This window comes from Bombina bombina, unplaced genomic scaffold, assembly GCF_027579735.1.
Source record: "Bombina bombina isolate aBomBom1 unplaced genomic scaffold, aBomBom1.pri scaffold_78_1, whole genome shotgun sequence".
NCBI classification, from domain to species: Eukaryota; Metazoa; Chordata; class Amphibia; order Anura; family Bombinatoridae; genus Bombina; species Bombina bombina.
Window position 1 is genome coordinate 142,759 of NW_026511871.1, and position 72,089 is coordinate 214,847.

The window sequence follows — 72,089 nt, forward strand, 5'->3', positions numbered from 1 at the left end:
GGGTAATCACAGAGGTAAAAAGTATATTAATATAACTGAGATAAGGGGCAGTCTGCAGAGGCGTAGATACAGGGTAATCACAGAGGTAAAAAGTATATTAATATAACTGAGATAAGGGGGCAGTCTGCAGAGGCGTAGATACAAGGTAATCACAGAGGTAAAAAGTATATTAATATAACTGAGATAAGGGGCAGTCTGCAGAGGCGTAGATACAAGGGTAATCACAGAGGTAAAAAGTATATTAATATAACTGAGATAAGGGGGCAGTCTGCAGAGTCTTAGATACAAGGTAATCACAGAGGTAAAAAGTATATTAATATAACTGAGATAAGGGGCAGTCTGCAGAGGCGTAGATACAGGGTAATCACAGAGGTAAAAAGTATATTAATATAACTGAGATAAGGGGCAGTCTGCAGTAGATACAGGGTAATCACAGAGGTAAAAAGTATATTAATATAACTGAGATAAGGGGCAGTCTGCAGAGGCGTAGATACAAGGTAATTACAGAGGTAAAAAGTATATTAATATAACTGAGATAAGGGGCAGTCTACAGAGGCTTAGATACAGGGTAATCACATAGGTAAATAGTATATTAATATAACTGAGATAAGGGGGCAGTCTGCAGAGGCTTAGATACAGGGTAATCACATAGGTAAAAAGTATATTAATAAAACTGAGATAAGGAGCAGTCTGCAGAGGGTTAGATACAAGTTAGTCACAGAAGTAAAAAGTATATTAATATAACAGAGATAAGGAGCAGTCTGCAGAGGCTTAGATACAGGGTAATCACATAGGTAAATAGTGTATTAATATAACTGAGATAAGGGGCAGTCTGCAGAGGTGTAGATACAAGGTAATCACAGAGATAAAAAGTATATTAATATAACTGAGATAAGGGGCAGTCTACAGAGGCTTAGATACAGGGTAATCACATAGGTAAATAGTGTATTAATATAACTGAGATAAGGGGGCAGTCTGCAGAGGCTTAGATACAGGGTAATCACATAGGTAAAAGTGTATTAATATAACTGAGATAAGGAGCAGTCTGCAGAGGCGTAGATACAAGGTAATCACATAGGTAAAAGTGTATTAATATAACTGAGATAAGGAGCAGTCTGCAGAGGCGTAGATACAAGGTAATTACAGAGGTAAATAGTGTATTAATATAACTGAGATAAGGAGCAGTCTGCAGAGGCTTAGATACAAGGTAATTACAGAGGTAAATAGTGTATTAATATAACTGAGATAAGGGGGCAGTCTGCAGAGGCTTAGATACAGGGTAATCACATAGGTAAAAGTGTATTAATATAACTGAGATAAGGAGCAGTCTGCAGAGGCTTAGATACAAGGTAATTACAGAGGTAAATAGTGTATTAATATAACTGAGATAAGGGGGCAGTCTGCAGAGGCTTAGATACAGGGTAATCACATAGGTAAAAGTATATTAATATAACTGAGATAAGGAGCAGTCTGCAGAGGCTTAGATACAAGGTAATTACAGAGGTAAATAGTGTATTAATATAACTGAGATAAGGGGGCAGTCTGCAGAGGCTTAGATACAGGGTAATCACATAGGTAAAAGTATATTAATATAACTGAGATAAGGAGCAGTCTGCAGAGGCTTAGATACAAGGTAATCACAGAGGTAAAAAGTGTATTAATATAACTGAGATAAGGAGCAGTCTGCAGAGGCTTAGATACAGGGTAATCACATAGGTAAAAGTATATTAATATAACTGAGATAAGGAGCAGTCTGCAGAGGGTTAGATACAGGGTAATCACAGGTAAAAAGTATATTAATATAACTGAGATAAGGGGGCAGTCTGCAGAGGCTTAGATACAAGGTAATTACAGAGATAAAAAGTATATTAATATAACTGAGATAAGGAGCAGTCTGCAGAAGCTTAGATACAAGGTAATCACAGAGATAAAAAGTATATTAATATAACTGAGATAAGGGGCAGTCTGCAGAGGCTTAGATACAGGGTAATCACAGAGATAAAAAGTATATTAATATAACTGAGATAAGGGGCAGTCTGCAGAGGCTTAGATACAGGGTAATCACAGAGATAAAAAGTATATTAATATAACTGAGATAAGGGGCAGTCTGCAGAGGCTTAGATACAGGGTTATAAGTGTGTTGGTTATGCAAAACTGGGTGATGAGTAATAAAGGGATAATCTTCTTTTTAAACGATAAAAAAACCAGGAGTAACATTTTGGGTGCCAGTTGTTTCCTGGCTCCTGGGTTTGTCCGAACTTGATGTAATGACCTTTTGTGGGTTTCTATGCAGAACCCGGTGGATGGGAGAGGAACTGTTCTATGTTTTAGTCTTGAATTGCTTGATGTCTGTTTCTCTGCCATGCTTTTCATTAGTCATTTGTATTATACGTTTTAAACCATCTATATATGTCCTTTGGGGTGCTCACCCAGCAACCCTTTTGTTATGGTTGCTAATATTTATGTAAGATAATAGGAGTCTTCTTATCGCCTTTGGACTTTTGGTTTCTGTCCTTCCTATATAAGAAAGGGATATTACTGTGTAATGTGAGGCCTATGAGACAAGTACTTGCATGATGGTGGTGAGCCGCACCTCAGAACAAATGACTTATTATGCTAAGAAGCGTTGAATACATTGGCTGTGCTATAGAAAACTGTCCATACAATAACTTTTTCTTGTCATCCCCCCAACTACTTATGGATATAGATTGTGACTTTGTAAAGAATAAGTTTTGTCACTCATTTATAAACAATGGTGGAAATGACACAACCTGGAGACTTCCGGTTTGCACGTTAACTACATTGTGTTCTGTCTTTAGGAGTGCTCCTGCGTCGCCCACCCATCCAGGTCTGATGTCCCCTAACTCCAGTGGATTGCAAACCCCTGAGTGTCTGTCTCGAGAAGGCTCCCCCATTCCACATGACCATGACTTTGGCTCTAAGCTAGCATCTGTGTCAGAGTACCGGTACTCGCAGAGTGCACCAGGTAATCTTCTCTCTGATGAGAAATGAGAAATATGGCCTTATGTAGCAGCTCACCCTGAATATGATTCTCTCCCTGCCTCAGGATCTCCAGTGAGTTCACAACCCGTTATCATGACACTCCCTCAGCGCCAATCTAATTTTGTGACAAAGCCTCTGACGTACATGCCAGCATCCATAATGACATCACAGCCTACAGGTCATGCAATTCATGTGGTGCAGCAAGCACCTACTGTCACAATGGTGCGAGTAGTGACCACATCCGCCAACTCTGCCAACGGATACCTGATAACTAACTCCGCCCCTGGATGTACCACCCAAGAGATACACAGTGCACTGCTAGATGGGGGCACGGATGGCCGAGGTGAGATTTTGTACATAGCAATAATCCTTATATATGTACTGCTGAGTAAAAAGGGGGATGTTAGAAATATGTGTTTATAATATTAATGTGAGTGCTACAGATTCTCAGATTCAGTTGTTTTCATTAATTACTTAGATGCATGTAGTTATTTCTCTCTCAGGGCCCGATGGTCAACAGATGGTCTCACAAAGCCTTTGCTGCACTATATTATAATGTAGGTGTATCTCCTTCACACATCTCTCTAGCATTTTACAGAGTAATTACATTTTATACCTGTTACTTTCATAAAGGTGGTGAGAGTCCACGATCCATAACTCCTGGGAATTTATTCTTCCTGGTCAGATTCCCAAAACCTAAGAGCTCTATAAAACCCTCTCCACCTTACTAGAAACTAGCCTTGTCTTTGCCTCCGCTGGATGTAGGTGAAGTTAAAGGTCCTTCTGGCCTTCTGTGAGACGGGTTCTCAGGCTGATTTGAGGTCCATTTCCCCTCATAGAGCTGCTTTCAGACTGAGGGATGTATGGAGTAGCAGGGCATATGAATAGACTGGTCCGGTTGCCAAATGCTACCTAAATTCCTTGCAGGCAAGTAAAAATTCTAACTTACTAGCCCGAACTGGCGATCTGACATTTTCCTAATTGGGATATCAGTAGCAGTAAAAAAAAAATAAAGCAGTCAAACTGCCCTTCGCACACAGGTAAAGGAGGGAAGAAAGGGGAGGTTCTTTCTAAAGCATACAAACGACCTCCCCTTTTCAGCATGGCTCTCAATCTTCTCCTTGACAGCTGCTACTTCCCGACCTTAAGGTTGTCTGTGCGGCCGGGAAGGCAAACATCATGCTTCTATGCTAGAAGTTTCTAAAGAGCAATTCTTAGTTTTTTTTGTGTGTGTTTGTGTAGGTATATACATGTGTGTGTCTGAATATATATAAATGTGTGTGATTGTGTAGGTATATATGAATGTGTGTGTGTCTGAATATATATATATAAATGTGTGTGATTGTGTAGGTATATATGCATGTGTGTGATTGTGTAGGTATATATGCGTGTGTGTGTCTGTGAATATATAAATGTGTGTGATTGTGTGGGTATATACATGTGTCTGAATATATATAAATGTGTGTGATTGTGTAGGTATATATGCATGTGTGTGTGTGTCTGAATATATAAATGTGATTGTGTAGGTATATATGCATGTGTGTGATTGTGTAGGTATATATGTGTGTGTGATTGTGTAGGTATATACATGTGTCTGAATATATATAAATGTGTGTGATTGTGTAGGTATATATCCATGTGTGTCTGAATATATATATGTGTGATTGTGTAGATATTTATGCATGTGTGTCTGTGAATATATATAAATGTGTGATTGTGTAGGTATATATGCATTTGTGTGTCTGTGAATATATATAAATGTGTGATTGTGTAGATATATATTCATGTGTGTGTCTGTGAATATATATAAATGTGAGATTGTGTTGGTATATATGCATGTGTGTGTCTGTGAATATATATAAATGTGTGATTGTGTAGATATATATGTATGTGTGTCTGTGAATATATATAAATGTGATTGTGTAGGTATATATGCATGTGTCTGTGAATATATATATATATAAATGTGTGTGTGATTGTGTAGGTATATTTCTTTCATGTAATTAGCAAGAGTCCATGAGCTAGTGACATATGGGATATACATTCCTACCAGGAGGAGCAAAGTTTCCCAAACCTCAAAATGCCTATAAATACACCCCTCACCACACCCACAAATCAGTTTTACAAACATTGCCTCCCATGGAGGTGGTGAAGTAAGTTTGTGCTAGATTCTACGTTGATATGCGCTCCGCAGCGGGCTGAAGCCCGGTTTTCCTCTCAGAGTGCAGTGAATGTCAGAGGGATGTGAAGAGAGTATTGCCTATTTGAATACAATGGTCTTCCTCTAGGGCAGGGGTGTCCAAACTTTGCTCTCCAGAGGTTTTGGAACTACATTTACCATGATGCTCAGCTAGATAAAATGCTGGCTGAGCATCATCGGAAATGTAGTTCCAAAACCTCTGGAGAGCAAAGTTTGGACACCCCTGCTCTAGGGGATCTATTTCATAGGTTCTCTGTTATCGGTCGTAGAGATTTCTTCTCCTACCTCCCTTTTTAGATCGACGATATACTCTTATATACCATTACCTCTACTGATTCTCGTTTCAGTACTGGTTTGGCTATCTACTATATGTAGATGAGTGTCTTAGGGTAAGTAAGTCTTATTTTATTTATGACACTCTAAGCTATGGTTGGGCACTTTATATGTAAAGTTCTAAATATATGTCTTTAAGCTTATATTTGCCATGATTCAGGATAATCAGTATTCCTTTAAATTCAGATTGTCAGTTTCATTATTTGGGATAATGCATATGAATAAATATTTCTCTTGTTAAGTGTATCCAGTCCACGGATCATCCATTACTTATGGAATATATTCTCCTTCCCAACAGGAAGTTGCAAGAGTCCACCCACAGCAAAGCTGCTATATAGCTCCTCCCCTAACTGCCATATTCAGTCATTCTCTTGCAAGCCTCAACATAGATAGGAGGTTGTGAGAGTCTGTGGTGCTTTCTACTTAGTTTATTCTTCAATCAAAAGTTTGTTATTTTTAAATGGCACCGGAGTGTGCTGTTTCTTTCATGTAATTAACAAGAGTCCATGAGCTAGTGACGTATGGGATATACATTCCTACCAGGAGGGGCAAAGTTTCCCAAACCTTAAAATGCCTATAAATACACCCCTCACCACACCCACAAATCAGTTTTACAAACTTTGCCTCCAAGGGAGGTGGTGAAGTAAGTTTGTGCTAGATTCTACGTTGATATGCGCTCCGCAGCAAGTTGGAGCCCGGTTTTCCTCTCAGCGTGCAGTGAATGTCAGAGGGATGTGAGGAGAGTATTGCCTATTGAATGCAGTGATCTCCTTCTACGGGGTCTATTTCATAAGGTTCTCTGTTATCGGTCGTAGAGATTCATCTCTTACCTCCCTTTTCAGATCGACGATATACTCTTATATTTACCATTTCCTCTACTGATTCTCGTTTCAGTACTGGTTTGGCTTTCTACAAACATGTAGATGAGTGTCCTGGGGTAAGTAAGTCTTATTTTCTGTGACACTCTAAGCTATGGTTGGGCACTTTATTTATAAAGTTCTAAATATATGTATTCAAACATTTATTTGCCTTGACTCAGAATGTTCAACTTTCCTTATTTCCAGACAGTCAGTTTCATATTTGGGATTATGCTTTAAATTATCATATTTTGTCTTACCTCAAAAATTTGACTTTTTTCCCTGTGGGCTGTTAGGCTCGCGGGGGCTGAAAATGCTTCATTTTATTGCGTCATTTTTGGCGCGGATTTTTTTGGCGCAAAAATTCATTTCCGTTTCCGGCGTCATACGTGTCGCCGGAAGTTGCGTCATTTTTTGACGTTATTTTGCGCCAAAAATGTCGGCGTTCCGGATGTGGCGTCATTTTTGGCGCCAAAAGCATTTAGGCGCCAAATAATGTGGGCGTCTTATTTGGCGCCAAAAAATATGGGCGTCGCTTTTGTCTCCACATTATTTCAGTCTCATTTTCATTTGCTTCTGGTTGCTAGAAGCTTGATGTTTGGCATTTTTTTCCCATTCCTGAAACTGTCTTATAAGGAATTTGATTTATTTTGCTTTATATGTTGTTTTTTCTCTTACATATTGCAAGATGTCTCACGTTGCATCTGAGCCAGAAGATACTACAGGAAAACCACTGCCTGCTGGATCTACCAAAGCTAAGTGTATCTGCTGTAAACTTTTGGTAGCTATTTCTCCAGCTGTTGTTTGTAATAATTGTCATGACAAACTTGTTAAAGCAGATAATATTTCCTTTAGTGATGTACCATTGCCTGTTGCAGTTCCCTCAACATCTAAGGTGCAGAATGTTCCTGATAACATAAGAGATTTTGTTTCTGAATCCATAAAGAAGGCTTTGTCTGTTATTTCTCCTTCTAGTAAACGTAAAAAGTCTTTTAAATCTTCTCTCTCTACAGATGAATTTTTAAATGAACACCATCATTCTGATTCTTTGGACTCTTCTAGTTCAGAGGATTCTGTCTCAGAGATTGATGCTGATAAATCTTCATATTTATTTAAGATGGAATTTATTCGCTCTTTACTTAAAGAAGTACTAATTGCTTTAGAAATAGAGGATTCTAGTCCTCTTGATACTAATTCTATACGTTTGGATAAGGTTTTTAAAGCTCCTGCGGTTATTCCAGAAGTCTTTCCTGTTCCTAATGCTATTTCTGCAGTAATTGCTAAGGAATGGGATAAATTGGGTAATTCATTTACTCCTTCTAAACGTTTTAAGCAATTATATCCTGTTCCGCCTGACAGGTTAGAATTTTGGGACAAAATCCCTAAAGTTGATGGGGCTATTTCTACCCTTGCTAAACGTACTACCATTCCTACGTCAGATGGTACCTCGTTTAAGGATCCTTTAGATAGAAAAATTGAATCTTTTCTAAGAAAAGCTTATCTATGTTCAGGTAATCTTCTTAGACCTGCTATATCATTGGCTGATGTTGCTGCAGCTTCAACTTTTTGGTTGGAAACTCTAGCGCAACAAGTAACAAATCGTGATTCTCATGATATTATTATTCTTCTCCAGCATGCTAATAATTTCATCTGTGATGCCATTTTTGATATTATTAGAGTTGATGTTAGATTTATGTCTCTGGCTATCTTAGCCAGAAGAGCTTTATGGCTTAAGACTTGGAATGCTGATATGGCTTCTAAATCAACTCTACTTTCCATTTCTTTCCAGGGAAACAAATTATTTGGTTCTCAGTTGGATTCTATTATTTCAACTGTTACTGGTGGGAAAGGAACTTTTTTACCACAGGATAAAAAGTCTAAAGGTAAAAACAGGGCTAACAATCGTTTTCGTTCCTTTCGTTTCAACAAAGAACAAAAGCCTGATCCTTCGTCCTCAGGAGCAGTTTCAGTTTGGAAACCATCTCCAGTCTGGAATAAATCCAAGCCTGCTAGAAAGGCAAAGCCTGCTTCTAAGTTCACATGAAGGTACGGCCCTCATTCCAGTTCAGCTGGTAGGGGGCAGGTTACGTTTTTTCAAAGAAATTTGGATCAAATCTGTTCACAATCTTTGGATTCAGAACATTGTTTCAGAAGGGTACAGAATTGGTTTCAAGATGAGACCTCCTGCAAAGAGATTTTTTCTTTCCCATGTCCCAGTAAATCCAGTGAAAGCTCAAGCATTTCTGAATTGTGTTTCAGATCTAGAGTTGGCTGGAGTAATTATGTCAGTTCCAGTTCCGGAACAGGGGATGGGGTTTTATTCAAATCTCTTCATTGTACCAAAGAAGGAGAATTCCTTCAGACCAGTTCTGGATCTAAAATTATTGAATCGTTAGGTAAGGATACCAACGTTCAAGATGGTAACTGTAAGGACTATATTGCCTTTTGTTCAGCAAGGGAATTATATGTCCACAATAGATTTACAGGATGCATATCTGCATATTCCGATTCATCCAGATCATTATCAGTTCCTGAGATTCTCTTTTCTAGACAAGCATTACCAATTTGTGGCTCTACCGTTTGGCCTTGCTACAGCTCCAAGAATTTTCACAAAGATTCTCGGTGCCCTTCTGTCTGTAATCAGAGAACAGGGTATTGTGGTATTTCCTTATTTGGACGATATCTTGGTACTTGCTCCGTCTTTACATTTAGCAGAGTCTCATACGAATCGACTTGTGTTGTTTCTTCAAGATCATGGTTGGAGGATCAATTTACCAAAAAGTTCTTTGATTCCTCAAACAAGGGTAACCTTTCTGGGTTTCCAGATAGATTCAGTGTCCATGACTCTGTCTTTAACAGACAAGAGACGTCTAAAATTGATTACAGCTTGTCGAAACCTTCAGTCACAATCATTCCCTTCGGTAGCCTTATGCATGGAAATTCTAGGTCTTATGACTGCTGCATCGGACGCGATCCCCTTTGCTCGTTTTCACATGCGACCTCTTCAGCTCTGTATGCTGAACCAATGGTGCAGGGATTACACGAAGATATCTCAATTAATATCTTTAAAACCGATTGTTCGACACTCTCTAACGTGGTGGACAAATCACCATCGTTTAATTCAGGGGGCTTCTTTTGTTCTTCCGACCTGGACTGTAATTTCAACAGATGCAAGTCTCACAGGTTGGGGAGCTGTGTGGGGATCTCTGACGGCACAAGGAGTTTGGGAATCTCAGGAGGTGAGATTACCGATCAATATTTTGGAACTCCGTGCAATTTTCAGAGCTCTTCAGTTTTGGCCTCTTCTGAAGAGAGAATCGTTCATTTGTTTTCAGACAGACAATGTCACAACTGTGGCATACATCAATCATCAAGGAGGGACTCACAGTCCTCTGGCTATGAAAGAAGTATCTCGAATTTTGGTTTGGGCGGAATCCAGCTCCTGTCTAATCTCTGCGGTTCATATCCCAGGTGTAGACAATTGGGAAGCGGATTATCTCAGTCGCCAAACGTTGCATCCGGGCGAATGGTCTCTTCACCCAGAGGTATTTCTTCAGATTGTTCAATTGTGGGGGCTCCCAGAGATAGATCTGATGGCCTCTCATCTAAACAAGAAACTTCCCAGGTATCTGTCCAGATCCCGGGATCCTCAGGCGGAGGCAGTGGATGCATTATCACTTCCTTGGAAGTATCATCCTGCCTATATCTTTCCGCCTCTAGTTCTTCTTCCAAGAGTAATCTCCAAGATTCTGAGGGAATGCTCGTTTGTTCTGCTAATAGCTCCGGCATGGCCTCACAGGTTTTGGTATGCGGATCTTGTCCGGATGGCATCTTGCCAGCCATGGACTCTTCCGTTAAGACCAGACCTTCTGTCACAAGGTCCTTTTTTCCATCCGGATCTGAAATCCTTAAATTTAAAGGTATGGAGATTGAACGCTTGATTCTTGGTCATAGAGGTTTCTCTGACTCCGTGATTAATACTATGTTACAGGCTCGTAAATCTGTATCTCGAGAGATATATTATAGAGTCTGGAAGACTTATATTTCATGGTGTCTTTCTCATCATTTTTCTTGGCATTCTTTTAGAATACCGAGAATTTTACAATTTCTTCAGGATGGTTTGGATAAGGGTTTGTCCGCAAGTTCTTTGAAAGGACAAATCTCTGCTCTTTCTGTTCTTTTTCACAGAAAGATTGCTATTCTTCCTGATATTCATTGTTTTGTACAAGCTTTGGTTCGTATAAAACCTGTCATTAAGTCAATTTCTCCTCCTTGGAGTTTGAATTTGGTTCTGGGAGCTCTTCAAGCTCCTCCGTTTGAACCTATGCATTCATTGGACATTAAATTACTTTCTTGGAAAGTTTTGTTCCTTTTGGCCATCTCTTCTGCTAGAAGAGTTTCTGAATTATCTGCTCTTTCGTGTGAGTCTCCTTTTCTGATTTTTCATCAGGATAAGGCGGTGTTGCGAACTTCTTTTGAATTTTTACCTAAAGTTGTGAATTCCAACAACATTAGTAGAGAAATTGTGGTTCCTTCATTATGTCCTAATCCTAAGAATTCTAAGGAGAAATCATTGCATTCTTTGGATGTTGTTAGAGCTTTGAAATATTATGTTGAAGCTACGAAATCTTTCCGTAAGACTTCTAGTCTATTTGTTATCTTTTCCGGTTCTAGGAAAGGCCAGAAAGCTTCTGCCATTTTTTTGGCATCTTGGTTGAAATCTTTAATTCATCTTGCCTATGTTGAGTCGGGTAAAACTCCGCCTCAAAGAATTACAGCTCATTCTACTAGGTCAGTATCTACTTCCTGGGCGTTTAGGAATGAAGCTTCGGTTGACCAGATCTGCAAAGCAGCAACTTGGTCTTCTTTGCATACTTTTACTAAATTCTACCATTTTGATGTATTTTCTTCTTCTGAAGCAGTTTTTGGTAGAAAAGTTCTTCAGGCAGCGGTTTCAGTTTGAATCTTCTGCTTATGTTTTTTGTTAAACTTTATTTTGGGTGTGGATTATTTTCAGCAGGAATTGGCTGTCTTTATTTTATCCCTCCCTCTCTAGTGACTCTTGTGTGGAAAGATCCACATCTTGGGTAGTCATTATCCCATACGTCACTAGCTCATGGACTCTTGTTAATTACATGAAAGAAAACATAATTTATGTAAGAACTTACCTGATAAATTCATTTCTTTCATATTAACAAGAGTCCATGAGGCCCACCCTTTTTTGTGGTGGTTATGATTTTTTTGTATAAAGCACAATTATTCCAATTCCTTATTTTATATGCTTCGCATTTTTTCTTATCACCCCACTTCTTGGCTATTCGTTAAACTGATTTGTGGGTGTGGTGAGGGGTGTATTTATAGGCATTTTAAGGTTTGGGAAACTTTGCCCCTCCTGGTAGGAATGTATATCCCATACGTCACTAGCTCATGGACTCTTGTTAATATGAAAGAAATGAATTTATCAGGTAAGTTCTTACATAAATTATGTTTTATCTCAGGCAGTATTTGGAAGAAGAATCTGCCTGCGTTTTTCTATGATCTTAGCAGACGTAACTAAGATCCATTTGCTGTTCTCACACATTCTGAGGAGTGAGGTACTTCAGAGGGGGAATGGCGTGCAGGTTTTCCTGCAGATAAGGTATGTGCAGTAAAATATTTTTCTAGGAATGGAATTGACTAAGAAAATACTGCTGATACCGAAGTAATGTAAGTAAAGCCTTAAATGCAGCGATAGCGACTGGTATCAGGCTTATTAATAGAGATACATACTCTTGTAAAAATGTGTTTTAAAACGTTTGCTGGCATGTTTAATCGTTTTTTAACATATGTTTGGTGATAAAACTTATTGGGGCCTAAGTTTTTTCCACATGGCTGGCTTAAATTTTGCATAGAAACAGTTAACTGAAGCTTCCCACTGTTGGCTGTGGCAGTTTGTTGTGTCTGTTTTTAAAAACGTCTGTCATTTTTTTTTTTATTTTTTTTTTATCTGTTTTTTGCATTAAGGGGTTAATCATCCATTTGCAAGTGGGTGCAATGCTCTGTTACCTTATTACATGTACTGTAAAAATTTCGTTTGTTTTACTGCCTTTTTTTCACTGTTTTTCAAATTTTGACAAAATTTGTTTCTCTTAAAGGCACAGTAACGTTTTATATATTTGCTTGTTAACTTGATTTAAAGTGTTTTCCAAGCTTACTAGTCTCATTATTAGTCTGTTCTAACATGTCTGACATAGAGGAAGCTCTGTGTTCATTATGTTTTAAAGCCATGGTGGAACCCCATCTTAGAATGTGTACCAGATGTACTGATTTCATGTTAAACAATAAAGATCATTTTTTGTCTTTAAAAACATTATCACCAGAGGATTCTGTCGTGGGGGTAGTTATGCCGACTTACTCTCCCCACGTGTCAGACCTTTTGACTCCCGCTTTAGGGACTCACGCTCAAATGGCGCCAAGTACATCAAGGGCACCCATAGCGTTTCTTTTACCAGAGGATTCTGTCGAGGGGAAAGTTATGCCGACTAACTCTCCCCACGTGTCAGACCCTTCGACTCCCGCTTCAGGGACTCACGCTCAAATGGCGCCAAGTACATCAAGGGCGCCCATAGCGTTTATTTTACAAGACATGGCAAAGGTGGTGAATAATATTCTGGCAGCAGTATTAGTCAGACTATCTGAAATTAAAGGAAAGCAGTTAGCTCTGGGGGTAGATACAGAGCATACAGACGCTTTAAGAACCATGTATGATACTACCTCACAATATGCTTAGTCTGTGGGTGATTTTTTTTTTGACTCAGGGAAGATGATTTAACCTGATTCTGATATTTCTACATTTAAAATTTATGCTTGAGAACCTCCACTTGTTGCTCAGGGAGGCTTTGGCTGCTCTGAATGAATGTGTACAATCGCAGGGCCAGAGAAATTGTGTAGACTGGATAAATAATATGCAGTGCCGGTGTGTACTGATGTTTTTCCAATACCTAAAGAGGTTTACTAAAAATTTTTTAATAAGGAATGGGATAGACCAGGTGTGCCGTTCTCTTCCCCTCCTATTTTTTAGAAGAATGTTTTCTAATAGTTACCACCACACGGGACTTCTGGCAGACAGTTCCTAAGGTGGAGAGAAGAGTTTCTACTCTAGCTAAGCGTACCACTACCTCTGACGAGGACAGTTGTGCTTTTTAGATCCAATGGATAAAAAATGTTTATTCAACAGGGTTTTATCCTGCAGCCCCTTGCATACATTGCTTCTGTCACTGCTGCTGCGGCGTTCTGGGTTGAGTCTCTTGATGAGGCTTTACAGTTAAGCGACTCCATTGGATGAATATATTTGACAAGCTTATGCTAGCCAATTCCTTTGTTTTCTGATGCCTTGTTCATTTGACTAGACTAACGGCTAAGAATTCTGTTTTTTACTATACTGGCGCGCAGAGCGCTATGGCTTATATCATGGTCAGCTGTCGTGACTTTAATAAATAAGCTACTTAACTTCCCTTCAAGGGGCAGACCCTATTCGGGCCTGGTTTGAAGGAGATTATTGCTTATATCACTGGAGGAAAAGGTCATGCCCTTCCTCAGGATAGGTCTAAATCAAGGGCAAAAAAAAAAAAAAAAAGTCTAATTTTCGTACCTTTTAAAAACTTCAGGGCAGGTGTGGCATCCTCTTCCTCTAAGGCAAAACAAGAGGGAATTTTTGCTCAGTCCAAGGCGGTCTGGAGACAATCGGACCTGGAACAAAGATAAGCAGGCCAAGGAGCCTGCTGCTGCCTCTAAGGCAGCATGAAGGAACGGACCCCTATCCGGTAACGGATCCTATAGGGGGCAGACTTTCATTCTTTGCCCAGGCGTGGGCAAGAGATGCCCAGGATCCCTAGGCATTGGAATTTATATCCCAGAGATATCTTCTGGATTTCAAAGATTCCCCCCCAAAAAAAGGGGAGATTTCGCCTTTCACAATTATCTGCAAACCAGATAAAGGAGGCATTCTTACATTGTGTACGAGATCCATCCAGTTCCAAGAGAGGAACAGGGACAGAGTTTTTACTCAAATCTGTTTGTGGTTCCCAAGGAGAGGGAACCTTCAGACCTATTTTGGATCTAAAGATCTTAAACAAATTCCTCAGAATTCCGTCATTTAAGATGGAAACTATTCGTACCATCTTAACTATGATCCAGGAGAGTCAATAGAGGACTACAATGGATTTGAAGGATGCTTATCCTCACATTGTGATGCATAAAGATCACCATCATTTTTCAGGTTTGCCTTTCTAGACAGGCATTACCAGTTTGTAGCTCTTTCCTTTGGGATATCTACAGCCCCAAGAATCTTTATGGAGGTTCTGGGGTCGCTTTGGCGGTCCTTAGACCGCGGGGCATAGAAGTGGCCCCTTATTTAGACGACATCCTGATACAGGCGTCAAACATCCAAATTGCCCAGTCTCATACGGACGTAGTACTGGCATTTCTGAGATCACATGGGTGGAAAGTGAACAAGGAAAGAGTTCTCTATCCCCAATCTCAAGGGTTTCCCTCCTAGGGACTCTGATAGATTCTGTAGAAATGAAAATTTACCTGACAGAGTCCAGGTTGTCAAAGTTTCTAAATTTCTGCCGTGTTTTTTTCATCCCATCCGCGCCCTTCGGTGGCTCAGTACATGAATGAAATCGGCTTAATGGTAGCGGCAAGGGACATAGTACCGTTTGCACGTCTACATTTCAGACCGCTGCAACTATGCATGCTCAGTCAGAGGAACAGGGATTACACAGATTTGTCCCCCTGTTAAACCTGGACCAAGAGACCAGAGATTCTCTTCTCTGGTGACTATGTCGGGTCCATCTGTCCAAGGGTATGACCTTCCGCAGGTCAGATGGGACAATTGTTACAATAGATGCCAGCCTTTTAGGTTGGGATGCAGTCTGGAACTCCCTGAAGGCTCAGGGATAGTGGACTTAGGAGGAGACCCTCCTTCTAATAAATATTCTGGAACTGGGAGTGATATTCCATGCTCTTCAGACTTGGCCTCAGTTAGCAACTCTGAGGTACATCATACTCAGTCGGACAATATACACGACTGTGGCTTACATCAGCCATCAAGGGGGAACAGAAGTTCCCTAGCGATGTTAGAAGTCTTACAATAATTCACTGGACAGAGACTCACTCTTGTCTATCAGCTATCCATATCCCAGGTGTTGAGAACTGGGAGGTGGATTTTCTAAGTCGTCAGACTTTTCTTCCGGGGGAGTGGGATTTCCTCCGGAGGTCAAGACCAAGCAGGAGAGGGCTTTGGTGTTTTTGACAGCGCCTGCGTAGCCACGCAGGACCTGGTATGCAGATCTGGTGGACATGTCATCCTTTCCATCACGGTCTCTGCTTCTGAGACAGGACCCTCTACCTCAGGGTCCTTTCAACCATCTAAATAGAATCAATCTGAGATGGACTGCCTGGAGACTGAACGCTTGATGTTATCAAAGCATGGCTTCTCCGAGTCAGTCATTGATACCTTAATACAGACATGAAAGCCTGTCTCTAGGAAAATTGAACATAGATATGGTGTAAATATCTGATTGTTATGAATCCAAGGGTTACTCATGGAGTAAAGTCTGGATTCCCAGGATATTATCTTTTCTCCAAGATGTTTTTGAGAAAAGGGTTGTCAGCTAATTCCTTCAAAAGGGGACAGATTTTTACTCTGTCTATTTTTTTGCACAAGCGTCTGGCAGGTATTCTAGACGTTCAGGCATTTGGTCAGGCTTTGGTTAGATCCAAGCCTGTGTTTAAAACTGTTGCTCCGCCATGGAGCTTAAACCTGATTCTTAAGGTTCTTCAAGAAGTTCCGTTTGAACCTTTTTTGTTCCATAGATATCAATCTTTATCTTGGAAAGTTCCTTTTGGGTAGCTAATTCCTCGACTCGTAGAGTCTCCAAGTTATCTGTGTTACAATGTGATTCTCCTTATCTGGTCCTTCGTACGGATAAGGTAGTCCTGCGTACCAACCTGGGTTTTTTCCTAAGGTGGTATCTAACAAGTACATCACTCAAGAGATAGTTGTTCCATGCTTGTATCCTAATCCTTCCTCAAAGAAGGAACGTCTATTACACAATATTGGACGTGGTTTGTGCATTAAAGTTTTACTTACAAGCTACTACAGTTTTCATCAAACGTTCACCTTGTTTGTTGTCTATTCTGGACAGAGGAGAGGTCAAAAGACTTCAGCAGCCTCTCTGTCTTTTTGGTTAAAAAGCATAATTCATTTAGCTTATGAGACTGCTGGACAGCAGCCTCCTGAAGGGATTACAGCTCATTCTACTAGAGCTGTGGTTTTCACTTGGGCCTTTTTTAAATGTGGCTTCTGTTGAACAGATTTACAAGACGGAGTCTTGGTCTGCGCTTCATACTTTTCAAATTTAACAAATTTGATACCTTGCTTCTTCGGAGGCTATTTTTGGGAGAAAGGGTTTTTTACAGGCAGTGGTAACTTCCGTTTAAGTACCTGCCTTGTCCCTCCCATCATCCGTGTACTTTAGCTTTGGTATTGGTATTCCATAAGTAATGGATGATCCGTGGACTGGATACACTTAACAAGAGAAAACATAATTTATGCTTACCTGATAAATTTATTTCTCTTGTAGTGTATCCAGTCCACGGCCCGCCCTGTCACTTTAAGGCAGGTAATTTTTTCATTTGAACTACAGTCACCACTGCACCCTATGGTTTTTCCTTTCTCTGCATGTTTTCGGTCGAATGACTGAATATGGCAGTTAGGGGAGGAGCTATATAGCATCTTTGCTGTGGGTGGACTCTTGCAGCTTCCTGTTGGGAAGGAGAATATATTCCATAAGTAATGGATGATCCGTGGACTGGATACACTACAAGAGAAATAAATTTATCAGGTAAGCATAAATTATGTTTTTTTCTTACCTTGAAAATTTTCAATTGACAATTTTCCCTGCGGCTGTTAGGCTCGCGGGGGCAGAAAATGCTTCATTTTATTGCGTCATTCTTGGCGCAAACTTTTTTGGCGCAAAATTTTGTCGTTTCCGGCGCCGTAGTTGCCGCCGGAAGTTGTATTCAGTTAAACATCATTTTTTGACGCATGCGTATTCAGACGTTTTTTTGCGCCAAAAAATGTGGGCGTCTGTTTCGGCGTCAGAGGATGTGGCGTCATACTTGGCGCCAAAAATATGGGCGTTGTACTTGGCGCCAATAATGTGGGTGTCATACTTGACGCCAAAAAATGTGGGCGTCTTTTTTGTTCCACTTTTTTCTCACATTATTTAAGTCTCACTTTTTCATTGCTTCTGGTTTCTAGAAGCTTGTTATTTTGCATTTCTTCTGTTAAGTGTGATCAGTCCACGGGTCATCATTACTTCTGGGATATTACTCCTCCCCAACAGGAAGTGCAAGAGGATTCACCCAGCAGAGCTGCATATAGCTCCTCCCCCCTACGTCACCCCCAGTCATTCTCTTGCACCCAACGACTAGATAGGATGTGTGAGAGGACTATGGTGATTATACTTAGTTTTATATCTTCAATCAAAAGTTTATTATTTTATAATAGCACCGGAGTGTGTTATTACCTCTCTGGCAGAGTTTGAAGAAGAATCTACCAGAGTTTTTACTATGATTTTAGCCGGAGTAGTTAAGATCATATTGCTGTTTCTCGGCCATCTGAGGAGAGGTAAACTTCAGATCAGGGGACAGCGGGCAGATTAATCTGCAAAGAGGTATGTAGCAGCTTTTATTTTCTGACAATGGAATTGATGAGAAAATCCTGCCATACCGATATAATGTCATGTATGTATATTTTACACTTCAGTATTCTGGGGAATGGTACTTCACTGGAATTACACTGTGTACATAAAACTTTAGCCTATTTTGCAGGGACTAGCAACAGGCTTTTTAATAACTCTTAATTTATGTTAAACGTTTTTGCTGGAATGTAAAATCGTTTTCATTTTCTGAGGTACTGAGTGAATAAATATTTGGGCACTATTTTTCCACTTGGCAGTTGCTTGATCTAATTTCTGACAGTTTCTGATCTCTCTCACTGTTGTGTGTGAGGGGGAGGGGCCGTTTTTTGGCGCTTTTGCTACGCATCAAAAAATTTCAGTCAGCAGCTCTTTGTATTTCCTGCATGATCCGGTTCATCTCTACAGAACTCAGGGGTCTTCAAAACTTGTTTTGAGGGAGGTAATTCTCACAGCAGAGCTGTGAGATTGTAGTTGACTGTGATAAAAAACGTTTATTCTGTAATTTTTTTTCTGCTATCAGAGTTAGTTGTCTTTGCTAATGGGAACAAACCTTTGCTAAAGTTGTGTTGTTTACAAGGATTGATGCTATAACTGTTTCAGTTTATTAATTTTCAACTGTCATAAATCTTCTGTGCTTCTTATAGGCACAGTACGTTTTTCATAATATTTTACTAGAATTGTATTCCAAGTTGCAAGTTTATTTGCTAGTGTGTTAAACATGTCTGATTCAGAGGAAGATACCTGTGTTATTTGTTCCAATGCCAAAGTGGAGCCCAATAGAAATTATTGATGCTACTTTAAATAAAAGTCAATCTGTACAAATTGAACAAATTTCACCAAACAGCGAGGGGAGAGTTATGCCGACTAACTCTCCTCACGTGTCAGTACCTGCATCTCCCGCTCGGGAGGTGCGCGATATTGTGGCGCCCAGTACATCTGGGCGGCCATTACAGATAACATTACAAGATATGGCTACTGTTATGACTGAAGTTTTGGCTAAATTACCAGAACTAAGAGGCAAGCGTGATCACTCTGGGGTGAGAACAGAGTGCCCTGATAATACTAGGGCCATGTCAGATACTGCGTCACAGCTTGCAGAACATGAGGACGGAGAGCTTCTGTCTGCGGCTGACGGTTCTGATCCAAACAGATTGGATTCAGATATTTCAAATTTTAAATTTAAGCTGGAGAACCTCCGTGTATTACTAGGGGAGGTGTTAGCGGCTCTGAATGATTGTAACACAGTTGCAATACCAGAGAAAATGTGTAGGTTGGATAAATATTTTGCGGTACCAACGAGTACCGACGTTTTTCCTATACCTAAAAGACTAACTGAAATTATTACTAAAGAGTGGGATAGACCCGGTGTGCCGTTCTCACCCCCTCCGATATTTAGAAAAATGTTTCCAATAGACGCCACCACACGGGACTTATGGCAGACGGTCCCTAAGGTGGAGGGAGCAGTTTCTACTTTAGCTAAGCGTACCACTATCCCGGTGGAGGATAGCTGTGCCTTTTCAGATCCAATGGATAAAAAGTTAGAGGGTTACCTTAAGAAAATGTTTGTTCAACAAGGTTTTATATTGCAACCCCTTGCATGCATTGCGCCGGTCACGGCTGCGGCGGCATTCTGGTTTGAGTCGCTGGAAGAGACCATTAATTCAGCTACTCTGGATGACATTACGGACAAGCTTAGAGTCCTTAAACTAGCTAATTCATTCATTTCGGAGGCCGTAGTACATTTAACTAAACTTACGGCTAAGAATTCAGGATTCGCCATTCAGGCACGCAGAGCACTGTGGCTAAAATCCTGGTCAGCTGATGTTACTTCTAAGTCTAAATTACTTAATATACCTTTTAAAGGGCAGACCTTATTTGGGCCTGGTTTGAAAGAAATTATCGCTGACATTACAGGAGGTAAAGGCCACGCCCTGCCTCAAGACAGGGCCAAACCTAAGGCCAGACCGTCTAATTTTCGTTCCTTTCGGAATTTCAAAGCAGGAGCAGCATCAACTTCCTCTGCTCCAAAACAAGAAGGATCTGTTGCTCGCTACAGACAAGGCTGGAGACCTAACCAGTCTTGGAACAAAGGCAAGCAGGCCAGGAAACCTGCTGCTGCCCCTAAAACAGCATGAATTGAGGGCCCCCGATCCGGGATCGGATCTAGTGGGGGGCAGACTTTCTCTCTTCGCCCAGGCTTGGGCAAGAGATGTCCAGGATCCCTGGGCGCTAGAGATAATATCTCAGGGATACCTTCTGGACTTCAAATACTCTCCTCCAAGAGAGAGATTTCATCTGTCAAGGTTGTCAACAAACCAAACAAAGAAAGAGGCGTTTCTACGCTGCGTACAAGAGCTTTTGTTAATGGGAGTAATCCATCCAGTTCCACGGTCGGAACAGGGACAAGGGTTTTACTCAAATCTGTTTGTGGTTCCCAAAAAAGAGGGAACTTTCAGACCTATCCTAGACTTAAAAATCCTAAACAAATTCCTAAGAGTTCCATCGTTCAAGATGGAGACTATTCGGACAATTTTACCCATGATCCAAAAGGGTCAGTACATGACCACAGTGGATTTAAAGGATGCTTACCTTCACATACCGATTCACAAGATCATTACCGGTACCTAAGGTTTGCCTTCCTAGACAGGCATTACCAGTTTGTAGCTCTTCCATTCGAATTGGCTACAGCTCCAAGAATCTTCACAAAGGTTCTGGGTGCTCTTCTGGCGGTACTAAGACCGCGGGGAATCTCGGTAGCTCCGTACCTAGACGACATTCTGATACAAGCTTCAAGCTTTCAAACTGCCAAGTCTCATACAGAGTTAGTACTGGCATTTCTAAGGTCACATGGATGGAAGGTGAACGAAAAGAAAAGTTCACTCGTTCCACTCACAAGAGTTCCCTTCCTGGGGACTCTTATAGATTCTGTAGAAATGAAGATTTACCTGACAGAAGACAGGTTAACAAGACTTCAAAGTGCTTGCCGCACCCTTCATTCCATTCAACACCCGTCAGTGGCTCAATGCATGGAGGTAATCGGCTTGATGGTAGCGGCAATGGACATAGTACCCTTTGCACGCTTACACCTCAGACCACTGCAACTGTGCATGCTAAGTCAGTGGAATGGGGATTACTCAGACTTGTCCCCTTCTCTGAATCTGGATCAAGAGACCAGAAATTCTCTTCTATGGTGGCTTTCTCGGCCACATCTGTCCAGGGGGATGCCATTCAGCAGGCTAGACTGGACAATTGTAACAACAGACGCCAGCCTTCTAGGTTGGGGTGCCGTCTGGAATTCTCTGAAGGCTCAGGGACAATGGAGTCAGGAGGAGAGTCTCCTACCAATAAACATTCTGGAATTGAGAGCAGTTCTCAATGCCCTCCTGGCTTGGCCCCAGTTGACAACTCGGGGGTTCATCAGGTTTCAGTCGGACAACATCACGACTGTAGCTTACATCAACCATCAGGGAGGGACAAGAAGCTCCCTAGCAATGATGGAAGTAACAAAGATAATTCGCTGGGCAGAGTTTCACTCTTGCCACCTGTCAGCAATCCACATCCCGGGAGTGGAGAACTGGGAGGCGGATTTCTTAAGTCGTCAGACTTTTCATCCGGGGGAGTGGGAACTTCATCCGGAGGTCTTTGCCCAAATACTTCATCAGTGGGGCAAACCAGAGATAGATCTCATGGCGTCTCGACAGAATGCCAAGCTTCCTCGTTACGGGTCCAGATCCAGGGATTCAGGAGCAGTCCTGATAGATGCCCTGACAGCACCTTGGGACTTCAGGATGGCTTACGTGTTTCCACCCTTCCCGATGCTTCCTCGATTGATTGCCAGAATCAAACAGGAGAGAGCATCAGTTATTCTAATAGCACCTGCATGGCCACGCAGGACTTTGTGTGCAGACCTGGTGGACATGTCATCCTGTCCACCTTGGTCTCTACCTCTGAAACAGGACCTTCTGATACAGGGTCCTTTCAAACATCAAAATCTAACTTCTCTGAAGCTGACTGCTTGGAAATTGAACGCTTGATTTTATCAAAACGTGGATTTTCTGAGTCAGTTATTGATACCCTAATACAGGCTAGGAAGCCTGTTACCAGAAGGATTTACCATAAGATATGGCGTAAATACATATATTGGTGCGAATCCAAAGGTTACTCTTGGAGTAAGGTTAGGATTCCTAGGATATTGTCCTTTCTTCAAGAAGGTTTAGAAAAGGGTTTATCTGCTAGTTCATTAAAGGGACAGATCTCAGCTCTGTCCATTCTGTTGCACAAACGTCTGTCAGAAGTTCCAGACGTTCAGGCTTTTTGTCAGGCTTTGGCCAGGATTAAGCCTGTGTTTAAAACTGTTGCTCCGCCATGGAGTTTAAACCTTGTTCTTAACGTTTTACAAGGCGTTCCGTTTGAACCCCTTCATTCCATTGATATAAAGTTGTTATCTTGGAAAGTTCTATTTTTAATGGCTATTTCCTCGGCTCGAAGAGTCTCTGAGTTATCAGCCTTACATTGTGATTCTCCTTATTTGATTTTTCATTCGGATAAGGTAGTTCTGCGTACTAAACCTGGGTTCTTACCTAAGGTAGTCACTAACAGGAATATCAATCAAGAGATTGTTGTTCCTTCTTTGTGTCCAAATCCTTCTTCGAAGAAGGAACGTCTTCTGCACAATCTGGATGTAGTTCGTGCCCTAAAGTTTTACTTACAGGCAACTAAGGAATTTCGACAAACGTCTTCCCTGTTTGTCGTTTACTCTGGTCAGAGGAGAGGTCAAAAGGCTTCTGCTACCTCTCTTTCTTTCTGGCTTCGTAGCATAATTCGTTTAGCCTATGAGACTGCTGGACAGCAGCCTCCTGAAAGAATTACAGCTCATTCTACTAGAGCTGTGGCTTCCACTTGGGCCTTTAAGAATGAGGCCTCTGTTGAACAGATTTGCAAGGCTGCAACTTGGTCTTCGCTTCATACTTTTTCCAAATTTTACAAATTTGACACTTTTGCTTCCTCGGAGGCTATTTTTGGGAGAAAGGTTCTTCAGGCAGTGGTTCCTTCTGTATAAAGAGCCTGCCTATCTCTCCCGTCATCCGTGTACTTTTGCTTTGGTATTGGTATCCCAGAAGTAATGATGACCCGTGGACTGATCACACTTAACAGAAGAAAACATAATTTATGCTTACCTGATAAATTCCTTTCTTCTGTAGTGTGATCAGTCCACGGCCCGCCCTGTTTTTTAAGGCAGGTAAATATTTTTTAAATTATACTCCAGTCACCACTTCACCCTTGGCTTCTCCTTTCTCGTTGGTCCTTGGTCGAATGACTGGGGGTGACGTAGGGGGGAGGAGCTATATGCAGCTCTGCTGGGTGAATCCTCTTGCACTTCCTGTTGGGGAGGAGTAATATCCCAGAAGTAATGATGACCCGTGGACTGATCACACTACAGAAGAAAGGAATTTATCAGGTAAGCATAAATTATGTTTTTTTCCCATTCCTGAAACTGTCATTTAAGGAATTTGATAATTTTGCTTTATATGTTGTTTTTTAAGTTACATATTGCAAGATGTCTCATCCTGACCCTGGCTCAGAATCTACTAGTGGAAAGACGCTGCCTGATGCTGGTTCTACCAAAGTTAAATGCATTTGTTGTAAACTTGTGGTAACTGTTCCTCCAGCTGTAGTTTGTGTTAGTTGCCATGATAAACTTTCCAATGCAGATTGTGTCTCCATTAGTAATAATCCTTTACCCGTTGTTTTTCCTTCAACATCCTAGTGTTCAGGATGTTCCTGTTAATGTAAAAGAATTTGTTTCTAATTCTATTAGGAAGGCTCTGTCTGTTATTCCTCCTTCCAGTAAACGTAAAAGGTCTTTTAAAACTTCTCATATTTCGGATGAATTTTTAAGTGACTGCCATCATTCTTACTTATCTGTTTCTGATGAGGATTTATCTGGTTCAGAAGATTCTGCCCCAGATATTGATACTGATAAATCTTCATATTTGTTTAAAATTGAGTTTATTCGTTCTTTACTTAAAGAAGTATTGATTGCATTAGATATGGAGGAGTCTAGTCCTCTTGATACTAAAACTGCTAAACGTTTAAATTCGGTTTATAACCCTCATGTGGTTATTCCAGAAGTTTTTCCAGTTCCTGATGCTATTTCAGAAGTGATTTCTAGGGAATGGAATAGTCTGGGTACTTCATTTACTCCTTCTCCAAGGTTTAAGAAATTGTACCCTGTGCCATCTGATAGATTAGAGTTTTGGGACAAAATCCCCAAAGTTGATGGGGCTATCTCTACTCTTGCTAAACGTACTACTATTCCTACGGCAGATAGTACTTCCTTTAAGGATCCTTTAGATAGGAAGCTTGAATCCTTTCTAAGGAGAGCTTATTTATGTTCAGGTAATCTTCTTAGACCTGCTATTTCTTTGGCTGATGTTGCTGCAGCTTCAACTTTCTGGTTGGAGGCTTTAGCGCAACAAGTATCAGACCATAATGCTTATAGCATTGTTAAACTTCTTCAACATGCTAATAACTTTGTTTGTGATGCCATTTTTGATGATGTTAGAATTGATGTCAGGTATATGTATTTAGCTATTTTAGCTAGAAGAGCTTTATGGCTTAAATCTTGGAATGCAGATATGACTTCTAAGTCAACATTGCTTTCTCTCTCTTTCAAAGGTAATAAATTGTTTGGTTCTCAGTTGGATTCAATAATTTCAACTGTTACTGGAGGGAAGGGTGCTTTTTTTGCCCCAGGGCAAAAGATCTAAAGGTAAATATAGGGCTGCTAATCGTTTTCGTTCCTTTCGTCAGAATAAGGAGCAGAAGCCTGACCCTCCCTCTAAAGGAACGGTTTCCGTTTGGAAACCTTCTATAGTCTGAAATAAATCCAAGCCTTTTAGAAAGTCAAAACCAGCTCCCAAATCCGCATGAAGGTGCGGCCCTCATTCCAGCACAGCTGGTAGGGGGAAGTTTACGATTTTTCAAAGATGTTTGGATCAATTCGATTCACAATCTTTGGATTAAAAACATTGTTTCACAAGGGTACAGAATAGGTTTCAAGGTAAGGCCGCCTGTGAGAAGATTTTTTCTCACGCATTCCAGTAAATCCAGTGAAGGCTCAGGCGTTTCTGAAATGTGTTTCAGACCTAGAGTTGGCTGGGGTAATTATGCCAGTTCCAGTTCTGGAACGGGGTCTGGGGTTTTACTCAAATCTTTTCATTGTACCAAAGAAGAATTCCTTCAGACCAGTTCTGGATCTAAAAATATTGAATTGTTATGTAAGGATACCAACATTCAAAATGGTGACTATAAGGACTATTCTGCCTTTTGTTCAGCAAGGGCATTATATGTCTACAATAGACTTACAGGATGCATATCTTCATATTCCGATTCATCCAGATCACTATCAGTTCCTGAGATTCTCTTTTCTATACAAGCATTACCAGTTTATTGCTCTTCCGTTTGGCCTAGCAACAGCTCCAAGGATCTTTTCAAAGGTTCTCGGTGCCCTTCTCTCTGTAATCAGAGAACAGGGTATTGCGGTATTTCCTTATTTGGACGATATCTTAGTACTTGCTCAGTCTTTACATTCTGCAGAATCTCATACGAATCAACTTGTGTTGTTTCTTCAAAGACATGGTTGGAGGATCAATTTACCAAAGAGTTCCTTGATTCCTCCGACAAGGGTAACCTTTTTGGGTTTCCAAATAGATTCAGTGTCCATGACTTTGTCTCTAACAGAAAAGAGACGTCTGAAATTTGGTTTCAGCCTGTCGAAACCTTCAGTCTCAATTGTTCCCTTCGGTAGCATTATGCATGGAAATTCTAGGTCTCATGACTGCTGCACCCTTTTGCTCGTTTTCACATGAGACCTCTCCAGGTTTGTATGCTGAACCAGTGGTGCAGGGATTATACAAAGATATCACAATTAATATCCTTAAATCCCAATGTTCGATCTTCTCTAACTTGGTGGTTGGATCACCATCCGTTGAATTCAAAGGGCCTCTTTTGTTCGTCCAACCTGGACTGTGATCTCAACAGATGCAAGTCTTTCAGGTTGGGGAGCTGTATGGGGATCTCTGACAGCGCAGGGGGTTTGGGAATCTCAGGAGGCGAGATTACAAATCAATATTTTGGAACTCTTCAGTTCTGGCCTCTTCTGAAGAGAGAATCGTTTATTTGTTTTCAGACAGACAATGTCACAACCATGGCATATGTCAATCATCAAGGTGGGACTCGCAGTCCTCAAGCTATGAAAGAAGTATCTCGAATACTTGTATGGGCGGAATCCAGCTCTTGTCTAATTTCTGCGGTTCACATCCCAGGTGTAGACAAATAGGAAGCGGATTATCTCAGTCGCCAGACGTTACATCCGGGCGAATGGTCTCTTCACCCAGAGGTATTTCTTCAGATTGTTCAAATCTGGGGACTTCCAGAAATAGATCTGATGGCCTCTCATCTAAACAAGAAACTTCCCAGGTATCTATCCAAATCCAGGGATCCTCAGGCGGAAGCAGTGGATGCGTTGTCACTTCCTTGGAATTATCATCCTGCCTATATCTTTCCGCCTCTAGTTCTTCTTCCAAAAGAGATTTCCAAAATTCTAATGGAACGTTCGTTTGTACTGCTGGTGGCTCCAGCATGGCCTCACAGGTTTTGGTATGCAGATCTCATTCGGATGGCCAGTTGCCAACCTTGGACACTTCCGTTAAGACCAGACCTTCTATCTCAAGGCCCATTTTTCCATCAGGATCTCAAATCATTAAATTTGAAGGTATGGAGATTCAATGCTTGATTCTTAGTCATAGAGGTTTCTCTGACTCAGTGATTAATACTATGTTACAGGCTCGTAAATCTGTCTCTAGAAAGATTTATTATCGAGTTTGGAAGACTTACATTTCTTGGTGTTCTTCTCATAAATTCTCTTGGCATTCTTTTAGAATTCCTAGAATTTTACAATTTCTTCAGGATGGTTTGGATAAGGGTTTGTCTGCAAGTTCTTTGAAAGGACAAATCTCTGCTCTTTCTGTTTTTTCACAGAAAGATTGCTAATCTTCCTGATATTCATTGTTTTGTACAGGCTTTGGTTCGTATAAAACCTGTCATTAAGTCAATCTCTCCTCCTTGGAGTCTTAATTTGGTTTTGAAAGCTTTGCAGGCTCCTCCGTTTGAGCCTATGCATTCTCTGGACATTAAATTACTTTCTTGGAAAGTATTGTTCCTTTTGGCCATCTCTTCTGCTAGAAGAGTTTCTGAGTTATCTGCTCTTTCTTGTGAATCTCCTTTTCTGATTTTTCATCAGGATAAGGCGGCGTTGCGGACTTCATTTCAATTTTTACCTAAGGTTGTGAATTCTAACAACATTAGTAGAGAAATTGTTGTTCCTTCATTGTGTCCTAATCCTAAGAATTCTCAGGAAAGATCTTTACATTCTTTGGATGTAGTAAGAGCTTTGAAATATTATGTTGAAGCTTCTAAAGATTTTAGAAAGACTTCTAGTTTATTTGTTATCTTTTCTGGTTCCAGGAAAGGTCAGAAGGCTTCTGCCATTTCTTTGGCGTCTTGGTTAAAGTCTTTGATTCATCTTGCTTATGTGGAGTCGGGTAAGTCCCCGCCTCAAAGAATTATGGCTCATTCTACTAGGTCAGTTTCTACTTCCTGGGCTTTTAGGAATGAAGCTTCTGTTGATCAGATTTGCAAAGCAGCAACTTGTTGTTCTTTGCATACTTTTACTAAATTCTACCATTTTGATGTGTTTTCTTCTTCTGAAGCAGTTTTTGGTAGAAAAGTACTTCAGGCAACTGTTTCTGTTTGATTCGTCTGCTTATAATTTCAGTTTTTTTCATTATACGATTAAAGTTTTTTGATTTGGGTTGTGGATTATTTTTTCAGCGGAATTGGCTGTCTTTATTTTATCCCTCCCTCTCTAGTGACTCTTGCGTGGAAGTTCCACATCTTGGGTATCTGATATACCATACGTCACTAGCTCGTGGACTCTTGCTAATTACATGAAAGAAAACATAATTTATGTAAGAACTTACCTGATAAATTCATTTCTTTCATATTAGCAAGAGTACATGAGGCCCACCCTTTTTATGGTGGTTATGATTTTTTTGTATAAAGCACAATTATTCCAATTCCTTATTTTTGATGCTTTCGCTCCTTTCTTATCACCCCACTTCTTGGCTATTCGTTAAACTGAATTGTGGGTGTGGTGAGGGGTGTATTTATAGGCATTTTGAGGTTTGGGAAACTTTGCCCCTCCTGGTAGGAATGTATATCCCATACGTCACTAGCTCATGGACTCTTGCTAATATGAAAGAAATTAATTTATCAGGTAAGTTCTTACATAAATTATGTTTTCTGTTTAACACTGTGCTTAGTGGTTTCCCATATAAGTGGTGCCGGACAGCGTTAGTTACGTTCCGGACCTTTTATGCCTAAAATGTAGATAGTTCGTTTTCTAAAGGCTTCGGTGTTGACAGGTTGTGCAGTAACTGCATACTAAGTTAACTTCCTTCTACACATAAAAATGAAGAATTATGTTTTAAAATTTAAAGAAACAGTAACGTGTTTTTTTATGTGATCATTTTTTTCTAAAAATTTAAACTGTTTACTTGTTTAACTCATCCTGTAGATAGGATGGACCAAGAGGCCCTACTGGTGTCTCTTGTTTTAAGCTTTGATGTCTATATGGTTCTTCCAATACTTTATGTTCCTCATCTATTGAGAGAAAATTATTTTATAAAAATAGATTTATTTTTTTTTAATTTTTTTTTATGAACCTACTCCTAAGGCGCATGCTGTTTAGACAATGGTCAAGTTATGCCACAAATTTATCCCTTAGGAGTCCCACATTTTATAGCCCACATGCAGTGCCCTGCACTTCCTCGCACTCCACTTGGAGTTACCTTGCATTTCATGCATTCTGTTTTTCCCACGCTGTAGGGAAAAGTGCAAGAGGATAGATTTTCAATCAGTGTGATTGATTTAGTAGTAGCTATTACGAAGGTTTTTCTTTTACAAGATATGACAAGTCCACGGATTTCATCCTTACTTATGGGATTACGCCTCCTGGTCAGCATGAGGAGGCAAAGAGCACCACAGCAGAGCTGTATATATAGCTCCTCCCTTCCCTCCCACTCCAGTCATTCTCTTTACCTGTGTTAGTGATAGGAAGAGGTAAAGGGAGGTGTTTAGATTCTTCAATCAAGAAGTTTTTTATTTTTAAAATGGTACCAGTGAGTACTATTTGTCTCAGGGAGAAATAGTCAATGACTTCCCAAGAGGAGTGGAGACATTTTATTTTCTACCCTGATGTTGATGATCTTAGCAATCATTCTCTAAGATCCTGCTGGTTCCCACAGATTGTTGAAGGTAGTGAAAAGAACATCTTCTGTGTGTGGAACCGTATCATGCTGTGCTCAGCATTGAGGTATGTTCAGTCATTTGCTTCTGGGGAAACTAGATATATCAGAACCGACTGACATTTATTCCCTGTACTGGGGAGGGGTAATCAGTAGGCACTGTGTAAAATGAAATGGTGTACCTGGAATCCCCTTTCTTTTTATTTGCTATCAAATTCTCTTTAATGCAAGTATGTCTAAGGATGCTTCTCAGACTGATGAAACTCGGGGTATGCCGAACTTTCTCCCCAAGCGTTGCAACCTTTAACGCCCATCCAAGCGACGCCGTGTTCCTCAACCGCGTCCACTTCATTTACTCTGCAGGATATGGCTGCAGTTATGTCATCCACCCTTACAGAAGTTTTATCTAAGTTGCCAGTGTTACAAGGCAAACGTAGCAGGACAGAAGCCCATGTGGTCCCTGCGACTTCTGATGCTTTGATGGCTATCTCCGATGTACCCTCCCAGGGCTCTGAGTTGGGGGTTAGGGAGACCCTGTCTGAGGGGGAACTGTCTGACTCAGGGAGTGCTTTACCCCAGACAGATTCAGACGTCATGTCTTTCAGATTTAAACTTGAACACCTTCGCCGGTTTCTGCGAGAGGTTTTGCTGACTCTGGACGACTGTGACTCTCTATTGTGGTCCCACCAGAGAAATTGTGTAAGATGGACAAATACTTAGAGGTTCCTTCTTATTCTGATGTGTTTCCGGTTCCTAAGAGAATTTCGGAAAATATTACGCAGGAATGGGAAAGACCGGGTATCCTTTTTTTTCATCTTCTCTTAATTTTAAGAAAATGTATCCTATAGCTGACACTTTTCGGGATTCTTGGCAAACGGTCCCTAAGGTGGAGGGAGCTATATCTACCCTGGCTAAGCGTACAACTATTCCTATTGAGGGCAGTTGTGCTTTTAAAGATCCTATGGATAAAAAGTTGGAGGGTCTTCTAAAAAAGCTATTTATAATTTGGTTTGACGCCTTAGATGAGTCTCTTAAGACTGAGACTCCTTTAGAGGAAATACTAGATAGAATTAAGGCCCTTAAGCTGGCTAATTCTTTTGTTACGGATGCCACCTTTCAGAACGCCAAGCTGGCAGCTAAGAATGCAGGATTTGCCATTTTAGAGTGAAGAGCTTTATGGTTAAAATCTTGGTCTGCGGATGTGTCCTCTAAATCAAAGCTTTTGGCCATTCCTTTCAAAGGAAAAACCCTGTTCGGGCCTGACTTGAAAGAAATAATTTCTGACATTACGGGAGGGTAAGGGTCACCTCTTACCTCAGGATAAAACAGCTAAACAGAGGGGTAAACAGAGTAATTTTCGGTACTTTCAAAATTTCAAGGGAGTCCCTTCTTCCTCCGCTAAACAGGAATGTAACTTTACACAAACCAAGTCCATCTGGAAACCCAACCAGGCTTGGAACAATTGTAAACAACCCAAGAAGCCCACTACTGCTCCCAAAACAGCATGAAGGGGCGGCCCCCGATCCGGGACCGGATCTAGTAGGGGGCAGACTTTCTTGCTTTGTCCAGGCTTGGATAAGAGACGTTCAGGATCCCTGGACACTGGAAATCGTGTCTCAAGGGTATCAGTGGAGTTTAAAAATTCCTCCCCAAGGGGAAGGTTTCTTCTTTCACGATTGTCTGCAGACCAGATAAAAAGAGAGGCGTTCTTACGTTGTGTAAAAGACCTCTCCGCTATGGGAGTAATTTGTCCCGTTCCAATACAGGAACAGGGGCAGGGGTTTTACTCAAATCTTTTCTTTTACAAAGATATGACGAGTCCACGGAATTCATCCTTACTTGTGGGATATTACCCTCCTGCTAACAGGAAGTGGCAAAGAGCACCACAGCAGAGCTGTATATATATATATATATATATATATATATATATATAGCCCCTCCCTTCCCCTCCACCCCCAGTCATTCTCTTTGCCTGTGTTATACTAGGAAGAGGTAAAGTGAGGTGAGGTTTTAGTTTCTTCAATCAAGAAGTTTTTTTATTTTCAAATGGTACAATACTATAAGCAATGAGGTATGCTCAGTCTTTTTTTCTGAGGAGACCTGTTATATCAGAATGGCTGACATTTTATTCTTTGCTATAAAAGGGGTTAAAGTGGACCTGGTTTTAAAAGAAAAAGGTGTTACTTTAAAATCCTTTATTTAAACGTTTTTGTGACATATTGGGTGTTTGTAAAGGACACTGGGAGAGGCAGCTTGTTGTTTTATTTTATAAAGGGCTGCAGCATTATGAGGTTGTTTTTTAGGGGGACCACTTGGTGTTTTTTCCTAACCGCTTCCTATGTGGTATTATGGTTTCGTTTGTGATCGCCCTTAAATGGCCGGGGCCTATTTTCGCGGGCTCCGACGCGCAGTACATTTTGGCTCAGTAGGCAACAGGCATAAGCTCCGGTTGCAGGGGTCATTTTGTCAAATTGTATTTATCTCTAAATGTCCTGATAAGGTTATTTTTGCCTATTGCTCTTAGTAATAGTTTTAGCAATAGTTTTTGGGCACATTAAATATGTGTTTCTAATAGGATTTTTGTTATTTAGCTTTTATAGCAGTTTTGGAAAAATTGTATACTTTTTTATTTTTTAAAGGCGCAGTACATTTTTTGAAAAAATTGTTGAAATACTTTTAAGATTGTTAGTCTGTTCAACATGTCTGACATTGAGGATACTAATTGTTCTATGTGTTTAGAAGCCATTGTGGAACCCCCACTTACCTTGTGTACCTCTTGTACTGAAAGGGCCTTACAATGTAAGAAGCATATTTTAAGTAAGCAAAGTGTGCCTAAGGATGATTCTCAGTATGAAGAGAATCAGGATGTGCCATCCAACTCTCCCCAAGTGTCACAACCTTTAACACCCACACAAGCAACGCCAAGTACTTCTAGTGCTAATGCTTTTACTCTGCAGGAAATGGCTGCAGTTATGTCAACTACTCTCACAGAGGTATTATCCAAATTACCAGTGTTACAGGGTAAACGCAGTAGGTCAGGTATTAATGTAAATACTGAATCCTCTGATGCTTTATTATCTATTTCCGATGTTCCCTCACAGTGTTCTGAGTTGGGGGTTAGAGAATTGCTGTCGGAGGGTGAACTTTCAGACCTAGGAAATATTTTACCACAGACAGATTCGGACGTTATGTCATTTAAATTTAAGCTTGAAAACCTACGTCTGTTACTTAGGGAGGTTTTAGCGACTCTGGATGATTGTGACCCTATTATAATACCACCAGAGAAATTGTGTAAGATGGACAAATATCTAGAGGTGCCTGCTTACACTGATGTTTTTCCGTTTCCTAAAAGAATTTTGGAAATTGTTAAAAAGGAATGGGATAGACCAGGCATACCGTTTTCTCCTACTTTTAAGAAAATGTTTCCCATATCAGATTCCATTCGGGACTTGTGGGAAAACGGTCCCTAAGGTGGAGGGAGCTATATCTACTTTGGCTAAGCGTACAACTAATACCTTTTGAGGATAGTTGTGCTTTCAAAGACCATATGGATAAAAAAATTAGAGGGTCTTTTAAAGAAATTATTTATTCATCAAGGTTTTCTTTTACAACCTACGGCTTGCATTGTTCCAGTAACTACTGCAGCAGCTTTTTGGTTCGAAGCTCTAGAAGAGTCTCTGAAGGTTGAGACTCCATTAGATGATATTCTGGATAGAATTAAGCTAATTCTTTTATTACTGATGCCGCTTTTGAAATTGCTACATTAGCGGCTAAAAATGCAGGTTTTGCCATTCTGGCACGTAGAGCGTTATGGCTCAAATCTTGGTCTGCTGATGTCATCAAAATCTAAGCTTTTGGCTATTCCTTTTAAAGGTAAGACCCTATTCGGGCCTGAATTGAAAGAGATCATTTCAGACATTACTGGAGGTAAAGGCCATTCCCTACCTCAGGATAAATCTGTTAAAATGAGGGGTAAACAGAATAATTTTCCTTTCGAAACTGTAAAGGAGGACCCTCTGCTTCTTCCTCTACAAAGCAGGGAAGGGAATTTTGCTCAATTCAAGTCATTCTGGAGACCTAACCAGACTTGGAATAAAGGTAAACAATCCAAGAAGCCCGCTGCTGTTTCCAAGACAGCATGAAGGGGTGGCCCCTGATCCGGGACCGGATCTGGTAGGGGGCAGACTTTCTCTCTTTGCTCAGGCTTGGGCAAGAGATGTTCAGGACTCCTGGGCACTGGAAATAGTGACCCACGGGTATAAACTAGAATTCAAGGATTTTCTCCCAAGGGGGAGATTTTATCTTTCACGATTATCTGTAGACCAGATCAAAAAGAGAGGCGTTCTTACGCTGTGTAAAAGACCTCTATACCATGGGCGTAATTTGTCCTGTTCCAAAGCCGGGACAGGGGTTTTACTCAAATCTTTTTGTAGTTCCCAAAAAAGATTAAACTTTCAGACCATTTTGGATCTCAAGTGTCTAAACAAATTTCTCAGAGTCCCATCGTTCAAAATGGAGACTATGCGAACAATCTTACCAATGATTCAGGAGGGTCAATATATGACTACTGTGGACTTGAAGGATGCATACCTTCATATCCCTATTCACAAGGATCATCCTCGGTTCTTAAGGTTTGCCTTCCTGGACAAACATTATCAGTTTGTGGCTCTTCCTTTCGGTCTTGCCATGGCACCCAGAATCTTCACAAAGGTTCTAGGGTTTCTTTTTTAGCGGTTCTCAGACCGCGGGGCATAGCAGTAGAGCCTTATCTGGACGATATTCTGATTCAGGCGTCGAATTATCAATTGACAAAATCTCACACGGACATAGTATTGTCTTTCCTGAGATCTCACTATTGGAAAGTGAACATAGAAAAGAGTTCATTAGTTCCACGGACAAGGGTTCCATTCTTGGGGACTCTTATAGACTCGGTAGACATGAAAATATTTCTGACAGAGGTCAGAAAGACAAAGATTCTTAATACTTGCCGAGCACTTCAGTCCATCGGCCATCAGTGGCTCAGTGCATGGAAGTCATTGGATTAATGGTAGCGGCAATGGATATAATTCCGTTTGCCCGCTTTCATCTCAGACCACTGCAGCTGTGCATGCTCGGACAGTGGAATGGGGACTATGCAAATTTATCTCCTCAGATAAATCTGGCTCAAGAGACCAGAGACTCTCTTCTTTGGTGGTTGTCCCCGGATCATCTGTCCCAGGGGACTTGTTTCCGCAGACCCTCGTGGGTGATAGTGACAACGGATGCCAGCCTTCTGGGTTGGGGTGCAGTCTGGAACTCCCTGAAGGCTCAGGGTGTTTGGACTCAGGTCGAGTCTCTACTTCCAATCAATATTCTGGAACTGAGAGCAATATTCAATGCATTTCAGGCGTGGCCTCAGTTGGCTTCGGCCAAATTCATCCGGTTCCAGTCGGACAACATCACGACTGTGGCATATATCAATCATCAGGGGGGAACAAGGAGTTCCTTAGCGATGATAGAAGTATCCAAGATAATCTGATGGGCGGAGACCCAATCTTATCTGTCTGCAATCTACATCCCAGGAGTAGAAAATTAGGAAGCGGATTTTCTAAGTCGTCAGACTTTTCATCCGGGGGAGTGGGAACTCCATCCGGAGGTATTTGCCTCACTGATTCTCAGATGGGGCAGACCAGAGTTTGATCTAATGGCGTCTCGACAGAATGCCAAGATACGGATCCAGGTCAAGGGATCCACAGACCGAACTGATATACCCCGGCAGTGCCTTGAAAATTCAGCCTAGCTTATGTGTTTCCACCGTTTCCTCTCCTTCCACGCATGATTGCTCGAATCAAACAGGAGAGAGCTTCAGTAATCCTGATAGCGCCTGCGTGGCAGGACTTGGTATGCGTATCTAGTGGTCATGTCCTCTCTGCCGCTGTGGAAACTTCCGTTGAGACAGGACCTTCTCATTCAAGGACCTTTCCAACATCCAAATCTAATTTCTCTGCAGCTGACTGTTTGGAGATTGAACGCTTGATTCTATCTAAGCGAGTATTCTCTGATTCGGTCTTTGATGCAGGCTTGAAAGCCTGTTACTAGAAAAATCTATCATAAGATATGGCGTAAATATCTTTATTGGTGTGAATCCAAGGGTTACTCATGGAGTAAAGTTAGGATTCCTTGGATTCTGTCTTTTCTCCAAGAAGGATTGGAGAAAGGGTTATCAGCAAGTTCCTTAAAGGGACAAATTTCAGCTTTGTCAATTCTGCTTCACATACGTTTGGCAAATGTACCGGATGTTCAGTCTTTTTTTCAGGCTTTAACTAGAATTAAGCCTGTATTTAGACCTATTACTCCTCCCTGGAGTTTGAATTTAGTTTTTAGAGTTCTTCAAGGGGTTCCGTTTGAACACATGCATTCCATAGATATTAAAGGGCCATTATACACTCATTTTTTCTTTGCATAAATGTTTTGTAGATGATCTATTTATAAAGCCCATAAAGTTTGTTTATTTAAAAAAATGTATAATTTTGCTTATTTTTAAATAACGTTGCTCTGATTTTCAGACTCCTAACCAAGCCCCAAAGTTTTATTTGAATACAGTCAGCTACCTTCTCCAGCTTGCTCCTGTTTGTGTAAAGGGTCTTTTCATATGCAAAAGAAGGGGGGGGGGAGTGTCTTATTTCCCACTTGCAGTGGGCTTTCCAACTACCTTTTCAACAGAGCTAAACTGAAAGCTTCTAAGTACGTTTTTTAAGCATTTTATACTGGATTTTTATATCAGTATCCGTGCATCTTATTCTTTATAGTAGTGTCTATTACATGCAGTTATATGAAAATGAGTGTATACTGTCCCTTTAAATTGTTATCTTGGAAACTTCTGTTTTTAGTTGCTATTTCTTCTGCTCGAAGAGTTTCCGAGCTTTCAGTGTTACAATGTGATTCGCCTTATCTTATATTTCATTCTGATAAGGTGGTTTTACGTACCAAACCTGGATTTCTTCCTAAGGTTTTTCCAAATAAGAACATTAATCAAGAAATTATTCCTTCATTGTGTCCTAAGCCTTCTTCCAAGAAGGAGCGTTTGTTACATAATCTGGACATGGTCCGTGCCTTGAAGTTTTACTTACAGGCAACCAAAGATTTCTGTCAATCATCTTCATTATTTATTGTTTATTCTGGAAAGCGTAGGGGTCAGAAAGCTACGGCTACCTCTCTCTTTCTTTTTGTCTGAGAAGTATCATCCGCCTGGCATATGAGACTGCTGGACAGCAGCCTCCTGAAAGAATTACGGCTCATTCTACTAGCGCTGTGGCTTCCACATGGGCTTTTAAAAACGATGCTTCTGTTGAACAGATTTGCAAGGCTGCGACTTGGTCGTCCCTTCATACTTTTTCCAAATTTTCCAAATTTTCCAAATTTGATACTTTTGCTTCTTCTGAGGCTATTTTTGGGAGAAAGGTTCTTCAAGCAGTGGTTCCTTCTGTTTAGGTTCCTGTCTTGTCCCTCCCTTTCATCCGTGTCCTATTGCTTTGGTATTGGTATCCCACAAGTAAGGATGTATTCCGTGGACTCGTCATATCTTTGTAAAAGAAAAGTAAATTTATGCTTACCTGATAAATTTATTTATTTTACGATATGACGAGTCCACGGCCCACCCTGTTATTTTAAGACAGCTTTATTTTATTTTTTGTAAACGTCAGTCACCTCTGCACCTTTTAGCCTTTCCTTTTCTCTTCCTTAACCTTCGGTCGAATGACTGAGGGTGGAGGGGAAGGGAGGGGCTATATATACAGCTCTGTTGTGGTGCTCTTTGCCACTTCCTGTTAGCAGGAGGTTAATATCCCACAAGTAAGGATGAATTCCGTGGACTCGTCATATCGTAAAAGAAATTAATTTATCAGGTAAGCATAAATTTACTTTTTGTGGTTCCCAAAAAGAGGGAACGTTACGACCCATTTTAGACCTCAAGAGTCTAAACAGGTTTCTCAGAGTCCCATCTTTCAAGATGGAAACTATTCGGACAATTCTTCCATTGATCCAGGAGGGTCAATATATGACTACCGTGGACTTAAAGGATGCATATCTTCATGTTCCTATCCACAAAGATCATCACCAGTTTCTGAGGTTTGCCTTTCTGGACAAACATTTTCAGTTTGTGGCCCGCCCTTTCTTTGTTGGTTATGGCACCCAGGATCTTCACAAAGGTTCTAGGGTCTCTGCTAGCGGTTCTCAGACCGCGGGGCATTGCTGTGGCGCCTTATCTGGATGATATTCTGATCCAGGCGTCGTCTTATCAGCTGACAAAGTCTCGTACCGACATTGTCCTATCCTTTCTAAGGACTCACAGGTGGAAGGTGAATATAGAAAAGAGTTCATTAATTCCACAGACAAGGGTTCCTTTTCTGGGAACTCTAATAGACTCTGTATCCAAGAAAATCTTTTTGACGGAAGTCAGAAAGTTAGAGATTCTGAATCCAATACTAACACACAGCTGTTAATTCAGCGCTAGTACACTAAAAACTTTCAGATCACCTATACTGTTTCTATCAATAAATTAATTAATTAGTTTATTTATTGATAGAAACAGTATAGGTGATCTGAAAGTTTTTAGTGTACTAGCGCTGAATTAACAGCTGTGTGTTAGTATTGGTTTCTTTGTTTTTCTTTAGTTTCAGCAGCTTTACTCTTTGAATTTTTCTCACACCATCTGTTATTGTTATTTTTACTATTCTGTTATTCTATACTATTTCTATTTTTATTTATTTTTTACTATTCTCATATATATATATTTTTATCTTCATAGTCAATAGTATATTGATTTTTAATTACGATTATATTTTAGAAGAATTTTTTAGGAATGAGCATGATAGAAAATTCTGATAATAATACTCATAACCATAACCTTTTTGGTGATTGTTTAACCAGATCTAGTTGACAACGATCACTTAATCTTTTGAACCTGAATCTAGAAGTAGAAAATACCGCAAATAATGATCCTAATGAGTTATTTAGAAAGTTAGAAAAATTACTACAGCAGGATGTGAAAGATTGGCAAGATTTGATCTTGCTTGATAATTATATTCTACATGATGTGGTCCCAAGGGGCTTGAGAATGTTTAAATATCCATATTTTGATCTTGAGGAGGTTGAATATACCTCTGAATGGGAGACTGCTCTCCATGAGTGTTCTATTAAATTGATTAAAATTCTCATTAAATATCGTGAGTATAAATTAGAAAAGGTTAAAACTGAGATTGAAGAAATTATCCCAAAAATCCAAACATTTAAAACAGATGAAAAATGGATAACAAGGAATAACAACATCCAACTAAGGATTAGTAATTTAGAAAAAGAATTACAGATCAAGAAAATATCAAAACTCAATAGAGATTTAGGGGGGCGGAGCCGACGAGCAACCTGAACAGACGCACTTTTCTGAAGCTCCTCATCTATGACATTATTTAGTGAATTCATATATTTTTGGGAGATCTCTTGTCAGAATTTATTTTGATCTTACACCAAGACTATCTTGCCTTATATACAGCGAGAGTGCTAATTGAGAATATCACAGTGAAACAGCCCTCATACCCGGTATCAGGGTCTCTGCTGCAAAGGCGCGAATCGCCATCTTAGCTCAGAATGCAGTTTCTGAATCGATGGGAAAAGAAGACGGAACACTCTCTTCAACTCTATTATAATGAGATAAAGCGAGACCTTACTGCTATAAGAGATAAGTTTGCAGCCCTGCTACCTAACCAGCCATTAGAACGGGAGATATATGAGACCACTGACTGTCCGTCTTTACACAGCACCAACTGCGATACACCAGACCGCACAGATGGGCTCACTTCTGGATCTGACTCGGTGGTCTCTCCTAACAACTCACAGACTGACTTATTAGGCTCCAGTGTACTGAGGGCATCTAGAGCAGCCTCACTCACCCTCTCTGATTACGGGCTTGAACATTTAGCGCAACCTGAACAACTCTGCTACACTGAAAAGCCCCCGAGTCTACAGTTTTCTATTGGGTGCATAGGGAAGAGCCGAGCGGACACCAGCTTGCTATCTAAGCAAGACACCTTACTCGCACTCTGCGCAAAGCAAGGGCGGAGAGATGCGGCCGGCCCTCCATGGTGGAAAGGAAATTCTGCACAACCGCGGAGACAGCTCAATGAAGAGGATGCCTGGGGAAACAGTCTGAGACACGGAGGTCAATCACTCCATACAACCGCAACTACTTCTACAGAGGGTGCAAACACCTACCCATATACTTCACGGAATTTGAGGATGCATGTATCAGAAGGACTCCGAGTTGGAGTGGGGTAAATTTTTATTGACTGCTTCACTACCGCAGATGCCCAACTCTTGCTAGTTTCTTATGGTTTGTTTTGAGACTCACAGCAATAATACAATCTCTCCTGGGACTGATCTTAACTATAATGTATAAACTTTTACTCCCTAGTGGAGATCCACACCACGTTCAGACCTATATAAGGTTCCATATTTGTTTCACGATCTCTCTACACACTTCTCCTTCCTTGTTACTTACTACGTTCTTTGTTAGGAGGATTTTATTTGTTTCCCTACTGCTAGCCCAGCTCATATACATATATTTGCTGCTAAAGCACTCCACATGTCACTTGTAATACCCTTAAGCTTACTGGACCATCTCACAAGGCACTTCATAACAAGTACAATCATTCTTTTTCCATTTTACTGCAGCTATGGACTATTTTTACAGAATGTATACCAAATGTGCTATATGCTTTTATGTTTCTATATACTCATTCTGCTGGGTTCAAGTATGAGACATGTCACAGATAGAGCTTTAGTAGAATACCTATGCTTATGTTGTTCAGGAGCTTTATTTCTAAGTTCCAAAGTTTGCTTGATACTGACACTTTCCATAACACTCTTTATATATAAAAATCTCTGTAGCCTGTCACTATAGTGGACATAGCAGAGGCTTCACCCTGCAGCTTGTATTAGGTCCACTTTAAGTCCCTATGACAGCTGTGTGATTTTTGGCTACTGGCTTACACTACCTTAGAGGCTGGAGATATATAAATGATGGCAGCTATTAACATCCTTATTGGTAATAAATGTGTGTTAAATATTTACCTATAACACTGGCTGCTATTCATGTTTTTTTTTTTACACTATACTCTCCTTTACCATAGTACTTAGATAATAAATATAATGCGGTCTGCTGCGTAAACTGTAACAATACTATTTTATCTGCACAGGTTATATTATGTTTCCCCATTTATATCCTATATCCCGGCAGTGTCCCATGGGTCTTGCATTACATTATCTTATGTTTATTCTTACTATGTTTGAATATTATTATCTTACCTCTGTAGAGCTCGCCTAGATATGATAGGTTTTAAGGTCAATATATGTTTGCCTTCATTTATAATAGTACATAGCGAATGCAGTTAGACAATCTCTTCCAATGCTCCAACGCCAGATGTCATGTTATATTATGTATGCGACAACCTTGAGCTATGCCTTTCTATGTTTTTAACTACAGTGTCTAACCCTGTTAATAACTGATATAATAGCTCAGCCATTAGCCAATTCAGTCTCTGTACAGGGAGTGCAGAATTATTAGGCAAGTTGTATTTTTGAGGATTAATTTTATTATTGAACAACAACCATGTTCTCAATGAACCCAAAAAACTCATTAATATCAAAGCTGAATAGTTTTGGAAGTAGTTTTTAGTTTGTTTTTAGTTATAGCTATTTTAGGGGGATATCTGTGTGTGCAGGTGACTATTACTGTGCATAATTATTAGGCAACTTAACAAAAAACAAATATATACCCATTTCAATTATTTATTTTTACCAGTGAAACCAATATAACATCTCAACATTCACAAATATACATTTCTGACATTCAAAAACAAAACAAAAACAAATCAGTGACCAATATAGCCACCTTTCTTTGCAAGGACACTCAAAAGCCTGCCATCCATGGATTCTGTCAGTGTTTTGATCTGTTCGCCATCAACATTGCGTGCAGCAGCAACCACAGCCTCCCAGACACTGTTCAGAGAGGTGTACTGTTTTTCCCTCCTTGTAAATCTCACATTTGATGATGGACCACAGGTTCTCAATGGGGTTCAGATCAGGTGAACAAGGAGGCCATGTCATTAGATTTTCTTCTTTTATACCCTTTCTTGCCAGCCACGCTGTGGAGTACTTGGACGCGTGTGATGGAGCATTGTCCTGCATGAAAATCATGTTTTTCTTGAAGAATGCAGACTTCTTCCTGTACCACTGCTTGAAGAAGGTGTCTTCCAGAAACTGGCAGTAGGACTGGGAGTTGAGCTTGACTCTATCCTCAACCCGAAAAGGCCCCACAAGCTCATCTTTGATGATACCAGCCCAAACCAGTACTCCACCTCCACCTTGCTGGCGTCTGAGTCGGACTGGAGCTCTCTGCCCTTTACCAATTCAGCCACGGGCCCATCCATCTGGCCCATCAAGACTCTCTCTCATTTCATCAGTCCATAAAACCTTAGAAAAATCAGTCTTGAGATATTTCTTGGCCCAGTCTTGACGTTTCAGCTTGTGTGTCTTGTTCAGTGGTGGTCGTCTTTCAGCCTTTCTTACCTTGGCCATGTCTCTGAGTATTGCACACCTTGTGCTTTTGGGCACTCCAGTGATGTTGCAGCTCTGAAATATGGCCAAACTGGTGGCAAGTGGCATCTTGGCAGCTGCACGCTTGACTTTTCTCAGTTCATGGGCAGTTATTTTGCGCCTTGGTTTTTTCACACGCTTCTTGCGACCCTGTTGACTATTTTGAATGAAACGCTTGATTGTTCGATGATCACGCTTCAGAAGCTTTGCAATTTTAAGAGTGCTGCATCCCTCTGCAAGATATCTCACTATTTTTGACTTTTCTGAGCCTGTCAAGTCCTTCTTTTGACCCATTTTGCCAAAGGAAAGGAAGTTGCCTAATAATTATGCACACCTGATATAGGGTGTTGATGTCATTAGACCACACCCCTTCTCATTACAGAGATGCACATCACCTAATATGCTTAATTGGTAGTAGGCTTTCGAGCCTATACAGCTTGGAGTAAGACAACATGCATAAAGAGGATGATGTGGTCAAAATACTCATTTGCCTAATAATTCTGCACTCCCTGTATAAGCTATTACCCACAAAGCTACTTGATACTAGGAAGACCTCACACAATAGAGAGTCAAACTAATGTAGAAGCTTTATTATTTCTTGGCTGTCGGGTCTGACCTTCATTATACTATGAGTTAGCTCAGGACTTAGTTGCTCTCTACTTAAGTATAACCCCTCTCTACTTAAGTATAACCCCTCACTACATAAGAGCCCTAACTAATAACCCTTAGAACCCAACTCCTACTATCTGCTGACCCTCCTGAACGAAGTAAATATCCCATAATCTGTTGGTTTTCCTTACTAAATCGATTAACCCATACTCTAGATCCAGTCATTAGGCACATACTTTTTGCTCCTAGCGAATGATACTATCTACGCAGAATTTAATACTAGCACAAATTGTCTGCTTTGGTTGAGCTCCTTTCCTCCCTTTCCCGCCGGCACACTCTGCCTGCGGGTCATACCCCCACCCCTTTTTCCCGCATTGCCTATAGGTGGCACTTCCCTAGGAGGGGGGCTCACCCAGAAGTCCCCTAGACCCCAAACATCCCCATGTCCCCCCTCCACATAATATTGCTGAGACCCATTTTTATTTATTTTATAGGAAGTGAATTCTCTTGCATTAAGGGTTGGACTTAGACTCAGATGCCTCATACTCAGCTATGACCCCTCACCATATAATAGCGTTCAATATTAACCCCTTGTAGTTAGTTTTCATGTTCTAATAGTTTCCTTGGAGGAAAACGAATATTAAATTTTCACTCCCATTTATTCGTACCCCAAGATTATATACAGTTTAGTCTAGTAGTCTCAGTGAGCAACCACCACTATCCTCTCTAATACTCTGATCATATACATTACAGCTGACCCCTCGGGTCTTTCTTATCTTGGAATCTTTCACTTTATAAGGTTGTTTAGCCCTGTAGTTTATACACTCCTAGCATCCTAACTGGCTCCGCTCCCCCCCCTCTCCCCCCATTACGAGCGGCTCGTGCCCGCTGATCTCCTTCCCCCATACACCCAGGCCTACGGGAGGCCTGACAACAGCCAACTCCCTACCTCCCATCATTCACAGCTGATAGATTACCCCTTATAGCGTGGTAGGGACCACTATCTATCTGTATTTAAAAATCGAGGTTCTATTCCTATTTGATCCAGTTGCATATGACTCATACATAATGTGCTATATTTCACGCCCACGATTACCAAGATGGTGCTATAATCTATGTCAATTGTTCTTCTTTTGTTGATGACCCAGCTATATTTCATGACACCGACTCCTCCTATATCAATATTACACTGCTATGGGTTAGATATTGCAATAACGGATGCCACATTTGCGCACCACTTGCCTATTCCTCATATGTAAAATGTATAAGTATTTTTTATTGCTTATGTTCCGTGCTTGGACATATCTTTTGTTGTTATGTATATACTTAATGCCTCAATAAAAAAATATATTTAAAGAAAAAAAAAAAACTCAATAGAGATTTAAATGATTTTAAGGAGGACAAGGTCTATACATTTAAGGAGAAAATTAATAAATTTAATAAACTGCCCCCTAGAGAAATTACAAGAACTCAATCTAATACTAATCATGAGAATTATTCATCTGATATTAAATCAAATGGGAATAGACCAAATGACAATAGAAATGTATCTGTCAATGGATCTACCAATAACCATAGGAGTAACAATAATCCTGATTCTTTTTCAGATAGACCTGTATATACCAATAATTGGAGATCCAGTGATAGAACATTTCAGGGGAATGGCAATTATCGGCCAAACCCTCAGAATAATTATAATTTTAGAAATTCTAACAATAGAAGTCTGAGTTTTCAGGGCAATCACAATAATAGATCTCAATATGACTATGACAGGAATTGGAGAGGAGATAGAATTGAACATCCCAAGGATAAGAGATCATGGAATAACCCAGAGAAAGATCACAGACAAGTAAGGTTTAATCAGGATAAAGAGAAAAATCCATCTAGTCCTTTCGTACATAGTAATAGGTTCCAAATACTGGACCCAGATGTTGGTCCAGTACATGATAATATGAATCAACCTTGGGATAACCAGGGAGCTTGCCCTAAAAATCCATCTGATAATCAGTTCACAAATTATAACCAAGATCCATCAAGGTTTTTTTTAGAAGTGAACAGGCCAAGAGGGCCTGCAATAATGAACAGAATGAACCAGGAAATATCAGAGGGAGAGAGATTAAATCCAGGGACAAGGAACACACATTCGAGGAAAAGATCGTTAGAACAAGAAGGGGAACCAGAGCAGGACAGAGATTGCAAACAAGCAGACAGAAGACCAAGATACTAGAGGAAGGGAAATCAACCATTTATAATCTTTCTAGCATTGCACTAGATGAGTCTGATTATCAATTATTAAGTAAAGGGTTGAATTTTGCACCTAAAGCACCACCAAATAAGTTTGAAGTATTTATTGATATTCAGAAATGTATCCGCAAATTAACGTTAAAACGCTATTTTACCAAGAATCCATGTAATAGAGGTGATCACAATCCAGAATATCTGGAATTTAAAGATTTAGACACTTCTACGAGATCTTGAGAGACAAAATACTAATGTCTCAGACTCTACTAGTGAAGGTTCTATACCAATACCAGATCTCATGAACTTGACTGTTCATGAGGAAGAACAACTTATTATTCACTCTAATTTTAAGAACAAATCAAATTTTTATCCTATAGGGACTCAGGGTGATCAGATTCCAGTGTAAATTAGTAATGGAGGATTTAGAAAAGGCTTTTGTTAAACCAAACAAATTTATCAACAAATTTTCAGACAACCTCACCACCCTTGAATGAAAGTCACTAACAAATCTTAAAGATAATAATAATATTGTCATCCGGAGTGCGGACAAGGGTGGTGGAATTGTCATACAAGACAGAGATGTATACTTACAAGAGGCTTATCGCCTATTAGAAGATGATACCACCTACTCTATTTTGGAGAGAGACCCCACTGTGGGGTATACTATAGATCTTAAAACTCTTCTATGTAAAGCAAAAGAAAAAATGGTTATAACCAATGAGGAATTTGCTTTTTTATTTGTGGCCTCCCCGAAAATTGCAGGCTTTTATCACTTGCCTAAAGTCCACAAGGACCCAAGCAATCCCCCAGGTAGGCCCATAGTCTCTGGTATAGATTCACTTTGTAATCATCTATCCCAATATGTGGACCATTATTTACAACCCATTGTACAGAAGACTAGGGCCTACCTGAGGGATAGCACTCAAGTCATTACTAACTTTGAGGGTATACCTTGGAAGGATGATTATTGTTTTGTCACATGTGATGTGACTTCCTTATATACCTGCATCCCTCATATATTAGGTAGTAAGGCTATTTTGAATGAATTAATGAGATGGAACATTCCCAAAGATCATATAGACTTTATCGTTGACTCTATGTTCATTCTTGAACATAATTATTTTCTCTTTGAGAAAAAATACTACAGACAAATAAGGGGGACGGCAATGGGGACGACCTTTGCGCCCTCTTATGCGAACTTATATGTCAAGGATTTTGAAAACAATCATATATGGTATAACAATCCATTTTATAAAAACATTATTAAATTCCATCGCTATATCGATGATGTGTTGATTCTGTGGCAAGGAGAAGAGGCAGATATTGGCAATTTTATTAATTTTATGAATGGAAATAGCTACAATCTTGTTTTTACTGCTAATATGTCTAATACTAAAATAGAATTTCTAGATTTACTTCTGTATGTGGATGAAAATAATCAGATAGCAATTACCAATTTTAGGAAACCAACTGAGAAGAATAGCTATATAAATGCTACAAGTGGACATAAAAGAAGTTGGGTTTCGAATGTTCCGTATCAACAATATTTACGAATGCGTAAAAATTGTACTCATACGTCTCATTTTCTATCTGAGGCTGCTATTTTGGATAAAAAATTCTCTGACAAGGGATACAAAAAAGAACTTCTAGAAACAGCTAAAGATAAGGCCTTGAGTGTTCCTAGACATGATTTGTTGAACAAAAGCAAACCCCCTAATGTAAAGAATAATGTAACATCTGATACTCCTAGGTTCATTACCCGATACAATGAGGGTTATAGTTCTATACAAAAAGTCCTCAATAAACATTGGTCTATTTTAAAAACTGACCCTATACTAGGTAATATATTAGCAGAAAAACCACAAGTCATTTTTAAAAAAGGCAAAAATCTTAAATATATTGGCTCTGAGTAAGCTTAGGGACCCCAATCCATCAGTAGATAATGCACGTAATTGGCTAACTGCCAAAAAGGGAACTTTTAGATGTTTGAAAAAAGTGTGCAATATGTGTAGTCATGTAGACAATTCATCCAATTTTTCCAATTGGGATGGCACCCAGAATTTTAATATCAATTGCAGAGCTACATGTGATTCCACCTTTGTGGTGTACCTCATCAATTGTGGCTGTGGTTTGTTCTATGTAGGGCGCACAAAAAGAAAAATAAGAACCAGAACCAATGAGCACTTGTATAATATTAAAATTGCTAAAAAAGAAGAAAAACCTATCAAACATAGTGTTCCCCTTCATTTTTTGGAAATGCATAACTGTAATCTGTCTTCTCTTAGGGTCAAAGTTATAGATTGGATTCCTCCGAATATTCACAATAGGCTCCTAGCTCTAAGACAGCAGGAGACATATTGGATATATAAAATTGGTAGTTTGGCCCCTAGAGGTTTAAATATTGATTTGGACCTTGCAGCATATATGTAATTTATTGAGGTCATATTTTTTAGGTCTAACTTTATAGTACTATGTGTTAATGCTTAAATATCGCCTTTGTTAAATATCACCTCTATTTCTTTATTACTTTTCTCTAATAATTCCCATAGAATTTCTGTGTCAATATATGTATTTTAATCCTATACATAGAGTCTAGGTAGGTAGATTAATTTTAAAGGTTATGAATTTTATGAATTTTTGAAGGATCATGTATTTGACTTTTATGAATTTAAAAAATATTTATAAAATATTTATTTTTTATGTATTTTGTTTTGTATTGTATTGTATTTTATATGTATTCTATATGTAATTTTTTAATGTATTTATATAATCCTGTTATTACTTATTGTATAAATGGACACATTTTTTTCAATGCTGGTTACTATCATACCAATATACCAATAGAGGGCGCTTCTCTCCTATGGTATAAATAGATGGCCCATAGCAGCTCTCTAGCATTCAATTTGTACTACTCACAAATAACCCTTGAAGTCCGGCCGGGATCCGGACGAAACGCGTAGGAATACCGCAACTAGTGCTCCTGTGCTCCGGTCATATTATCAGCAACAGCGGTCTAGGAGGCTTAGGCCTGCAGGGGGACGCTCCGGTGCTGGATCCTTATAGTGACGTCAGACGCCGACTTTGTTCGGCGGTCCTTTTGAAACCTGGACATATCTGCCTGAGGATCCGGTCTTATACTGCGGCTGTTTATGAACTTGGTGCTCCAATCTACTTACTTGAATGTAAGGTTTTATGTTGATTATATTCATTTGTTGTTACAATAAATAACTCAAGGCTTCTTGCGCTTTTTGTACTCCTTTGCCCTAGAGATTCTGAATACATGCCGAACCCTTCAGTCCAATCCTCGGCCATCAGTGGCTCAGTGCATGGAGGTAATTGGATTGGACATCATTCAGTTTGCTCGTTTTCATCTCAGACCTCTACAACTGAGTGAGCATGCTCAGGCAGAGATTATGCAAATTTTTCTCCTCAGATAGATCTGGATCAGGAGACAAGAGACTCTCTTCTTTGGTGGTTGTCGCCGGATCATCTGTTCCAAGGGACGTGCTTCCGCAGACCCTCATGGGTGATAGTGACAACGGACGCCAGCCTTCTAGGTTGGGGCGCAGTCTTTAATTCCCTGAAGTCTCAGGGTGTTTGGACTCGGTTGGAGTCTCTACTTCCAATCAATATTCTGGAATTGAGAGCAATATTCAATGCGCTTCAGGCTTGGCCTCAGTTGGCTTCGGCCAAATTCATCCGTTTTCAGTCGGACAACATCACGACTGTGGCTTACATCAATCATCAGGGAGGAACAAGGAGTTCCTTAGCGATGACAGAAGTATCCAAGATAATTCGATGGGCGGAGGCTCACTCTTGTTATCTGTCAGCAATCTACACCCCAGGAGTGGACAACTGGGAAGCTGACTTTTTAAGCAGACAGGCGTTTCATCCGGGGGAATGGGAACTCCATCCGGAGGTCTTTGCCACTCTGATTCTCAGAGTACGACTATTATTAATATTGCTAGTCTGTTTAACATGTCTGACACTGAGGAGGATATTCCTTGCTCTATGTGTTTAGATGCCACTGTGGAACCCCCTCTGTTTTTTGTCCCTCGTGTTCTGAGAGGGCCTTACAATGTAAAACACAAATTTTATGTAAAGAAAATGTGTCTAAGGATGATTCTCAGTGAGGAGAATCGGGGTATACCGCTAACTTCTCCCCAAGCGTGTCAACCTTTAACACCCACCCAAGCGACACCTTGTTCTTCAACCACGTCTACTTCATTTACTCTGCAGGATATGGCTGCAGTTATGTCAACTACCCTTACAGAGGTTTTATCGAAGTTGCCAGTGTTACAGGGCAAACGCAGTAAGACAGAAATCAATGTGAATACTGAGTCCTCTAATGTTTTGTTTGCTATTTCCGATGTACCCTCACAGGGATCTGATTTGGTGGTGAGTGAACTTCTGTCTGAGGGGGAACTTTCCGATTCAGGAAGTGCGTTACCTCAGACGCAGATGTTCCAGACGTTCAGTCTTTTTGTCAGGCTTTAACTAGAATTAAGCTTGTGTTTAGACCAATTTAGTTCTTAATGTTCTTCAAGGGGTTCCGTTTGAACCCATGCATTCCATAGATATTAAGTTATTATCTTGGAAAGTTTTATTTTTGGTTGCCATTTCTTCTGCTCGTAGAGTTTCGGAGCTTTCAGAATTACAATGTGATTAGCCTTATCTTCCATTCTGATAAGGTGGTTTTACATACCAAACCTGGTTTCCTTCCTAAGGTTGTTTCCAATAAGAATATTAATCAGGAAATTGTTGTTCCTTCATTATGTCCTAACCCTTCTTCTAAGAAGGAGCGTATGTTGCATAACTTGGACGTCGGCTGTGCCCTGAAGTTTTACTTGCAGGTGACTAAGGATTTTCGTCAATCTTCTTCATTATTCATTGTCTTTAATGGAAAGCTTAGCGGTTGGAAAGCTAAGGCTACCTCTTTCTTTTTGGCTAAAGAGTATCATCCGTCTGGCATATGAGACTGCTGGACAGCAGCCCCCTGAAAGAATTACGGCTCATTCTACTAGGGCTGTGGCTTCCTCATGGGCATTTAAAACGATGCTTCTGTTGAACAGATTTGCAAGGCTGCAACTTGGTCGTCTCTTCACACTTTTTCCAAATTTGATACTTTTGCTTCTTCTGAGGCTGGTTTTGGGAGACAGGTTCTTCAAGCAGTGGTGCCTTCCATTTAGTTCCCTGTCTTGTCCCTCCCGTTTCAGGTGGAGGGAAGGGAGGAGCTATATATACAGCTCTGCTGTGGTGCTCTTTGCCACTTCCTGTTAGCAGGAGGATACATCCCACAAGTAAGGATGAAATCCGTGGACTCGTCATATCGTAGAAGAAATACATTTATCAGGTAAGCATAAATTTAGTTTTTTTTCAGGGGTATCTATCTCGGGGTGCATGCTTCTGGAGATTTTCCTGGGTAATGTGACCAATATGCCAATCTGCTGGGCTAGTAAGAAGTCTACTCTCCTTTTTAACATTTTGGAGTAGAGAGCAATTTGCAATGTTCTGAGGGCTTGGACTTTTTGGATGAGTCGTCATTAGCTTGGTTCCAATCGGATATTATTACCTTATTGGTTTATTTCAAACACCAGAGAGAAACTCGGGGTTCCTTAGCCATGTAGGAGGTGATTTGGATTGTTCAGTGAGCGGAAGCTCACAATTGTTGCCTGTCCTCCATTTTCAAGGGTGGACAATTGGATTCTGAACAAACAGATTATTAATCCCGGGGAGTGGGTTCTCGTCTGGAGGTCTTTTCAAAGTAAACCCTCAGATGTGGGGATCCGGAGTTCGCCTTCTGAGGGCTTTTGGACAGTATGCCAAATTTCCAAGGTATGGTTCATGGTCAAGTGATCCACTGACCGTCCCGATAGATGCTGGTGTTTTTTTCTTGGAATTCAGTCTGGCATTCCTATTCTCTGTTTTTTCGCCTTACACGAGTCATTGCTCGTATATTTTAGGAGAGAGCGGCTGTTTTTCTATTAGTCCCTGCGTGACCTTGCAGGTTTTGGTATGCAGACTTAGTGGTAATGGCATCTCTCCATTTTAGAGTCTGTCTCTGAGGAAGGATTTTCTGAGCAGAGTACATTCCTTCATATAAATCTTGTTTCTGTGATACTGCCTGTTCCTAGATTGAACGCTGGTTTTTGTCTATGCATGGGTTTTCTGAGTCGATCATTGAGATCATGACTCAGGCTTACAGGCCAGTTTCTAAAAGTTTTGTCATAGATTATGGCGTACATATCTTTTTCGGTGGGAATTCAAGGGCTTCTCTTGGGGTGGAGTTAAGATTCCTAGATTCTGGTCTTGTCTCTAGGATATCTGGAGCAGGGTTTGTCAGTACCCTGAAGGATCAGATCTCTCCGTTGTCTATTTTTGCTACATAAGCATCTGGCAGACGTAACTCATGGGCAGTCCTTTTGTCAGGCCTTGGTCTGTATCTGACTTGTGTTTAAGTTGGTTGCTCTACCTTGGAGCCTAACCTTGTTCTTACAGTTTTTGCGGCAGACTCTGTTTGAGCCTTTTCATTCCATAGATATTGTTTTGTTATCTTGGAAGACTATCTCTTCTGTTTAGAGAGTCTCGGAATTCTTAAATAAATGACAGTGTGATTTCCCTTATCTTTTCTTTCTTGCAGATAGTGTGATTTTTTTTTTTTTTTGTATTAACTTAGGTTTTCTTTCTAAGTTATTTTGGATAAGAACATTTTCAGAAAATTGTTGTTCCTTTTCTATGCTTAGTCCTTCTTCTCATAAGGAACATAGGTGGCACATCTTGGATGATATGCATGCTCTTATTTTCTTTCTGCAGGCGTCTAAGAATTTTTGTGTTTTTTCTCTGGGAATTGTAAAGGTCAGAAAGTTTCTGCTACTTTTCTTTCCTTTTGGTGAAAAGTATTTTTCGTTTGGATTATGAGACTGCTTAACAGCAGCTCCCTGAGAGAGTTGCAGCTTTTTCCTTTAGGGCTGTGTCTGCTTCTTCGGTATTCTAGGATGAAGCTAATGGGGAACAGATTTGCAAGGCTGCAACTGGGTCCTCTTTGCATAATTTTTCCAAATTTTACGAATTTTATGTTTCTTCTGTTAAGTGTGATCAGTCCACGGGTCATCATTACTTCTGGGATATTAACTGCTCCCCTACAGGAAGTGCAAGAGGATTCACCCAGCAGAGCTGCATATAGCTCCTCCCCTCTACGTCACTCCCAGTCATTCTCTTGCACCCAGCAACTAGATAGGTCGTGTGAGAGGACTATGGTGATTATACTTAGTTTTATATCTTCAATCAAAAGTTTGTTATTTTAAAATAGCACCGGAGTGTGTTATTACCTCTCTGGCAGAGTTTGAGGAAGAATCTACCAGAGTTTTGCTATGATTTTAGCCGGAGTAGTTAAGATCATATTGCTGTTCTCGGCCATCTGAGGAGTGAGGTAAACTTCAGATCAGGGGACAGCGGGCAGATGAATCTGCATAGAGGTATGTAGCAGTTTTTATTTTCTGACAATGGAATTGATGAGAAAATCCTGCCATACCGATATAATGTCATGTATGTATACTTTACACTTCAGTATTCTGGGAGAATGGTACTTCACTAGAATTACACTGTAAGAAAGACATAAAGCTGTTTAATAACTAGAGATTATGTTTAACGTTTTTGCTGGAATGTAAAATCGTTTTCATTTGCTGAGGTACTGAGTGAATAAATGTTTGGGCACCATTTTTCCACTTGGCAGTTGCTTAAATCTGTTTTTTCTGTCAGTTTCTGTTCTCCCTCACTGCTGTGTGTGTGGGGGAGGGGCGCTTTTACTATGCATCAAATATTTCAGTCAGCAACTCATTGTATTCCCTGCATGATCTGGTTCATCTCTACAGAGCTCAGGGGTCTTCAAAACTTATTTTGAGGGAGGTAATTTCTCTCAGCAGAGCTGTGAGAATTATAGTTTGACTGAAATAAAAACTTTTATTCTGTAATTTGTTTCCTGCTTTCAGAAATTGTTATCTTTGCTAATGGGATTAAACCTTTGCTAAAGTTGTGTTGTTTACAAGGATTGAACTGTTTCAATTTATTAATTTTTAACTGTCATAGATCTTCTGTGCTTCTTAAAGGCACAGTACGTTTTAATATTATTCTATTTGAATTGTATTTCCAAGTTGCAAGTTTATTTGCTAGTGTGTTAAACATGTCTGATTCAGAAGATGATACCTGTGTCATTTGTTGCAATGCCAAAGTGGAGCCCAATAGAAATTTATGTACTAACTGTATTGATGCTACTTTAAATAAAAATCAATCTGTACAAATTGAACAAATTTCACCAAACAACGAGGGGAGAGTTATGCCGACTAACTCGCCTCACGTGTCAGTACCTACATCTCCCGCTCAGAGGGAGGTGCGTGATATTGTAGCGCCGAGTACAGCTGGGCGGCCATTACAAATCACATTACAGGATATGGCTACTGTTATGACTGAAGTTTTGGCTAAATTACCAGAACTAAAAGGTAAGCGTGATCACTCTGGGGTGAGAACAGAGTGTGCTGATAATATTAGGGCCATGTCAGACACTGCGTCACAGGTGGCAGAACATGAGGACGGAGAACTTCATTCTGTGGGTGACGGTTCTGATCCAAACAGACTGGATTCAGATATTTCAAATTTTAAATTTAAACTGGAAAACCTCCGTGTATTACTAGGGGAGGTGTTAGCGGCTCTGAATGATTGTAACACAGTTGCAATACCAGAGAAAATGTGTAGGTTGGATAAATATTTTGCGGTACCGACGAGTACTGAGGTTTTTCCTATACCTAAGAGACTTACTGAAATTGTTACTAAGGAGTGGGATAGACCCGGTGTGCCGTTCTCACCCCCTCCGATATTTAGAAAAATGTTTCCAATAGACGCCACCACAAGGGACTTATGGCAAACGGTCCCTAAGGTGGAGGGAGCAGTTTCTACTTTAGCTAAGCGTACCACTATCCCGGTGGAGGATAGCTGTGCTTTTTCAGATCCAATGGATAAAAAGTTAGAGGGTTACCTTAAGAAAATGTTTGTTCAACAAGGTTTTATATTGCAACCCCTTGCATGCATTGCGCCGATCACGGCTGCAGCGGCATTCTGGATTGAGTCTCTGGAAGAGAACATTGGTTCAGCTACTCTGGACGACATTACGGACAGGCTTAGAGTCCTTAAACTAGCTAATTCATTCATTTCGGAGGCCGTAGTACATCTTACTAAACTTACGGCGAAGAATTCAGGATTCGCCATTCAGGCACGCAGGGCGCTGTGGCTAAAATCCTGGTCAGCTGATGTTACTTCTAAGTCTAAATTGCTTAATATACCTTTCAAAGGGCAGACCTTATTCGGGCCCGGGTTGAAAGAGATTATCGCTGACATTACAGGAGGTAAAGGCCATGCCCTGCCTCAGGACAAAGCCAAAGCCAAGACTAGACAGTCTAGTTTTCGTTCCTTTCGTAATTTCAAAGCAGGAGCAGCATCAACTTCCTCTGCACCAAAACAGGAAGGAGCTGTTGCTCGCTACAGACAAGGCTGGAAACCTAACCAGTCCTGGAACAAGGGCAAGCAGACTAGGAAACCTGCTGCTGCCCCCAAAACAGCATGAATTGAGGGCCCCCGATCCGGGATCGGATCTAGTGGGGGGCAGACTTTCTCTCTTCGCCCAGGCTTGGGCAAGAGATGTTCAGGATCCCTGGGCGCTAGAGATAATATCTCAGGGATACCTTCTGGACTTCAAATACTCTCCTCCAAGAGAGAGATTTCATCAGTCAAGATTGTCAACAATCCAGACAAAGAAAGAGGCTTTTCTACGCTGCGTACAAGAGCTCTTGTTAATGGGAGTAATCCATCCAGTTCCACGATCGGAACAGGGACAGGGGTTTTACTCAAATCTGTTTGTGGTTCCCAAAAAAGAGGGAATTTTCAGACCAATCCTGGACTTAAAGATCCTAAACAAATTCCTAAGAGTTCCATCGTTCAAGATGGAGACTATTCGGACAATTTTACCTATGATCCAAGAGGGTCAGTACATGACCACTGTAGATTTAAAAGATGCTTACCTGCACATACCGATTCACAAAGATCATTACCGGTACCTAAGGTTTGCCTTCCTAGACAGGCATTACCAGTTTGTGGCTCTTCCATTCGGATTGGCTACAGTGCCAAGAATCTTCACAAAGGTTCTGGGTGCTCTTCTGGCGGTACTAAGACCGCGGGGAATCTCGGTAGCTCCATACCTAGACGACATTCTGATACAAGCTTCAAGCTTTCAAACTGCCAAATCTCATACAGAGTTAGTGCTGGCATTTCTAAGGTCACATGGATGGAAGGTGAACGAAAAGAAAAGTTCACTCGTTCCACTCACAAGAGTTCCCTTCCTGGGGACTCTTATAGATTCTGTAGAAATGAAGATTTACCTGACAGAGGACAGGCTATCAAGACTTCAAAGTGCTTGCCGCACTCTTCATTCCATTCAACACCCGTCAGTGGCTCAATGTATGGAGGTAATCGGCTTAATGGTAGCGGCAATGGACATAGTACCCTTTGCACGCTTACACCTCAGACCACTGCAACTGTGCATGCTAGGTCAGTGGAATGGGGATTACTCAGACTTATCCCCTTCTCTGAATCTGGATCAAGAGACCAGAAATTCTCTTCTATGGTGGCTTTCTCGGCCACACCTGTCCAGGGGGATGCCATTCAGCAGACCAGACTGGACAATTGTAACAACAGACGCCAGCCTTCTAGGTTGGGGTGCCGTCTGGAATTCCCTGAAGGCTCAGGGACTATGGAGTCAGGAGGAGAGTCTCCTGCCAATAAACATTCTGGAATTGAGAGCAGTTCTCAATGCCCTCCTGGCTTGGCCCCAGTTGACAACTCGGGGGTTCATCAGGTTTCAGTCGGACAACATCACGACTGTAGCTTACATCAACCATCAGGGAGGGACAAGAAGCTCCCTAGCTATGATGGAAGTATCAAAGATAATTCGCTGGGCAGAGTCTCACTCTCTTGCCACCTGTCAGCAATCCACATCCCGGGAGTGGAGAACTGGGAGGCGGATTTCTTAAGTCGTCAGACTTTTCATCCGGGGGAGTGGGAACTTCATCCGGAGGTCTTTGCCCAAATACTTCGACGTTGGGGCAAACCAGAGATAGATCTCATGGCGTCTCGACAGAACGCCAAGCTTCCTCGTTACGGGTCCAGATCCAGGGATCCAGGAGCAGTCCTGATAGATGCTCTGACAGCACCTTGGGACTTCAGGATGGCTTACGTGTTTCCACCCTTCCCGTTGCTTCCTCGATTGATAGCCAGAATCAAACAAGAGAGAGCATCAGTGATTCTAATAGCACCTGCGTGGCCACGCAGGACTTGGTATGCAGACCTGGTGGACATGTCATCCTGTCCGCCTTGGTCTCTACCTCTGAAACAGGACCTTCTGATACAGGGTCCCTTCAAACATCAAAATCTAACTTCTCTGAAGCTGACTGCTTGGAAATTGAACGCTTAATTTTATCAAGACGTGGGTTTTCTGAGTCAGTTATTAGTACCTTAATACAGACTAGGAAACCTGTTACCAGAAAGATTTACCATAAGATATGGCGTAAATACCTACATTGGTGTGAATCCAAAGGTTACTCTTGGAGTAAGGTTAGGATTCCTAGGATATTGTCTTTTCTACAAGAAGGTTTAGAAAAGGGTTTATCTGCTAGTTCATTAAAGGGACAGATCTCAGCTCTGTCCATTCTGTTACACAAACGTCTGTCAGAAGTTCCTGACGTCCAGGCTTTTTGTCAGGCTTTGGCCAGGATTAAGCCTGTGTTTAAAACTGTTGCTCCACCATGGAGTTTAAACCTTGTTCTTAATGTTTTACAGGGCGTTCCGTTTGAACCCCTTCATTCCATTGATATAAAGTTGTTATCTTGGAAAGTTCTATTTTTAATGGCTATTTCCTCGGCTCGAAGAGTCTCTGAATTATCAGCCTTACATTGTGATTCTCCTTATTTGATTTTTCATTCGGATAAGGTAGTCCTGCGTACTAAACCTGGGTTCTTACCTAAGGTAGTTACTAACAGGAATATCAATCAAGAGATTGTTGTTCCTTCTTTATGCCCAAATCCTTCTTCAAAGAAGGAACGTCTACTGCACAACCTGGATGTAGTCCGGGCTCTAAAATTTTACTTGCAGGCAACTAAGGAATTCCGACAAACGTCTTCTCTGTTTGTCATTTACTCTGGGCAGAGGAGAGGTCAAAAAGCTTCCGCTACCTCTTTCTTTTTGGCTTCGTAGCATAATTCGTTTAGCTTATGAGACTGCTGGACAGCAGCCCCCTGAAAGAATTACAGCTCATTCTACTAGAGCTGTGGCTTCCACTTGGGCCTTCAAGAATGAGGCCTCTGTTGAACAGATTTGCAAGGCTGCAACTTGGTCTTCGCTTCATACTTTTTCCAAATTTTACAAATTTGACACCTTTGCTTCATCGGAGGCTATTTTTGGGAGAAAGGTTCTTCAGGCAGTGGTTCCTTCTGTATAAAGAGTCTGCCTATCCCTCCCGTCATCCGTGTACTTTTGCTTTGGTATTGGTATCCCAGAAGTAATGATGACCCGTGGACTGATCACACTTAACAGAAGAAAACATAATTTATGCTTACCTGATAAATTCCTTTCTTCTGTAGTGTGATCAGTCCACGGCCCGCCCTGTTTTTAAGGCAGGTAAATATTTTTTAATTTATACTCCAGTCACCACTTCACCCTTGGCTTTTCCTTTCTCGTTGGTCCTTGGTCGAATGACTGGGAGTGACGTAGAGGGGAGGAGCTATATGCAGCTCTGCTGGGTGAATCCTCTTGCACTTCCTGTAGGGGAGCAGTTAATATCCCAGAAGTAATGATGACCCGTGGACTGATCACACTACAGAAGAAAGGAATTTATCAGGTAAGCATAAATTATGTTTTTTGTCTCGTCTGAGGCTTTTTTTGGGAGAGTTTTTTTTAGGCAGTGGTGCCTTCTGTTTAGGTTCCTGTCTTGTCCCTCCCTTATCTGTGTCCTCTAGCTTGGGTATTGATTCCCAACAGTAATTGATGATGATCCGTGGACTCACCGTGTCATTAGAAAGAAAACAAAATTTATGCTTACCTGATAAATGTATTTATTTCTTGACACGGTGAGTCCACGGCCCACCCTGTTTTTCAGACGGTGTTTTATATAAACCTCAGGCACCCCTACACCTTGTGCTATTTCCTTTCTCTCCTTTCCCTTTGGTTGAATGACTGGGGGTTGTGGGTAGGGAAGTGATACTTAACAGCTTTGCTGTGGTGCTCTTTGCCGCCTCCTGCTGGCCAGGAGTCATATTCCCAACAGTAATTGATGATGATCCGTAGACTCACCGTGTCAAGAAATAAATTTATCAGGTAAGCATATATTTTGTTTTTTGTAAGACAACTGCTTCAGCACAGTGTTCCTTGAGTTTTTAGCATATCACTTGCACACCAAGTGCACTTTATAGAAAGCAGCTGTTTAAGTAGCACTCAAATAAGTGTAACCATTTTATAAGGACATAAGTACAACTTGTGTGTAAATGACATCTGGGTTAAAGTCACATTTGTTTTGTCATCTTCTAACAGGTCATGAAGAGAAAAAGACTATTGCGTTTGCTACGATTCCTACCCTTCCCTCTTCCAGCCGTGTCATTCAGACCGTAGCCAGCCAGATGCCACATGGGGTCCCAGGGCAGACTGTCACCATCCTGCAGCAGCAATCGCCTATGACCCTGGGGCAGCACCAGCTTCCTGTTAGAGCAGTGACATCGAACGGGAAGCATATTCTGACCAGTAATAACATGGCAGGCAGCACATATGGTAAATATACTCTTCCTGTACCACCCCTGGGGTTAGAGGTCGCAGTCTACACCAGAGTTTCTCAACTCCAGTCCTCAGGACCCTTAAAAGGTCAGATATTCATTGGCTGTTAAGGGTCCTGAGGACTGGAGTTGATAAACACTGGTGTAGGCACTCTCTAGTCCTCCCCAGGAAAATAAATCTCCTCCTGTACTTCTAAGCGCAGCTGTAGTGTGCACATTACCCACAAGCGTTATTTTCTATCATCTGTTTATAATTCTGTCACTCTGTAACCAGCACTTCTCCTGCATGTAAATCGCATCATTTCTTTCATGTAATTGGCAATAGTCCATGAGCTAGTGACGTATGGGATATACAATCCTACCAGGAGGGGCAAAGTTACTAAAACCTCAAAATGCCTATAAATACACCCCTCACCACACCCACAATTCAGTGTTACAAACTTTGCCTCCTATGGAGGTGGTGAAGTAAGTTTGTGCTAAGATTTCTATGTTGACATGCGCTTCTCAGCATTTTTGAAGCCCGATTCCTCTGAGTACAGCGAATATCAGAAGGACGTGAAGGGAGTATCACCTATTGAATGCAATAGTTTTCCTCACGGGAGATCTATTTCATAGGTTCTCTGTTATCGGTCGTAGAGATTCATCTCCTACCTCCCTTTTCAGATCGACGATATACTCTCATATTCCATTACCTCTACTGATAACTTTTTCAGTACTGGTTTGGCTATCTGCTATATGTGGATGGGTGTCTTTTGGTACAGGAGCAAATAAAACCTTTTTTTACCTAAACTGAAAGATTGCCATCATCCTTTTTGCTGTGACGGCCGGATTCTCCTTTTATATGGAGTAAGTTATTACATTTTTAATTGTTGTTAATTGGATACTTTTTTGAGTTTCCATCTCACTCCCAGTCTAGTCCTTGGATATTTTCTGGAACATTGTCATTGGATATTAGAATCCTCTGGTTCATTGCCACCTGACATCACACTCCAGACCAGCAGACATTATACAACTTATGGAGTGAGTATGCTGCACCATTATTGGCTTTTACATACACTTCAAGCCTTTTTTCTCTTCATTCATTAGAGAAAAAATTATCCAACAGACCTGCGCCATCTATCACCACTATCCTATTTCCATGCAGTCACTGAGGAGAGACTGCAAGACGACATCGGTCTAATTTAAAGGAGAGTATCAGTTCTTAGCTCATCTGTTACAGAATATTGTGTGTTTCTTCCATACATTGTTGTATCTTACACTGTCTTTTGGTAAGTATGTTTTTATTTCTTAAGACACTCTCAGCTATGGTTTGGCACTTTATGTATTTATATAAAGTTTTAAATATATGTATTGTACTTATATTTGCCATGATTCAGGTTTTCAGTATATTTCCTTTTGCAGACTGCCTGGGAAATGCATTTTTTAGGAAAATTTATTTCTCTTGTTAAGTGTATCCAGTCCACGGATCATCCATTACTTGTGGGATATTCTCCTTCCCAACAGGAAGTTGCAAGAGGATCACCCACAGCAGAGATGCTATATAGCACCTCCCCTCACTGCCATATCCAGTCATTCTCTTGCAACTCTCAACAAAGATGGACGTAGTAAGAGGAGAGTGGTGTATTATAGTTAGTTTTTTAACTTCAATCAAAAGTTTGTTATTTTTAAATGGTACCGGAGTGTCCTGTTTCATCTCAGGCAGCATTAGATGAAGAATCTGCCTGTGATTTCTATGATCTTAGCAGAAGTAACTAAGATCCACTGCTGTTCTGCATTTTTTAGGGAAATGTATTTCTTACCTGGGGTATAGTCTTTTTTTTCAATTGACTGTCATTTTCAAATTTGCGGGCAGAATTAGGCTCGCAAGGGCGCAAAATGCTAAAGTTTATTGCGTCATTTTTGGCGCAAATTTTTCACTTCCGGCGTCTTAGTTGAGGGCTATGCTGTTTGCATTTTTTCCCATTCCTGAAACTGCCATATAAGGAAATTGATCATTTTGCTTTATATGTTGTTTTTTTTCTCTTACATTTGCAAGATGTCTCAATCTGATCCTGTCTCAATCTGATCCTGTCTCAGAAATCACTGTTGGAAACCTGCTGCCTGATAAGTTCTACCAAAGCTAAGTGCATTTGTTGTAAACTTGTGGAGGTTATATCTCCAGCTGTGGTTTGTAATAGTTGTCATGATAAACGTTTACATGCAGATAATGTGTCCATCAGTAATAGTACATTGCCTGTTGCTGTTCTTTTAACATCTAATGTACAAGATATACCTGTGAATTTATAATAATTTATTTCTGATTCTATTCAGAAGGCTTTGTCTGCCATCCCGCCTTCTTATAAATGTAAAAGGTCTTTTAAAACTTCTCAAAGTTGATGAGATTTCAAATGACCGACAACATACTGAATTATCCTTCTCTGATGAGGATCTATCTGGTTCAGAAGATGCTGCCTCATATATTGACACTGACAAATCTACTTATTTATTTAAAATAGAGTATATTTGTTCTTTGTTAAAAGAAGTGTTGATTACATTGGATATGGAGGAAATTAGTCCTCTTGATATTAAAACTAGCAAACGTTTAAATTCTGTTTATAAACCTGTAGTTATTCCAGAGGTTTTTCCAGTTCCTGATGCTATTTCTGATATGATTTCTAAGGAATGGAATAGGCCTGGTGGTACTCTTATTCCTTTTTCAAGGTTTAAAAAATTGTATCCTTTGCCAGCAGTTACTTTAGAGTTTTGAGAAAAGATCCCCAAAGTTGATGGGCCTATCTCTACTCTTTCTAAACGTACTACTATTCCTATGGAAGCTAGTACTTCTTTCTCTTGTAAGATGTATCGAGTCCACGGATTCATCCTTACTTGTGGGATATTCTCCTCTCCTACAGGAAGTGGCAAAGAGAGCACCCACAGCAGAGCTGCCTATATAGCTCCCCCCTTAGCTCCACCCCCCAGTCATTCTCTTTGCCTACTCTAAGTAACTAGGAAGTGCAGAGCGAGTGTGGTGACAAAAATGTTAGTTTTTTATTTCTCAAGCAAAAGTTTATTTTAAATGGTGCCGGTGTGTACTATTTACTCTTTGGCAGAAAAAGAGATGAAGATTTCTGCAAGGAGGTTTATGATCTTAGCACTTTGTAACTAAGATCCACTGCTGTTCTCACAAGGGCTGAAGAGTACAGGAAAACTTCAGTTGGGGGAACGGTTTGCATGCTAAGCTGCATATGAGGTATGTTCAGTCTATGTTTTTCTAGACAGTCTGTTTTTATTCTGGAAAGGGTAAGCTGTATTTCAGACACTTGGATTGGAATTTCAGCTTGCTTGAAGGGCTCATTTGTTACTGGTGACACTGTTAAAAAAAACAAAAAAAAAAAACATTTTTTATTTGTTCAAGTAAATGATGCAATTATAACGTTTTTTGAAGGGACTTTGTGGCTTTTGTTAAGGTTTTTTAACCCACATGGTTAATTAAGAGACACTCAGGTGTTTTTCTAATAGGCCTCAAAACATTGCGTGAGGTGGGAGGGGCCTATTTTCGAACCTCAGTTGCGCAGTTTCTTTTTCTTAAGTCATCCAACTGCTCCTGCTGTGTTTGAGGGCTGTAAAGGAGGTTTTTTCCCCACAAATCGTTCTGAAGGGCAGATAGGCGCCACAGCAGAGCTGTGGCAAGGTGCTGGAAGTCTTTTTTTTACCGGTTTTGACGTTTTTTTCAATCCGGTTTTGCCATTAAGGGGTTAATTGTTTATTTGCATAGTTGTGCAGTTACTAAGGCTGTAAGATAATACTTTAAAAATTTTGTTAAGTTTACTGCTTTTTTACACTGTTTTGCAGAACTTGTGCAGCTTTTTTTCTCTTAAAGGCACAGTACCGTTTTATTTCTAAGTGTTATTTACTTTGATTACAGTGTTTTCCAAACTTGCTTGTTACATTACTAGCCTGTTTAACATGTCTGATACCAAGGAAAATCCTTGTTCAATATGTTTGGATGCCATTGTGGAACCCCTCTTAGAATGTGTCCCGAATGTACTGATATGTCTATAAATTATAAAGAACATATATTAGCACTTGAAAATAGAGCAATAGATGATTCTCAGTCAGAAGTAAATGAGGGTTCGCCATCTAGCTCTCCCCAAGTGTCACAACCAGTAACGCCCGCACAAGTGATGCCAAGTACCTCTAGTGCGTCACATTCATTTACTTTACAAGACATGGCCACAGTTATGAATACAACCTTCACTGAGGTTTTGTCCAAACTGCCTGGTTTACAAGGAAAGCGGGACAGCTCTGGGTTAAGATAAAATGCTGAGCCGTCTCACGCTTTAGTAGCCGTTTCTGATATACCCTCACAATGCTCTGAAGGGGCGAGGGATTTGTTATCTGAGGGAGAAATTTTTGATTCAGGAAAGACGCTTTCTCATACAGATTCTGATATGACGGCCTTTAAATTTAAGCTTGAACACCTCCGCTTATTGCTTAGGGAGGTATTAGCAACTTTAGATGATTGTGACCCTATAGTGGTCCCAGAGAAATTGTGTAAAATGGATAGATACTTAGAGGTTCCTGTTTACACTGATGTTTTTCCAGTCCCTAAGAGGATTGTGAATATTATTGCTAAGGAGTGGGATAGACCTGGTATTCCGTTCGTTCCCCCTCCTGTTTTTAAGAAAATGTTTCCCATATCTGATACCATAAGGGACTCATGGCAGACAGTTCCTAAGGTGGAGGGAGCTATTTCTACTCTAAGCGTACAACTATACCTATCAAGGACAGTTGTGCTTTCAAAGATCCTATGGATAAAAAATTAGAGGGTCTCCTGAAGAAAATTTTTGTTCATCAAGGTTTTTCTCTCCAACCTATTGCGTGCATTGTTCCTGTAAAGACTGCAGCTGCTTTCTGGTTTGAGGCTCTAGAAGAGGCTCTTCAAATGGAGACTCCATTAGAGGAAATTATGGACAGAATTAAGGCACGTAAGTTGGCTAATTCTTTTATTACGGATGCCGCTTTTCAACTGGCTAAATTAGCAGCAAGGAATTCAGGTTTTGCCATTTTAGCACGCAGGGCGTTATGGCTTAAGTCCTGGTCTGCTGATGTGTCATCTAAATCTAAACATTCCTTTCAAAGGTAAGACCCTATTCGGGCCTGAACTGAAGGAGATTATTTCAGACATCACTGGAGGGAAGGGTCATGCCCTCCCTCAGGATAAATCAAATAAGATGAGGGCCAAACAAAATAATTTTCATTCCTTTCGGAACTTTAAAAGTGGTCCTGCTTCAGCTTCCTCTGCTACAAAGCAAGAGGGGAATTTTGCCCAATCCAAGTCAGTCTGGAGACCTAACCAGGCTTGGAACAAGGGTAAACAGGCCAAGAAGCCTGCAGCTGCCTCTAAGACAGCATGAAGGGGTAGCCCCCGATCCGGGACCGGATCTAGTAGGGGGCAGACTCTCTTCGCTCAGGCTTGGGCGAGAGATGTTCAGGATCCCTGGGCTTTAGAAATTGTGTGCCCAGGGATACCTTCTGGAATTCAAGGGCTCTCTTCCAAGGGGGAGATTTCACATTTCTCGATTGTCTGTAAACCAGACAAAGAGAGAGGCGTTCTTACGCTGTGTAGAAGACCTACATACCATGGGGGTGATTCGCCCAGTCCCAAAGGAGGAGCAGGGGCTAGGGTTTTATTCAAACCTGTTTGTGGTTCCCAAGAAAGAGGGAACTTTCAGACTAATTTTGGATCTCAAAATTCTAAACAAGTTCCTCAAAGTTCCATCATTCCAGATGGGGACTATTCGGAATATTCTACCTCTGATCCAGGAGGGTCAATATATGACTACCGTGGACTTAAAGGATGTGTATCTACACATCCCTATTCGCAGAGATCATCATTAATTCCTCAGATTTGCCTTTCTGGACAGGCATTACCAGTTTGTGGTCCTTCCCTTCGGGTTGACCACGGCTCCCAGAATTTTCACAAAAGTGCTAGGGTCCCTTCTGGCGGTTCTACGACCACGGGGCATAGCAGTGGCGCCTTATCTAGACGACATCTTAATTCAGGCTTCGACTTTCCAGCTAGTCAAGTTTCACACAGACATCGTGTTGGCTTTTCTGACATCTCACGGGTGGAAGGTGAACATAAAAAAGAGTTCTCTCTTCCCTCTTACAAGAGTTTCCTTCCTAGGGACTCTGATAGACTCGGTAGAAATGAAAATATTTCTGACGGAGGTCAGAAAGTTAACTCTTATCCACTTGCAGAGCTCTTCATTCCATTCCTCGGCCATCAGTGGCTCAGTGTATGGAGGTAATCGGACTCATGGTAGCGGCAATGGACATAGTTCCTTTTGCTCGTCTACACCTCAGACCACTGCAACTATGCATGCTCAAACAGTGGAATGGGGATAATGCAGACTTATCTCCTTAACTGCATCTGGACCAGGAGACCAGAGATTCTCTTCTCTGGTGGTTGTCTCAGGACCACCTGTCTCAGGGAATGTGCTTCCGCAGGCCAGAGTGGCTCATTGTAACGACAGATGCCAGTCTTGTTAGGCTGGGGTGCAGTCTGAAACTCCCTGAAAACACAGGGCTTATGGTCTCTGGAGGAAGCTCTCCTCCCGATAAACATTTTACAACTGAGAGCGATTTTCAATGCGCTTCAGGCGTGGCCTCAGCTTGCTGCAGCCAAATTCAGTTTCAGTCGGACAACATCACGACTGTAGCTTATATCAATCATCGGGGAGGAACAAGGAGTTCTCTAGCGATGATGGAGGTAACCAAAATAATTCGGTGGGCAGAGGATCACTCTTGCCATTTCTCAGCAATCCACATCCCAGGAGTAGAGAACTGGGAGGCGGATTTTCTAAGTCGTCAGACTCTTCATCCGGGGGATTGGGAACTCCATCAGGAGGTATTCACCCAGCTGATTCAGCCATGGGGCACACCAGAATTGGATCTGATGGCGTCTCGTCAGAATGCCAAACTTCCTTGTTACAGGTCCAGGTCCCGGGATCCAAAGGCGGTACTGATGGATGCTCTAGCAGTGCCTTGGTCCTTCAATCTGGCTTATGTATTTCCACTGTTTCCTCTCCTTCCACGTCTGGTTGCCAGAATCAAGCCGGAGAGAGCTTCGGTAATTATCATAGCTCCTGCGTGGCCACGCAGGACTTGGTATGCAGACCTAGTGGACATGTCCTCGGTTCCAATCTAATTCCTCTGCGTCTGACTGCTTGGAGATTGAACGCATGATTTTATCAAAGCCTGGTTTCTCTGAATCGGTCATTGATACTCTGATTGAGGCTAGAAAGCCTGTCACCAGGAAGATTTATCATAAGATTTGGCGCAAATATCTTTATTGGTGTGAATCCAAGGGTTACTCATAGAGTAAGATTAGGATTCCTAGAATACTGTCTTTTCTCCAAGAAGGTTTGGAGAAGGGATTATCTGCTAGTTCTCTTAAAGGTCAAATATCTGCTTTGTCTATTCTACTTCACAAACGTCTGGCAGTTGTCCCAGACATTCAAGCATGTAGTCAGGCTTTGGTCAGAATCAAGCCTGTATTTAAACCTGTTGCTCCGCCATGGAGCCTAAACTTAGTTCTTAATGTTCTTCAAGGGGTTCCGTTTGAACCTATGCATTCCATAGATATTAAGCTTTAATCTTGGAAAGTTTTGTTTTTAGTAGCTATCTCTTCGGCTTGAAGAGTTTCTGAGCTATCTGCTTTACAATGTGATTCTCCTTACCTTGTTTTCCATGCAGATAAGGTGGTTTTACGTACCAAACCTGGGTTTCTTCTTAAGGTTGTTTCTAATAAGAATATCAATCAAGAGATTGTGGTTCCTTCTTTGTGTCCTAATCCTTCATCTAAGAAGGAACGTCTGTTGCACAATCTTGATGTGGTTCGTGCTTTAAACTTCTACTTACAAGCAACTAAAGATTTCCGTCGAACATCTTCTTTGTTTGTTGTTTATTCTGGTAAGCGGAGAGGTCAAAGGGCTACGGCTACCTCTTTCCTTTTGGCTGAAAAGCATCATCCGTTTAGCCTATGAGACTGCTGGACGGCAGCCTCCTGAAAGGATTACTACTCATTCTACTAGAGCTGTGGCTTCCACATGGGCTTTTAAAAATGAGGCTTTTGTTGAACAGATTTGTAAGGCGGTGACTTGGTCTTCGCTTCATACTTTTTCCAAATTTTACAAATTCGATACTTTTGCTTCTTCGGAGGCTATTTTTGGGAGAAAGGTTCTACAAGCAGTGGTGCCTTCCGTTTAAGGTCCCTGTCTTGTCCCTCCCTTCATCCGTGTCCTAAAGCTTTGGTATTGGTATCCCACAAGTAAGGATGAATCCGTGGACTCGATACATCTTACAAGAGAAAACATAATTTATGCTTACCTGATAAATTTATTTCTCTTGTGATGTATCGAGTCCACGGCCCGCCCTGTTTTTTAAGACAGGCATATATATTTTTATTTTTAAACTTTCAGTCACCACTGCACCCTATGGTTTCTCCTTTTTCTTCCTAGCCTGGGGGGTGGAGCTAAGGGGGGGAGCTATACATGTAGCTCTGCTGTGGGTGCTCTCTTTGCCACTTCCTGTAGGGGAGGAGAATATCCCACAAGTAAGGATGAATTCGTGGAATCGATACATCACAAGAGAAATAAATTTATCAGGTAAGCATAAATTATGTTTTTAACGATCCTTTAGATAGGAAACTTGAATCTTACCTAAGGAAAGCCTCTTTATATTCAGGTTATGTTCTCAGGCCTGCAATTTCATTGGCTGATGTTGCAGCTGCATCAACCTTTTGGTTGGAAAATTTAGCACAACAAGAATTGGATTCTGATTTGTCTAGCATTGTTCGCTTGCTTCAATATGCTAATCATTTTATTTGTGATGTCATTTTTTTATATCAAAATTGATAAATCTATGTCTTTAGCTATTTTAGCTAGAATAGCATTGTGGCTTAAATCTTGGAATGCTGACATGACTTCTAAGTCTAGATTGCTATTTTTTTTTTCCAATGTAATAATTTATTGGGTTCTCAGTTGGATTCGATTATTTCAACTGTCGCTGTAAGTAAGGGAGTTTTCTCTTGCAAGGTGTATCCAGTCCACGGATTCATCCTTGTGGCATATTCTCCTTCCCTACAGGAAGTGGCAAAGAGAGTACACAGCAGAGCTGTCCATATAGCTCCCCCCCTAGCTCCACCCCCCAGTCATTCTCTTTGCCGCGTTAACGCACTAGGTTCTCTCTCAGGGAGGGTAAAGTGAATGTGGTGTTAGAATTGTAGTTTTATATCTTCAATCAAGAGTTTGTTATTTTTAAATGGTACCGGTTTGTACTATTTACTCTCTAGCAGAAAAGTTATGAAGATTTCTGCTGAGAGGAAAATGATTTTAGCATGTTGTAACTAAAATCCACTGCTGTTCCCACACAGGACTGAGGAGTACCAGAAAACTTCAGTTTGGGGGGGGGGGGGGGAACAGTTTGCAGGCTTGACTGCAATGAGGTATGTTCAGTCATTTATTTCTAGACAAGACTGAGATAATGCCTGACAAGACTGACAAGATCCCCATTTGGGGAGGGTAAGCTATGTTCTGAGACTTAGTATAGAATTGAATGCTTACATGACAGGGCTAAATAGGCTGGTTGACACTAATGCAGGGTAATCGATTATTTAAGAAATACTTGTTGGAGACACCTTTTTAGGCACTTTGGAGTGTTTTACTGGGGTTATTATCCACATGACATAAATTTAGTCACTTAGAAGTGATTTTTGTAAGCCTCACTACTCCGGAGGGGAGTGGGAAGGGCCTAATTTCACGCCTCAGATGCGCACTTAGAATTGAGAGACTGTTTCATGCTGCTTCACATGAAGGGTCCAGCTGCTGATTGAGGGCCTAGAAGAAGCTTTATTTCCCCAAAACTGATCCCTAAGGCCACAGCAGTAAGCTGTGGCAAGGTGCTGTAGTTTGTTAACCGGTTGTTGGCTTTAGGCTGCTCCGGTTTGGGCATTAAGGGGTTAATCGTTCTGAAACTTGCTGTGCAATCATATTAAAGCCTTAGGACATACTGTGAAAATTTCAAAAGGATTGGTGCATTTTTCACTGTTTTGTAAAATTGTGTGCTCTTTTTATTTCTTAAAGGCACAGTAACGTTTTTTTCAAATTGTGTTTTTTATTTGATTAAAGTGTTTTCCAAGCTTGCTTGTGTATGCTACTAGTCTGTTAAACATGACTGACGCTAGGGAAGATCCTTGTTCAATGTGTTTAGAAGCCATGGTGGAACCCCCTCTAAGAATGTGTCCCAATTGCACTAATATGTCTATATACTTTAAAGATCATATTGTTGCACTTAAAAATGTGGCCCAAGATGATTCTCAGACTGAAGGTAATGAGGATAGTCCGTCTACCTCTCCCCATGTGTCCCAACCAGTTACGCCCGCGCAAGCGACGCTTAGTGCCTCTAGTGCCTCTGCCCCTATTACATTGCAACAACTAGCGACAGTTATGGATAATTACCTTGTGGCCTTTCTATCCAAACTGCCAGTTTTTCCTTCAAAGCGTGATAGCTCTGTTTTAAGAACAGATTATGAGCAGTCTGAAGCTTTGGTAGCCTTATCTGATGTACCCTCACAACGCTCTGAAATGGAGGTGAGGGATTTGATGTCTGAGGGAGAAATTTCCGATTCAGGAAAGGTTTCTCATCGGGCAGAGTCAGATTCATTAGCGTTTAAATTTAAATTGGAACACCTCCGCGTTTTGCTCAGGGAGGTATTAGCTACTCTGGATGATTGTGACCCTATGGTGGTCCCAGAGAAGTTGTGTAAAATGGACAAGTACCTAGAGGTTCCTGTATACACTGATGCATTTCCGATCCCTAAGAGGGTTGCGGATATTGTTACTAGGGAGTGGGATAGACCAGGTGTCCCTTTTTTCCCCCCACCTATTTTTAAGAAAATGTTCCCCATAACTGACCCTAGGCGGGACTCGTGGCAGACGGTCCCTAAGGTAGAGGGGGCTGTTTCGACACTTGCTAAGCGCACAACCATACCATAAAGATCCTATGGATAAAAAGTTAGGTTTACTTAAGAAAATCTTTGTTCAACAAGGCTTTCTTCTCCAACCTATTGCCTGCATTGTTCCTGTAACTACTGCAGCGGCTTTCTGGTTTGAGGCGCTGGAGGAGTTGCTCCAGACGGAGACCTCATATGACGAAATTATGGATAGAATTAAGGCTAAAGCTGGCTAATTCATTTATCACAGATGCCGCTTTGCAATTAGCTAAGTTGGCGGCAAAAAATTCATTATGGCACGCAGAGCGCTTTGGCTCAAGTCATGGTCGGCCGATGTGTTATCAAAATCCAAATTGTTAAATATCCCTTTCAAGGGAAAGACCCTTTTCGGGCCAGAATTGAAAGAGATTATTTCAGAAATCACCGGGGGAAAGGGCCATGCTCTCCCCCAGGACAAGCCTTTTAAGGCTAAAAACAAAGCTAATTTTCGTTCCTTTCGTAATTTCAGGAGCGGTCCCGCTTCAGCCTCTACAGCTGCAAAGCAATAGGGTAACGCTTCACAGCCCAAGGCAACCTGGAAGCCTTATCAGGGCTGGAACAAGGGTAAACAGGCCAAAAAGCCTGCAGCTGCTACCAAGACAGCATAACGGGGTAGCCCCCGATCCGGAACCGGATCTAGTAGGGGGCAGACTTTCTCTCTTCGCTCAGGCCTGGGCAAGAGATGTTCTCAATCCCTGGGCTTTAGAGATTGTTACCCAGGGATATCTTCTAGAATTCAAGGACTCCCCTCCAAGGGGAAGGTTCCATATTTCTCGTCTGTCTACAGACACGACAAAGAAAGAGGCGTTCTTACGCTGTGTAGAAGACCTACATACAATGGGAGTGATCCACCCAGTTCCAATTGCGGAACAAGGGTTGGGGTTTTACTCAAACCTGTTTGTGGTTCCCAAAAAAGAAGGAACTTTCAGACCAATCCTGGATCTCAAATTTCTAAACAAATTCCTCAGAGTCTCATCATTTAAGATGGAGACCATTCGGACATTCTTATCTATGATCCAGGAAGGTCAATATATTACTACTGTGGATCTAAAGGATGCGTACCTGCATATCCCAATCCACAAAGATCATCGTCATCAGTTCCTCCGGTTCGCTTTTCTAGACAAGCATTACCAGTTCGTGGCTCTTCCATTCGGTTTAGCCACTGCTCCCAGAATTTTCACAAAGGTGCTAGGGTCCCTTCTGGCGGTTCTAAGACCGCGGGGCATAGCAGTGGCGCCTTATTTGGACGACATCTTAATTCAGGCGCCGTCTTTTCACAGAGCCAAGGCTCACACAGAGATTGTATTTGCCTTTCTAAGGTCTCACGGGTGGAAGGTGAACATCAAAAAGAGTTCCCTGTCCCCACTCACAAGGGTTCCCTTCCTAGGAACACCAATAGATTCGGTAGAAATGAAAATATTTCTGACGGAGGTCAGAAAGTTGAAACCTTTAACTACTTGCCGAGTTCTTCATTCCATTCCTCGGCCATCTGTAGCTCAAACTGAGGGCAATATTCAACGCGCTTCAGGCATGGCCTCACTTAGCTGCGGCCAAATTCATAAGATTCAGTCAGACAACATTACGACTGTAGCTTACATCAATCATCATGGGGGAACAAAGAGTTCTCTAGCGATGAGGGAAGTAACCAAAATAATCAGGTGGGCGGAGGCCCACTCCTGCCATCTATCAGCAATTCACATCCCAGGTGTAGACAACTGGGAGGCGGATTTTCTAAGTCGTCAGACTTTTCACCCGGGGGAGTGGGAACTCCACCCAGAGGTATTTGCCCAGCTGACTCAGCTATGGGGCATTTCAGAGTTGGACCTGATGGCGTCCCGTCAGAACACCAAGCTTCCTCTCTACGGATCCAGGTCCCGGGACCCCAAGGCGGCATTGATAGATGCTCTAGTAGCGCCTTGGTCCTTCAATCTGGCTTATGTTTTCCCACCGTTTCCTCTTCTCCCTCGTCTGATCGCCAGAATCAAGCATGAGAAGGCGTTGGTGATTTTGATAGCGCCTGCGTGGCCACGCAGGACTTGGTATGCAGACCTAGTGGACATGTCATCTGTCCCACCATGGACACTGCCAATGAGGCAGGACCTTCTAATACAGGGTCCGTTCAAGCATCCAAATCTAGTTTCTCTACGTCTGACTGCTTGGAGATTGAACGCTTAATTCTTTCAAAGCGTGGTTTTTCTGAGTC

At 41.1% G+C, this 72,089-nt stretch overlaps 1 protein-coding gene across 1 annotated transcript; it reads left to right on the forward strand.

Moving 5' to 3' along the window:
• Window positions 1-2,682: 2,682 nt before the first annotated feature.
• On the forward strand, window positions 2,683-58,977 carry LOC128643992 (forkhead box protein K1). The gene is made up of 3 exons (XM_053696759.1): window positions 2,683-2,986; window positions 3,068-3,346; window positions 58,616-58,977. The coding sequence occupies exons 1-3, from the start codon at window positions 2,698-2,700 to the stop codon at window positions 58,960-58,962; spliced, it is 915 nt and encodes a 304-aa protein (XP_053552734.1). The 5' UTR covers window positions 2,683-2,697; the 3' UTR covers window positions 58,963-58,977.
• Window positions 58,978-72,089: the final 13,112 nt, after the last annotated feature.

Coding starts and splice junctions, on each gene's coding strand:
- LOC128643992 (XM_053696759.1), top strand. CDS start 2,698: ATGGATATAGATTGTGACTTTGTAAAGAATAAGTTTTGTCACTCATTT. Junction 2,987..3,067: donor GTACTCGCAGAGTGCACCAG/GTAATCTTCTCT, acceptor TCCCTGCCTCAG/GATCTCCAGTGAGTTCACAA. Junction 3,347..58,615: donor TGGGGGCACGGATGGCCGAG/GTGAGATTTTGT, acceptor ATCTTCTAACAG/GTCATGAAGAGAAAAAGACT.